This window comes from Micromesistius poutassou (genome assembly GCF_964030765.1).
Source record: "Micromesistius poutassou genome assembly, chromosome: 5".
Lineage (NCBI taxonomy): Eukaryota > Metazoa > Chordata > Actinopteri > Gadiformes > Gadidae > Micromesistius > Micromesistius poutassou.
In genome coordinates this window covers 14246188-14316651 of record NC_140275.1, presented here as the reverse complement: position 1 = coordinate 14316651, position 70464 = coordinate 14246188, and the positions used below count along the sequence as shown (strand labels likewise).

At 45.6% G+C, this 70464-nt stretch overlaps 8 protein-coding genes across 12 annotated transcripts in view; 6 read left to right on the top strand and 2 right to left on the bottom strand.

Moving 5' to 3' along the window:
- The window catches only part of utp15 (UTP15 small subunit processome component), a 4168-nt gene extending 3231 nt beyond the window's left edge, over window positions 1-937 (top strand). Inside the window, exons 11-12 of the mRNA XM_084468043.1 lie at window positions 1-34; window positions 265-937. The exon at window positions 1-34 is cut by the window's left edge and continues 100 nt beyond it. Coding sequence (XP_084324169.1) covers window positions 1-34; window positions 265-565 — 335 coding nt within the window. The 3' untranslated portion in view covers window positions 566-937. The remainder of the gene's footprint in view (window positions 35-264) is intronic.
- Window positions 938-14907: 13970 nt separating this feature from the next.
- Window positions 14908-40401, top strand: LOC311342776 (rho guanine nucleotide exchange factor 28-like). The gene is given in 30 exon segments (XM_084467599.1): window positions 14908-15443; window positions 20313-20365; window positions 20367-20435; window positions 20675-21075; window positions 22080-22245; window positions 22793-22910; window positions 24845-24887; window positions 27187-27313; window positions 28102-28249; window positions 28518-28573; window positions 28767-28824; window positions 29573-29702; window positions 29967-30115; window positions 30499-30639; window positions 31771-32021; window positions 32343-32468; window positions 32660-32777; window positions 33153-33407; window positions 34014-34090; window positions 34562-34740; window positions 34940-35037; window positions 35209-35400; window positions 35685-35792; window positions 36098-36228; window positions 36310-36357; window positions 36508-36606; window positions 36722-36886; window positions 37888-38139; window positions 38734-39196; window positions 39471-40401. Coding segments are annotated over 30 exon segments (4494 nt in total). The 5' UTR covers window positions 14908-15358; the 3' UTR covers window positions 39659-40401.
- A 258-nt stretch (window positions 40402-40659) lies between these two features.
- Window positions 40660-48318, top strand: osmr (oncostatin M receptor; the record flags this gene model as incomplete). Its single annotated transcript, XM_084468175.1, has 17 exons — window positions 40660-40747; window positions 40860-41005; window positions 41201-41357; window positions 41758-41940; window positions 42216-42345; window positions 43623-43783; window positions 44062-44210; window positions 44457-44598; window positions 44750-44832; window positions 44971-45184; window positions 45582-45752; window positions 45888-45989; window positions 46619-46798; window positions 46938-47090; window positions 47356-47437; window positions 47525-47609; window positions 47949-48318. The coding sequence occupies 17 exons, from the start codon at window positions 40660-40662 to the stop codon at window positions 48033-48035; spliced, it is 2313 nt and encodes a 770-aa protein (XP_084324301.1). The 3' UTR covers window positions 48036-48318.
- Window positions 48319-52202: 3884 nt separating this feature from the next.
- ykt6 (YKT6 v-SNARE homolog) lies at window positions 52203-57497 on the bottom strand. Its single transcript, XM_084468848.1, has 8 exons — window positions 57329-57497; window positions 56882-57049; window positions 56600-56682; window positions 56090-56190; window positions 55883-55987; window positions 54436-54501; window positions 54246-54347; window positions 52203-54146 (listed from the first exon to the last, which is right to left on the bottom strand). The coding sequence occupies exons 2-8, from the start codon at window positions 56983-56985 to the stop codon at window positions 54111-54113; spliced, it is 597 nt and encodes a 198-aa protein (XP_084324974.1). The 5' UTR covers window positions 56986-57049; window positions 57329-57497; the 3' UTR covers window positions 52203-54110.
- A 3528-nt stretch (window positions 57498-61025) lies between these two features.
- Window positions 61026-64875, top strand: gck (glucokinase (hexokinase 4); the record flags this gene model as incomplete). The annotated part of the gene is made up of 10 exons (XM_084467979.1): window positions 61026-61106; window positions 61825-61987; window positions 62199-62353; window positions 62459-62578; window positions 62757-62852; window positions 62944-63043; window positions 63143-63326; window positions 64019-64174; window positions 64345-64578; window positions 64728-64875. The coding sequence occupies 10 exons, from the start codon at window positions 61026-61028 to the stop codon at window positions 64873-64875; spliced, it is 1437 nt and encodes a 478-aa protein (XP_084324105.1).
- Window positions 64876-66857: 1982 nt separating this feature from the next.
- myl7 (myosin, light chain 7, regulatory) lies at window positions 66858-68650 on the top strand. Its single transcript, XM_084467976.1, has 6 exons — window positions 66858-67052; window positions 67284-67359; window positions 67501-67605; window positions 67713-67791; window positions 67989-68037; window positions 68144-68650. Exons 1-6 carry the CDS (start codon window positions 66921-66923, stop codon window positions 68246-68248), a joined length of 546 nt encoding a protein of 181 aa, XP_084324102.1. The 5' UTR covers window positions 66858-66920; the 3' UTR covers window positions 68249-68650.
- A 53-nt stretch (window positions 68651-68703) lies between these two features.
- On the top strand, window positions 68704-70118 carry LOC311343238 (uncharacterized protein). The gene is made up of 4 exons (XM_084468110.1): window positions 68704-68984; window positions 69660-69708; window positions 69867-69900; window positions 69981-70118. The coding sequence occupies exons 1-4, from the start codon at window positions 68857-68859 to the stop codon at window positions 70076-70078; spliced, it is 309 nt and encodes a 102-aa protein (XP_084324236.1). The 5' UTR covers window positions 68704-68856; the 3' UTR covers window positions 70079-70118.
- The window catches only part of agpat9l (1-acylglycerol-3-phosphate O-acyltransferase 9, like), a 6687-nt gene continuing 5440 nt past the window's right edge, over window positions 69218-70464 (bottom strand). For 3 of the 5 annotated variants that reach the window (XR_014633471.1, XR_014633472.1, XM_084468109.1), the window contains one exon: window positions 69218-69681. The gene's annotated coding sequence lies outside the window, so the exon portion shown is untranslated. The other 2 variants (XM_084468107.1, XM_084468108.1) reach the window with 1 other exon arrangement.

The window sequence follows — 70464 nt, the reverse complement described above, 5'->3', positions numbered from 1 at the left end:
AGGAGCTCTGCCAGTTGCTGAGCTTTGTCATAGTGTAAGACAATTCAAATATTTCCCAATGTTTCCCCAAAAAAGAGTCTCCCATTTTTTGCGAGACTTAATTAGGTTCAATATTGAAGCCAATCTGATCCACAGTTTTGGTATTGGAGGATTCAAGTGTGGTGCTTAATACTTTTAGGATTCAGCCAATGCGACCATCTTTTGGAAGCTGACTGTTTGTGATTAATGGGTTTTGGTTCATATTCTTCCTTTTCCCCACTCTAGGAACTTGGTCGACACCAGGTTCACTGCCATCCTCACCACGATGGCAGAGATGCTCCTGGACATCTATCAGTCCACTGTCGGCATGTCGTCCCTGGTGGACAGACAACTGCTGCGTCTTCAGGAGCTGCTGGACAAGGAGACCGAGTACCAGCAGGAGCTCATGGAGGTGCTGGGAATGTTGGACGTGCTGTTTGCCTCCGCCCACCCCAGGAAGGAGGTGACCCTCCCCAGTGACGGGGCCAATGGTCTGGCTCAGGGAGGCGCAGGGATCCCGCATCGGCCAGAAATACAGGCGTCATGAGGAGGATGTTGGACAAAGGCTCTGGAATACCTAATCAGGACATCAGTCTGGCAGAGAATTAAATAAATGGAGAGAAGCTTAATGATGTGATAGAACATGCCATGGACATCAACTACATAAAACATTTCCATACAGTTTATTAGTGACGTTTTAACTCAAAACCTATGGAGCCACATTGGTCAACAAAGGGCATGTTTTCTTAATGTATGCATACATTTATGTATAAGCCATTTCTGGATGTATGGTATTGAGTTTGATTTTTATGGAAACTAAATGTCTAAGTTTCCATTGTAAATGTTTAGTATGATATCGATTTGCAGATATCTACCTTGTATTTTGATATATTCCAAAGTTTTTGTAAGAAGATGGGATTAAAACTATGTAATATGTATGACGTGATGCGTGTTTGTGTGTGCGATCGTTGTCCATTTACCATTTATTCTTCCATGCGTTTCTTTAGCTCACTGCCATGTCCACTAGAGATCGCTGTAGTCTGAAAATCCATAACTACTTTGAGATAGGCTTTCATTGTTTATCACTCGGAACGAAATGGTATTTGATCTCGGCGGCAGAAGTTCATCTTGAAGTCGCCAGTGGACCAGATTGAACGCAGCTCTGACGTACAGTAGCTAACCGATAGCTGCAGGATATTTTACGGGCTAAGCATTTCTACGTTATTTGAATTCCAACCATGTTATGCTAAAAATAAGGTAAGCCTGTATATTCAACATTTTGTGTTATTGTGTGTAGTATTAGGAAAATCATCGTATTAGTTGACGAGCATTTTGTGGAAAAACAAAAGCAACAGGTATATTGGTAACTTCCAAGTTGATTGAAAGCACAGGGGACGAATTTCATTTGAGATTACATTTTCAATTTTATCAATAGGGACGTTATCTCATCTTGGTGTTTTGTCCATTTGTTAAAGTTGTTTAATTTACTTAATGAACAGACAGCTGGTTCCGTGGAACAATATCCCCAGCCGATCCTCCTTTATCAGCCTTGAGGATCACTGGTTATGTTTATAAAGATTGAGGTCCTGTCCGGTTTATGAACTGACCCCTTATAAACAGGTGGACAGAAGAGTTGTCTTGGTTAAATGTGAATTCAAACTATTTTTACTACTGCACGCGCATGTGCTTAATTGCAACTTTGATTGGATATCTTCCCCTGATAAAGTCCTGGTCCGATCGTGATAGTGCGCTCTCTACAACCATACAAATCAAACGAATAAATCACTATGTTATGACTTTGTTCTTGCTGTTTCTTTCATTGTAAAGATGGAGCTGAGCAGACGAAAAGTTCCTCTTTATGTAAGTATCTTATTACATTGTTTCTGTATATAGGCTATCACTTTACGATCTATTTTGATAATTGCAAATACTTAAATGTCCTTATCTACTCAGTTCAGATTTAATCTAACGGATATCGGATTTCTGTTCAGGTGGACTGGGTCAAAAAAGAGCCTGTCGATCCTAATAATGTTGAGATGAGATGTAGCTGGATTAGTAGGCCTAATGTTCAATGGTTTGCAAAATATAATGTTTTCAATCAGTGCACAAATGTCGAATTTAGACATTTGCAAATATTTCCAGTCAATAATTAACCGTTTCCTTTAATCCCAAGGTGATAATTGAAAGAAACTCATATTTATCATTATTGTTTGTTGTATTACATTTTGTAATTGTGTTATCTCAAATAGTTTTGCCTAAGCTCTTTACAAACGTTTAGCATTCAATTGTTAAAGGTTGGAGCAAATATTGTGTTTCACACATTTCTCAGAGAACATTTCTCTGGAGAAAACTCGATATGCAGATAAGTATCAACTCCATATGTGTGGGTTTAGTAGAGGGAAAACACTGCATGAGAATACCAAGAGGTTAACAGAAAATGCAGAGAAAATATTATCTCTGTCTCTGCAATTTAGGGCTATATTGTAGATTATGTTTTGCACAGCTTCACATACACTATAGCCTATGTATCAAAAATAATGATTGTACAAGACATGACAATATAATGCATCACATAATTAGATAATCAATTATAAAGAGGTTTCTTTTTAATTGTTTTATACAGACATCATGGGTTTATTTATCCACCTCACCCTTTTTTGGGTCATCGCTTCATTGGTGGGTGTTACTATAAAAGGTTTAGCATCAAAGGTAATCTTTTAAATGGAAAATAATCAGCATCCTAAGTTATCATCCTGTACATCTGACATGGCCTACTGTATGGATTTGGAAACAAAGTCTGGACCAATCTTCTCTTTATTCTTATCATCTTCCGCTATCTCCTCACCTTGAATCTAAGATCAGCCCTCAGCGTTCTCCAGTGTCAGGATCCCGGGAGATCTTCCCAGTATTCAACACTAACATTCCTGTTGTTATTGAGAGGGTTGTCTTATTGTGGCTCCCCAAGTCCTGCTGCCAGGAGCTTTGGTGTACACTAACGATGAGACTTACTTTTTTCTCTCCTTCCTCTCCTACTACCTCTTTTCCTCTTAACCCTGGGGTTTTCCCACAGGGCCAGGCGAAGGTGTTTGCATTGCTGGAGGGTCTAGATGCAATGCCTGGAGATGTGGAGGTCTACATTGTTCTGGAAGGGTCCACCTTGCTCCACTTCATCAAAGCTCTGAGCGATGTCATGCTCTGTTTTATAGTGCCTGGTATGTTTGCATGTGTTTGTTTTCCCTGTTAGTCTTTTCTTTTAATGTGTCATTTTCCAGTAGTAGTTTATTACGGCTAATATAAGGATAAAACCCCACCATTGTCCTAACTCTCGCCGTCACTGACTTTCTGTCTGCACTCACCACTTGGAATTTACAAGCTACGATAAAAAAAGGAAAAGGAAAAATAACATTCTTCAGCCATTATTTTTGTTCACAGTCAGTGTGTTTTATACCTTCATGTCTTGCTAAATGAGGGTGAGTTAAGTATTTACACACACACACACACACACACACACACACACACACACACACACACACACACACACACACACACACACACACACACACACACACACACACATATTTGGGTCTGAGATCTGTTAGGGGACAGACTCTTATCAGTTTCCTCTCAGAAGGGAAACTCTTAGAGCCCCATAAACAACATGACAACACTCAGCCTGTCTGGAGGCTGAACAGAACAGACCACTTTACATTGGAGAGTTGTGTGCTGTGGAACCGGGTATTCATAAAGAATTTTAGATAACATTAAGGGACTGTTCATGTGTTTTGGCTTGCTATTTGTTCCGATACATATTACTGCATATTCTTTGTAAACACAATACATTTATCTGCATTTATTATCCAGAGTAAGGGGTAGAGAAGGGATCCCTTTTTGCCTTTGATTTGGTGTGACGTTTTGTTTTTGTGCAGGACACAACCTGGCTGAGGTGGTGTCTGTCCAGGCGTACCTGTGCTCTGAAACCACACCCCTCACCTGGCTGGGAGGAGCTACTCTTGAGTACGTCCAAGATGACGCTCAGGTATGTAGTGATCGCACGCACGCACGCACGCACGCACACACACACACACACACACACACACACACACACACACACACACACACACACACACACACACACACACACACACACACACACACACACACACACAATGAGTCCATATAATTGTGCATTACCATCAGGACCTGGCAGAGCACCTGGTGACCCACGGGCATCGACTGAGCTCCATGGATCACCAGGAGCTGAGCAGTATCTTCAGCCTGGGCCAGAGGAGCTGCCGCTGGGCTATGGATCAGTTGGTTACCCTGGCCATGGCCAACCTGGACATCCCTCAGAGCTGGAATGTTCTGGGCAGCCCCTGCGAAGAGGGTGAGATCTCAACAGATCATTTTAGCTTTTTTAGCTATTGCACTGAAACGATTTCAGTAGAGAACATTGGCTGTCTCTTACCCAGCTGGATCACGTTGTGTCATTGGTAATCAAACATCAGGCCCCAGCAGGGTGGAGTGGAGCAGCACTGGGGCATGATGGAGGTGGGCTGAACAGAGGTACATTTCCACAGGCTTCTCTGCAACCTAATTTCTCCTGCAGCATCGGAAACTTGGACCCAACACCATTCCCCGGACGGTGAACTTTTCAACTCCCTCCCCCTGATGTCTCCTCTTCTCCTGGCCAGAGCTCTTTCCTCCTTGACTACATTTCTTTTGTTTTTTTCCACTGCGCTCGCTGGGCTGCGATCGGAAGTGGCTGCGGTCACGTGTGTGCCTCTCTTACATTTGTCACTGCCAATTAACCCGAGTGTAATGTGGTTAATAATGCTTCTCCATCTGGAAGATACCCAGGGTTGGAGGAGGGAGCTAAACAAGTGTGTGTGTGTGTGTGTGTGTGTGTGTGTGTGTGTGTGTGTGTGTGTGTGTGTGTGTGTGTGTGTGTGTGTGTGTGTTCATATGAACTTTTGTGTGCTGATTATTAAGATGCCTTTTGGTTTGGTTTCATTGAGTGGGTGTGCTGGACAAAAAAAAGGGAATGACAAATCCGATTTGGTGTTAATATTGTTGTGGCAGTCTGTTACATCTCAACGTCTCCTCATGAATGGCAGCAGCTAAGTCATCTAATTGAATAACATTGTCAGTGACATCACTCTGCTGTCTCTGCTGATTGATATGGCTGTGGTCAACTTGAATACAGTATTTGCTCTTTGTAAAGTGATGAGCATCCATACTATTCTTCTGATAACATGTTTATAAACCAGAGATCCTTCTTGTCCTAATTTTTGTTAATTATTTACCTACATTTAGAGGTTAATGGTTTGCTATTATTTTAAGGCTTTTAGTGAGTTTGCAGTGGATCATTGGAGCAGAGGTATCCAGTGCAAAGAGCAAAACAGGGACGAGAGCGGATGGATTGGAACGGAATCTGCCACGTGGTGATGTTGGTTATCGTTCGACAGTATCATAAAAAAGTTGTTAACAAGACTTCTTCTCTTCCTCCTCCTCCTTCCCCCTGCCCCTCCTCCTCTTTCTCTTCCTCGACTCTCCTTCTATTTCTTCTCTCCCTCTCTTCCTCCTTCTCTCCTCCACCTTTCTTTCTCCACCTCCTCCTCCATCCCCCAACTCACTGTTCTTACCCCAATCCTCACCCAACCTCCTCTGCCTCTCCCTTCCCCCTTCTCCCCCCCTCCTCCCTTCTCCATCCCTCCTCATCCTCATTCCCCTCCTCCTCATTCTCCCCCCTCCTCCTCTTCTGTACCCCTCCTTCAAGCCACCCCCCTATCTCCATCCCCTCCTCCCTCCTCATCCTCCTTCCCTTCCTCTCCTCGTTCTCCCCCTTCCTCCTCTCCTGCACCCCTCCTCCACCCCCGACCCCCCCTTCTCCAACCCCTCCTCCCTCCCTTCCATCTCCTCCTCCTTCTCCCCCTTCGTCCGCTCCTGCATCCCTCCCCCTTTCTCATCCACCCCCCCCCCCCACCAGTGTACAGTCCCAGAGAGTCCCCTCTACACCTGGCAGTGCGTTGGGGCCTGGTTCGGCTGGCAGAGTTCCTGCTGTGTCAGCCGGGGGGGCTCATGGCAGTTCTTCTTCCCAATGAGGATGGCGTCACGCCGCTGCAGCTCGCACAGTTGGCCGGCAACGCCGAGCTCCAGGACCTGCTCGAAAAGTAGTTTGTCCCGACATTTTCTTCCGTTAATTTTTTACGCGGTTGGTTTCAACCTAGCATAACAAAAACTCAGCTTTTGCTCTGTAGTATAGTGTCCTGCTGTGAAGCCTAACATGCACATTTGCCCCCAAATTTCCCGTCTGGGATTAATCGAGTACCATCTGGTGTTTATGTCTATGGGCACAAATGTTCGAGAACAACATCAAGGAAAACCCTCATGAACATGGGAGGACATGTTAACCCTACAAACTCTACGGTCTCCTCGATCATGTAGTCCACACTGAATGACTCATGCGTGATGCTGGTGCACCTGAGAACAAAGCTCTATCGTGCCCGGTTGTGACTTCATATCCTTATTAGAGAATATGAATGACAGCACTCACTTTCCATAGAAGATTGCGTTCTTTCGATTTCTCCATTGTTGTTAAAATACATTTTACCAACCATGTACTGCGAGCCACTGTGAAAGCGGGCAAATTCTGAAACTCTGAGCGTGTGTCCAACCGACTGGGCTCAATGTCAACGCTGTAAGTCAAGGACACAGCTTGGCTCACTTGAGACTGAATGTGGTGCCTTCTCTTTTTCATACTGGGCCTATCGCAGCAACATTGGGATCGCTCAGTTGGTCATTACAACAAGCCTTATCATTTATTGCAATAACGTATACGGGTTTATATCACAGGGGAGTCAATACAGTACTGCTTCATACTCGTGTTGTGAAGAATTTGTTCCACATAAACAAACTTCTCCATTTACGTAACTGATTTCCCTATCCGATCAATGGATAACGCATGAGTTGATGCTGTAGACCGCTCCTTTGTTCACAGTATGCATATTCAGCAGTATTCTCCTACCGCTGTGTTAGAAAACAGCGTGTCCCGTCCCCTTTGAACCGACCGTTTGCCATTTTCCGCAGCCCCCCGAACCCTCTGTCCACGCCGCCGGCCGGGCTGTCCCAGGTGTGGGCCGGCCGCGGTCGCCTGCTGAGGTTCTGCCACGACGCGGGGAACCTGTCCCTCACAGTCCGACGGAACAGGCTCAGGAACTCACAACAAGACTTCCACGCCGACATCCTCCTTCTCCGGGAGAGGCTCAGGGACGACCACTTCCTCAAGGAGGTCAGTTGACCCCCCCCCCCCCCCCCCGATAGTCGCCATGGTGACCGATGTGGCTGTTGATTGGTTGCTGAAGTAGGCTTAAAAGAAAGGAAAGCATGACTATTACTGAGTATTTACACTGTAAATCCTAAGGACATGTTGTCCGCAAGTTTATAACAGGCTTTATTTTAATATCTTGTAGAGTTCAAAGTCACTTTATTGAAGCACTTCTAGTTTTATTGTTGATTTGTTTTGTGCCGATGTCCAGGCAGAAACTATAAAGTGGGCAGCAGTGTTTGATGTTTGGCCTCAGCACTCAGTGCTGTAAATCACTCAGAAACACTGTGCTGTTTCTGAGAAGCGAGAGAATAAGTACCATGGCAACTGGTTTTTGATTCCTTGATCAATCTTTAAGCCTCATGGGGTGGGGGAATTCTGCTATTGTCAAGAGTAAGACCAAAGATGATACACACGATCCTTATTCCTTGGTGGTCAGAAACATATTTTCAGTAACATCATGTTAACCCTAGATATTCTTTCCCCGAGCCCCTGCCATCCTGGATTAATTTAAAGCCTACATACCTAAAAGCACATCTGGGGAAATTAAAACGACAAACTCTGCAGTCTTCAGATAATATATCAACATAATATACTGTTATTCTTGAAAGGGAATTTTGTGTATAATGAAAAACTCGCAATAAAGAAGTTAATTATAGTAAACGTAGATAAAGTGAAAGTACATCCAGAAATGGTATTGCAATTGTGGCTGTACGACAATATTCTCAGAGCACAAGCATCGAACGCAGACCGAAGATGAACTTTGATGCGTCCTCCTTGCGTCTTTACACATGAGTCATATTCAATCCCACGCAGACTGACTTGTCTAGGCCATTTAAATTGATCAGCTGTAAAACAGTGAATCGAAAAGCCGGGTGGATGCAGAACAAATGAAACGCGCTCCACTATAGGCCTATGCAATGCGCTTCGGCTTGGCCCGCGGTGTGGAAGTGCAGATGGATTAACTTGGGAGGCGACTAAAAGTGGATGCGCTTTAGGTCCACAATTTACGCTTGTGCTTTGGTGTGTTTCGGCCTTTAGGCTGCTTTTTGTTCAAAACCTCAAAAAGCAGATTACTCGCCAAATCTCTTTATAGTAAACCTTCCCTTACATACTCACTAAAATCACCATCTCATCTCCCATTTAGATCAAAGCACTGCGGAGAATGAGCACGGGGATTGTCTTACAGAAAAAAGAACGCGGGGTCAATCCTACAGAAAATGGTACGTTTCGCTTTCCCTGCTTTGAGGGCTTTATGGGGTCGAGCATAAATGGGTTGTCCGTCGTTTCCTTGTATGTTTTTTTCTACTGAAGACGTTTTTTCTAAACAATACTGCCCTCTGCTGAGAGTTGTAGGAACTCAAAAGCCTGATATGCGCTGGAAACAAAATCAAAGCGCTCAATGGATAGCTCCCTGTTTTTCCACGTTATTCCTTTTGAAAACACTGTAGATTCAACTCACATGTGTGTTAGTGTATATTTGCAAATGTTTGCATGTGTGCACGCGCTTCATTATATCTTGCATGTCTCGCCCAGCGGGAAAGCCGGTTGTTTCCCCTTCCCTCTCGCGCTAGGGTGCATGCTAAGAGCCAGCTGGCATTAGTCTGGCAGGCCACTGAACAAGCATGTCTTACGGTATCACACGAAGGCACAGGCCCACCATTGTCGGGATAATGCCACTCCTTTTACAGCACCAACTCCCAGTGCGCCGCCCTCTTCCCTTTGCCCCTTCCCCCTCTCTATTTTCCCATGCATGTTTTTAGTTTTTGTTGTTTACTTGATTATTTTACAAACTTTGCATCCTTTGAGTCCTCTTCCTCCTCCCACCAGCCCTCCTCTTCCTCCTCTGCAAGTGATCCCAGACCACCACCCAGAGAGGTGTGTGTGTGTGTGTGTGTGTGTGTGTGTGTGTGTGTGTGTGTGTGTGTGTGTGTGTGTGTGTGTGTGTGTGTGTGTGTGTGTGTGTGTGTGTGTGTGTGTGTGTGTGTGTCGGGGGTTAGTGCTTTGTGTCTGCTGGGACATTAAACACCATGTTCTTTGATCTATCAGACACAAGCTAGTAAACTTCCACGGAGGCCATAGCACGCTTCCCTCAGGGTTGTGAAATGAATCAAGAAATGATACCTGCTTGCTTTCCTCCATCCGTCAGCAAGCCCAGAACACGGCGGTTCATAGAACGCTGTCAAAGTTAATTTCAAACAAAAATGATTTCCTTTCTTTACATTTTATGACTGTTGGTGGGTTCCGCAGTTTCAAATGACTGTTTGTATGTCCTTTCTCTACAAAGCTATGTATCCCTATGTCAGCGAAGATAACTCTGCCTCGGCTGAAAATGTGAGTATGACAATGAATACATGTGGTATATTATATATATATAGTGTATATATATATACGTTTGCATGGCTTAGAAGTTGGAAAGCACTGTCTCTTTGTTGCTTTCCATCCCAGTCTCAAAGCGATGACCTTAACCCTCACCTTACTGCTTAGTGCACGTTTAGTAAAACTGTGATATATAAAGTCTTACCCTTTCTTTAATGACATTTTTTCTTCAACGGACTCAAGGTTATGAGTTATTGCTCTGTGTAGGTCATTGGCTTTAATAGGCCTTTGACTTGTGACTCACTATGGTCTTCAGTGCTCTATATTCTTTCACCTTCATTGTTTAGGTGTCAGACCTGGCACACACCACTGAATAGCTGACTTTTATTTGCTGTGTGTGTGTGTGTGTGTGTGTGTGTGTGTGTGTGTGTGTGTGTGTGTGTGTGTGTGTGTGTGTGTGTGCGCACAATCTTTGCCCGACCATCCTCCAATATCGGCTTATGTTGTGCAACTGGTTGATCGATTAGCTCTCCTCTTTTCTCCCTCTCCCTCTTTCATTCACACACCATTATTGTTCACCTGTACGACTCGGTATCCCACGTTTACTTGCTTTATTTCTCACGCACACATGGACACACGCCCAGTCACCGGCCAGTGGCAGGCCAATGTTGTTGTACTTAATGGTGCTGCTGGAAGGTTGGCAGGGTGAAAAGCCTCTGTGTGGTGGTGGAGGCGTGTGTGCAGTGGGCTGAATGGGGCCCTGTTTCCATGTTCCTCTGCTCAGGACTGTGAGGAACCACTCATGTTCTGCCTAAATGGGGAAGACGAGGAGGGGTCCCCGTCGCAGTCTGATTCCGGTAGGAAATTTAAGTTTTTCTCTTATTTTTTTCTGCCGATTTTTTTCCTTCTATTTGTTTGTTTTGTGAAATTGAATCAAATGTTAGCGAATGAGCATCAACATTAGCCTCACACTAATGCTAATGCTTTGCCTGTTATCATGTGAAAACAAGGTCAAACCAGACACTAATACTAAATGAAACCCGGGTTGGTCAGATAATCGTGACCGGAGCTTGTAGTTGGTGGTGGTGTTATAGGTGATGGTGGTGTCGTGAGGCAATAAGTCGAGGTGTTGGTATGAAGTTATGGGTGGTGTTTTTAAGAGGTTAAAGGTGAAGGTGTTTGTATGAGGTTATATTATAGGAGGTGTAGTTATGAGGTTATAAATGTGGCGGTGGGAGGAGGGTATAGGTGGAGGTGTCATGAGGTTATATGATGGTGGTGTTATGAGGTCATAGGTGTTGGTGTTGGTAATGAAGGTATAGGTGGTGTTGGTATGAGGTTATAGGTGGTGGTGTTGGTATGAGGTTATTTTACAGGAGGTGTTGTTATGAGGTTGTCGGTTGTGTTGTTATTAGGTTATAGGTGGTGGTGTTGGTAATGAAGGTATAGGTGGTGTTGTTAAGAGGTTATACGTGGTGGTGTTTGTATGAGGTTATTTTACAGGCGGTGTAGTTATGAGGTTGTTGCTTGTGTTGTTATTAGGTTATAGGTGGTGGTGTTATTAGGTTATAGGTGGTGTTAGAATGAGGTTCATTGAAAAGCTTCTGTTTGCAGGAAACTCTCACTTCCTGTGGAGTCTCAGAGCTCATGTGTCATTCTATGAATATGGGCTATGTGCTCACCTTTTAAGATTCCTTAAAAAATATTTTCCTACAGCATACTGATTCACAGTTCTCCCTCGTGGCTGGTGGTTTTGCATTGTTTTCCCGACCTGCTTTGGACTGTTTGTGTGCCCTTGTTTTTTCTTCTTCATATTGAACTGACTAACTAACTCTCTTAAACGTGGGCAAGGATGAATTATTTATTCAAATTTATAACTATTTAAGTCTATACATCAGTTTATAATTCTGTTCGGTGTTGCCCTTTAAAACCATTATAATCAACATTCTGGCATTTGAGATCTTGGGCTGGAAAACTGGGAGAATGTCTCTAAAACACCCCTGTGTTTGTTGTAGGATTGATCTATTTTTCAAAATGTCAACATGAAGTTCCAACGTGTACACAAGATGTCTTTGTTTAACCTTAACCCGACGGAGAAGCGGTGTCAAAGACGCTGTCTGAGATCAAACCCGCAGCCCGCGCTCAGCGATAGCCGAGCTGTCTTGACGGCAGCGAGTCGGAGAACAGACACAGATGCAACATCCTTCTCCTAATCCGTGTAGATCACACAGGAACATCCTGTAGTAGGCTGATGGTTTGGCGGGCGCGGCTGCACAAGAACACTGGTGATGCTGCACCGTAAGAATGCTGTGGTTCACCCACGGTGGAGGACACAGGCCCCATTACACATGGCATCGGAGAGCTGCCATTTATACACCCTGCGGCTGGTCTCGCCTTTCACCCTCCACCGTTCGGCCGCCGCCCACCGCTTGTGCGTCGAATCGGGTCTGGCTCAAGCGCCTGTACAGGTGTGCTTGTGTTTTTTATGGCTTTGTGAAACGCTTGTTTTGTTTTGGATTGTGTCTCTTCCCACGCACTCTGAGCTTGTTGCAGAGGGGTTTGCACGGGACCCTTTGTCGGCCTCAGCCCCGTCTGGTCAGGACATTGGTCAGTGGTCAGAGCCGCTGCTACAGCCCGCCCCCCCCCCCCCCCCCTCCCACCTATCAAAACAGACTTGATATGACGACCATGACTGGAAGTGACTCGGATTCCGTACACGACACGCTTGCGGGATGACAACGCTTGTTTTCATCCTTGAGGAATTTAGATTCCTTGTCAGACATTCCAAGCGCTTGTGGGGTTATAATCGACCGCTGGGGACCTGGTAAACAAGGCACCATAATGTGCCACAGTTTAGGCCAGTCTAAATCAGCAGTGATATGAGGCGTGGTAGTGCTGGTGGCTCCAGATGATCCATCAGGGGCTCGACAAACACACCAAGTTTGAGAGACGGGTGAGGAATCTCGTGTGTAGCCGTCATGTTTCCTCTGTCTTGATGTCATTTAATCTGTGCCACACACAGGAACACGCTGATATGTACTCACACACCGTTTTCTCTCTCACTCTCGCTCTTCTCTCTCTCTCTCTCTCACCCACTCACTCACTCTCTCACTCTCTCACTCTCTCACCTTTGCCCTTTGAATGTCCCTGTACTTTCCAGGCACCTCAGCGCTGCACACACACACACACACACACACACACACACACACACACACACACACACACACACACACACACACACACACACACACACACACACACACACAAACCACCTCTCACCTTCCGCTCTGACTCCACCCCTCAGGTCGGTGTATTTATGTGAGTTTAGTGAACAAACAGCAAAGACCACTCCGTCCTAAGGGGGGCGGCTCTCCACAGCTGAAGAAAGGAGCTCTGTGTGTGTGTGTGTGTTAGCGTATATGTGTGTGTATGTGTCGGAGAGAGAGAGAGAGAGAGAGAGGGGGGGGAGGGTGTGTGTGTGTGTGTGTGTGTGTGTGTGTGTGTGTGTGTGTGTGTGTGTGTGTGTCCGTGTTTTGTGTGTATGTGTGGGTATGCTTGCATGCATTTAGCTGTCTGTGTTAGCCTGTGTGTATGTGCAGAGACGCAGACGTCAGACTGTCTGTGCATACTGTATGTGTGTGTGCGTGTGCATGCATTGCCCTGTGTGTTTGGAAGGGAGAATGAACGAGAGGGGAGTGCTCTGAAGGGGGCAAGGGGAGAGGTGGTGGTGGTGGGGGGGGGGGGGGGGGTTTGTGGCTGAATGGGGGTTGCCAAGGCTCTGCTGAATGCACTTTTCCAGAAGCTTGTTGGGATCCCCGGGGAGAGCAGAATGGAGGAGTGTGAGAATCAACTGTGTGTGTGTGTGTGTGTCACAGGGAGATCTTTATGATACAGTAGTGTAAGGCCGGGAGATGTAAGAAAAGATGTCTGGAGAGAGAGTTGTTGGGGGGGGGGGGGGGGTCGGGGGGTTCCACAGGATTTAATGGGACAATGGAAAAAAGGATTAAACTTTGCACAGATCCCACAAAGACACTATTAATGTTCAATGTACAATAGCCCCCCCCTATGAACACACACATAGGCTCTGCCTCACACTCCTCTCTGTCTCCTCTCTCTCTCACACACACACACACACACACACACACACACACACACAACACACACACACACACACACACACACACACACACACACACACACACACACACACACACACACACTCTCAGAGATGCTATATTGCTGCCTTGCATGTTTACTCTGTACCTCAACCCAATGCTGTCACTCACTGGCGCTCCCCTCACCCCTCAACTCTCACTTTCTTTACTGTAAACCTGCCACCCTCCCCCTTCTCCTGATCATTTTCAGTTCAATGGTTAGCACTACTAGCCCCATTGTATATCCATACCCCTACTATCTCCTTCATGTTTGGCTCCGGGAGGGAGAGAGGCAGAGGGGGGGAGAGAGAGAGAGAGAGAGAGGGAGAAAGACTGCTGTCTCCATGGTGAGGCTCTGGAGCTGGCAGTGTGCCCCACTCCCAGTCAGCCTCCGCTTGGGCTTTGACATGCTAAAATAGACACAGACAGAGGGAGGGCGAGAGGGACGGGATCATGGACACAGAGCAGGAACTCGTCAATGTCCATCATGTAGGGAGGATACAATGGGTGCTAAATGCTTTGTGGGAATGCCTCGTCCCTTGTAATGTTTGGAGTGTGTGTGTGTGTGTGTGTATGTGTGTGTGTGTGTGTGTGTGTGTGTGTGTGTGTTGTGTGTGTGTGTGTGTGTGTGTGTGTGTGTGTGTGTGTGTGTGTGTGTGTGTGTGTGTGTGTGTGTGTGTGTGTGTGTGTGTGTACCGGCCAGCTAGTCAACTAGCTCCGAGACAATTATGAACTGGTGTTAAGTTAATGATTGCTCCTGTGTCTCCGAAACGCTGCCCGGCCGGACCCCGACCTGCTCTCCTCTTCAGCTGCACTGTAGCTTCTGAGTCAATGTGCTGTGTGTGTGTGTGTGTTGGTGACCCCCCCCCCCCCCTCTCTCTCTCTCTCTCCCCCTTCAGTCACTCTTTCCATCCGTCAATACCATACACCCCCTTCTCCTGTCAGCATGTGTTGAGCTCCCCCCTCTACCCCACCCCCTTTCTCTCCCCCCCCCCCCCCCCCCCCTCTCTCTCTCTCTCTCTCTCTCTCTCTCACTGTGTGGCTGCAGTGGGGGGAATGGGTGACCGAGAGACAGTAAAGGAGAAGCAGGGTTGGAAGAGCTCAGGGGAGAGACAGCACAGGAGAAGTAGAGGACACAAGCCGGGATAACAGAGGGGTGACCGAGGTTCGGCTGCTCGTAGGAGCGCGGAGACGAGGGGGGGAAGGAACGGACGCGGAGAGCTCCTATAGCGGCTCGCTTTCCGTAGCCGCGCCGGGCATTGGATTTGGAGAGTGTAGGGGGGAGGGAGGGAGGGTGCAAAGGACTGTAGGGGGGGGGGTGGGGGGGCGGTGAGGGGGTTGCCGGGCTGAGCATGCTGGCTCACTCCTGAAGTGTCAAGGCTCCAGCAGAGACTGTGGAAGAAGCAACTAACGCAGTGTTTCTCACACGGCACAAAATGGAGATCCAGTGAGCTGTTTTTTTCTTATTATTGAAAGTCCCCGGTGGCGGTTTTGGAGGGGGGGGGGGGGGGGGAGACTCTATGTAAGTGGCGGATATCAAGTTATGGATTCGGATTCGGATTCTCCTTTCAATTATTCTTGGCCGTCTTTCCCCAAGATGAGGATACGCCGGAGGACGGGGAAGAAAGGTAATGCAGGAACATCTTTTGTGCGCTCTGAGGTCGGTGGTTTTCATTGCCTCGATTCTGCTATTTTTGACTCTGCATTGTTTGCTCAGGGTGGTTTTGTTTTGATGTATCGGTCAAAGAAAATGTGCAATCGCAAATGTTCCTTGGAACTGTTGTGTAACTGCTGAACGTCTTGCCAAACAGCGTGTGTAGTGCAGAGTCAATATTCTCCTTCTGAACCCAATATTCTGTGTTTGTTACAGTCTTTCATCTTTCACATGGCAACGAGTCTTGACCATCATAGGAATTTCTATGCATGTTAAGATGACACATATTGACATGTTATCCACAAACACAAGTCCAGCGTCTGATAACAAAACGCTGCCCAGCACTCACCCCCCCCCCCCCCCCCCGACACAGTTTTACTGCTCTCTAATCAAATCGGTTCATATATTTCCCCCTCACTTCTGTTTCCAAATCCTGCTCACAGAGGTTGCCAGCGCAAGCACGGGTCAATCAGTTGGATAGCGGTGTGTGTGCTAATGATGTAACCTGATATCTGACAGTACATTGGGGAATGTCAGATGTCCACGCCAGCCACGTAGAGTTGCTTGTTGATCTAGACATCTTCAGACCACCATGTACCTTCATTTAGAGATTGTGTGTGTGTGAGAGAGAGAGAGAGAGGAGGAGAGAGAGAGAGAGGCCATGGTGCTGATGTAATATCATGCCTTAATGTGAGAACTACAACTACCATGAAGTGAGGACTGTGTAGCTTTACTGGGGTGCTTGCCAATACAAACCTCACGCCTGCTGTCAGAAGGGTTTTTTTTTTTAAGCGGTGACAGCAGCAGCAGCTTTAAACATCTGTGTGTTTAAGTCACTCTCCTCTTTGGGCCCTCTTTTGGGTCGTTATTGAGATTAATTTCTTGTTAGACAACAAACAACAACTGAAATAATCCTGTAATCCAACAGTGCCACAAACATAATTTGCATCAAGGCCTATGCATCTACGAATGCATTCCCACGCAGGGAATTAATCAGCAAAGGATGAACACCTAAAATAGCCCTGAATCTGACCACGGTGGTTAAAAAAAGTGTTATATGAGTCTGCTAGAGTGTCTGTGTATGTTTGAGAGAGGAGAGAGAGAGGAGAGAGGAGAGAGAGAGGAGGTAGTAGACTGAAGGAGTGAGGCAAAGGGAGAGAGAGCGAGACAAGTCAGAGATGCAGATCGGGTTACTGTCAGGCCTGTGTCATGGCTCTGCTCCAGTCATCTTCGTCCTACTCCCTCACCATAAGCACTCGGACAGATAATCCATGTTATTGCTGCTTAATTGTGATTGACAAAACCAAACTTTGCGCACACAATCTCTTGTTATTGGTTTGTGGAATTCATCCCACCGCGCAATTTAAAAGTCTTGAGTGAAACCCAAGACACAGCCTTTGGTTTGTTTTTTTTAAGCGGTGAATACAGTTTAATAATGTCCAGTCTGTGAGTGGAAGAGGAAAAGGGAACGGGGGGATCAGACACGTTGTCACGTGTGCTTCCACCTGTGATGTGAAGTGTGATTTCAGGTGTGCAGGGGCCCTGTTTGTTTCTCTTGTCTGAGGGACAGGACTGCAGTGTGCTGTGTGTCCAGCCCCCCTGGGATCACACTGTCTGGGTGACATGCAGTTAAGATAAATACATAGCGAGCGCACAGCCTGTGATTCTTGGATCCCAGCGTGTTAGTTTGCAGGTGTCATGACCTGAGCAGTTGATTTGTAGATCTTGGAAGACAATTGTTATGCAATTATTTAATCCGACAAGAAAGTACATGAAAGCTTAAAAAAAAGGGTTTGAGGCAGTGAAGCCCTCCATAGTGTTCAGTTACTTCTCTGCTCAAGCCATACGTGTTGTTCTAGCTATTCCAGCTCCCTCCAACATGGTAATCCTTTGTTTTAGTCTCTTAGATGTCACGTCATGAGAAATGTGAAACTGCAAACCTATGAGCTTTTCTAAACTCAGACAATACACAAAACACTGCTTTGTAGTTATTCATTTCTTTGTTTATGTAAACTACGCTGAATGTAAGTTCACCAGCCACAAGAAAAACAGCAGAACCTTGAGAAAGGCTCCTTGTGATAGCCCTGCTTCTCACTACCTCTCTTTTCACACTCACTTTTTCTGTCTGTCTGTCTCTCTCTCTCCCATTGGCTCTGTGCAGTTTGAAGGGTCACACTCTGTGTTGAGCTGCACAATGTGGAAACATGGCACTGACTGCACTCTTTGTTAATCTCTCTCGCTCTCTCTCTCTCGCTCTCTCTCTCTCTCTCTCTCTCTCTCCTCTCTCTCTCTCTCTCTCTCTCTCTCTCTCTCTCTCTCTCTCTCTCTCTCTCTCTCTCTCTCTCTCTCAGAGCCAGTGCTACTGTATTTCTTGTCCCTCACATTGGGATTTATTCAGCATATCCCATGCAGCCGGCATTCCCAGAGGCAGCGTCCTGTAAAAACAACCCCTCCCCCTCCCCACCACCCCCCCACCCCCCCGTGCAAAGAAAAAAAAAAAGGACATTCTTTAAAGCCGTGTCCGAAACGGGAGCCCGCCGCATCTCGTTTGGGTAGCGAAGGCAATGACGACTTCTCCAGGGCACAGGGGAATGAGTTTCCCTCCGCTCTGACCTGACAGTATTACCAACCGTCTTGCCCCATTGTTTTTGTCCCGGTGTACAAATGTTATACACAGAGCCGAGTGGCCGACAGTAATGCTCAGCGAGCCAGTGTTTACGGGTCAGAGGTGTGTGAACGGTGTGGCCCCCCCCCAGTTGCCAGCTGTGGCTTTGGAGCGGCCCCAAAACACTGAATTATTAGGCCCCCGGGTTCTGCTCTGTAGTTTGTATACAGAATAGGATCCACGTTTAAAGCGGCCCTCTGACCCACATCCAGTCACTCTGAACCTCTTTTTCGGATCTGAGGTGGACCAGAACCAATGTGGATACGTTGCTGAAGCAATGTCTAACGTGGAAGGTCAAACCATATTGAGTCAAAGTCCATTCCCAAATTGGGAATCTGTGCTCAAGCTTATCCGTTTTTTTGTTTATTTTTTATGTGAACTTGAGCAGTGCTTTGCTACTCCTCTCATCTCTGAATTCGAGCCGCAGTGAACTCGTCGTTTAAGTAGATTTACAAGTGGTGCACGCGGGCTGATTCAGAGCCCGAGCCATTGATGGAGTGGAGCGTGGTCTTTGGTATCCTGTTGTGGTTCGCGGTACGCGCACTGCGCTCTATTTCCCGCCATGTTTGATGTCGGGTCGGAGCAGAAATCATCTGGTGTCCTCGTCAGCACCGCGACTCGACTCCCCTGTTTCAGATTGATGGTCTCCCATCCCCTAAACAAAGCACCAGGCCAATCGCATGTCTGATTTACTGCCACGCTGCAAAACACTGCACTTCCCTCCTCACCTCCCCGACAGCAACTTGGAGACGTAGATAAACGATGGGTTCATTTTGACTCTTTTCACGACCACTTAGATGAGTACGGCCAGGGGTTATTCAGAACCTTTTCATCCCCCCCCCCCGGGACCCAACAGAACTCCCAAAACCCAAAACTCGGAACACTGGAATAGGTGATCCTTTAACGAAACTCTAACCACAGCGAATTTCGGTGTACTAAGAGTTCTCTGAGTTTCCCTCTTTGCGTTGTCAGGCCACGACCCACTCCCAGATGGATCACGAGCCATTGCGGGTCCCCGCACATAGTTTATGAAACACTGGTTCAGGCAGAGAGGAAACATTGCCGAAGATGGGGAGAAGAAGACATGCTTTTCGATGTCATTGGCGCCATCGCTGGATCATGACTGCATTGTTTGGGAATTGTCTGTTGGCGGGGGGGGGGGGGGGGGGGACTTGATGGTTATGGCGCTGCAGTGTGGTTAGGCTAAATCATATACACTGCGATTCACTTTTCCATTCATTATAGCGAAATGCTTGACCTTCATCTCAAGGGCTTTAGCTTGTTTAGTTTAGCGTGTGTTGTCGCTAGCAATGCCTTGTATCATACATATCCACACACTGTATAGACACAATTGCTTCCTACCTGGTCACGTTTGCGCTTTTCACTGTAAGCGATTTGCTCCGTCAAAGAAGAAGAAGCCATGTGTTTGACTCCTTATGTGCCCTCCACGGCTGTAAGCAGGGAAGCAGATTAAAAAAAAACGTTCTCAAAGTCAAAGTAAAACACTAACTCTTTACTTCATCAATGGACACCACCCAAAACAAGCGGCGCTGTGACTGCTGCCACTTGGCGTGCCGAGTCGCGATGTTTCTCTGTTTACACGGTGTGTGTGTGTGTGTGTGTGTGTGTTTCTTTGAAACCGCGTTCTAGCACGCGGCCGTCACATCCCCGCCAGGCGGCTGTTTGTGTTCTGCGGGGCAGGAGTGTCAGGGGCCAGGTCTACCCGGTCACAGTGTCTGTCCCCCCCCCCCCCCCACTGCTCAGGAAGCGTTGCTCATAATGCTACCGTGTTCCCAGCCCAGCCAGAGGCCATTTCCACCCAGCTGCCGTGACGACAACAGGGTGGAGCCCTGACAACATTACGGGGGCTCACATGTTATGAACTCTGCGGTCCTTGTTATGGGCATGTATGCATGCATGTGAAAAAAAACAAGAGGCTGAAACGCACACATTTACATATCGGGGGGGGGGGGTTTAATCTTGGAACAATGGCAAGCAACCTCCCAGGAAGCCCGTGTCACTTCCTTTGTTTGTCTGAAGTTACTTTCCATTGCTTGGGAAACCCAAATTGTAATAACCCTCTCTCTCTCTCTCTCTCTCTCTCTCTCTCTCTCTCTCTCTCTCTCTCTCTCTCTCTCTCTCTCTCTCTCTCTCTCGGTCTCGCTGGCGGCTCTGTAGAGAAAGGCCAGCCGCTAAGGGAACACCAGGCCAGGTCCTCTACGCTGGCCGCGGGCCGCCAGACTGTCGGCCATGATACACGGCAAAGACCGCGTGTACGCCAATGCCATGCTGGTGGACCAGGTGAGTGGGGACTTCAGATAACAAGAGCCACCTCTTTATGTGTCTTTAAATCCACCTTGACATGTACAATGACGCACAGCCGTTGATCGCGGAAGAGTCGAAGAGGAGCCGGCAGGTGGGTCACCTAACAATGATAACGCGTTTCAGAGGTTTGCAAAAGCATGAATACGCTTGCTAGTCCACCGCTGTGTTTTATAGCTCCATTACATCTACTCGTTTGGTTTGAACCTCCCTTCCAGGTGGACGATGTGGACATAAAGTACCGCTCTCCAGGGCAGCAGGAGGAGGACGAGGAGGAGGAGGAGGAGGAGGAGGAGGTCGGGGTCGGCCGCGACACCCAGGCGGGCAGCCCCGGGCCGGCCCACCGCCACCGGGTCCCACGTCCGTCCACACCCCTGGAGAACGGAGAGGGGGCACCGCCGCAGCCCCCCGCCGGCGCTCACCACAGGACGCCTTCGTCCCCCGCCGCCTCGCCCCGCTCACCCTTCACATCCTCCCCGTCCCTTCCTTCCTCCCCGCTGCTGGCCTCCGCCTTCCGCCTGTTCGAGGGACACAGGCGGCAGACCCAGCCCAGCGCACCTCTCTCCCCCGGGCTGCACCGCAGGGGCATCAGCCTGCCGGAGACGACCCGGAGCCTGAGGTAGGGGCTGGGGGGGGGGCCTCTGGCGTTGTTTTTTTTGGTCTTTCTTCGTGCGCTGGGTGACGTCGATGCCATTTTTCGTCAGATATTGGAAGACGTAAATAAGCACTCGAGATGCGGTTAGTGTGTTTGCAGATGTGGGGCGCTGAGTGCCACTGACCACGTTGTTATAGCCAAAGGTCTGAGAGCAGCACGCGAGGGCTGCATTCAAAGATGAATCGGTTTGTTTTGTTAGCTGGAAGATAAAAGTCATGGAATTTCTTTTTTTTTTTTTTTTTCAAGCGGCTATCAGTGCCTTCGCTTTGATTCATATTTTTTCCTTGCAAATAACCAAAATATTGTTTCTTCTCTACTTGTGGAGAGAGATGTTAAACAATCTAGTATATTCCAGCATTTATTCAACTTTTGACACAAAACGCTCAGTTAGCCTGCTGTAAACCATCGGAGGCCCAGTCACAATGGAGCTGTTTTCTTTCGCTCTAATTCAATAGAAAGGCGTGACTTCAAGGTACCTTCCTACCAACGCTTTCCGTCCCCGCACGGCCCTCACAAGCCTTTTAGTTTTGCGGGAAATGACCATGTTGACCCTGGATTGTGAAACTTCCTTCGGTCTCAGTACATCCCTGACCCAACACGATAATATCAAGGCCAGTGATGAGGTCAGCTCAGACTCTAAATGCTCTAAGTCCTGGAAGTAGGGCTGCGAGCAAACACACTGAGGTGGTCCGGCCCCGTTGAGGGCAGCGCTGGCCGGATCTTGCTTGTGAGAAACCTGGAGGTGCCCTCTCAGAAGAGACCGGAAAGGCCGAAGAAGACTTTAGAGGAGGTAGTGCGGCCGGACCGAGCGGGGCCGGGCATAGATCCCACAGACAACCAGAACCGCTCTGTGTGGGGGAGGATGACGACGACGATGATGACATCGATGCCTATTCATATTTCAAAGCTTGTGTTGTTTTACCCACACGTTTGTTTGTCATTTTGTCACCGATGCTGTACGTGAGCAGCCCCAGTCTGGAATGTGACAGCGGCGGCGAAGATATACTCGGCCACTCCTACCCTGTCGTGTGTCCAAGGCAGCAGCCCAGCGCACCAGCAGAAGAGAAGGGCTCCGTCGAAGCACTGCAGGACTTTAACCGGTCGCTGTCCGACAGCACGCACAAGACGACCCAGGTACACACGTCGGAGAAATAATCAGAATCAATTGATTCAACTTCATGCAGGGCTTTGTTAATATGATATATTTTGAGTGAATATGAGAGTTAGATGTAGGAGAAAGACTACAAGACTTTTTGAGTTGTGTGTCCATATCGTAGGGCTGAAGAGTGGGTTTCTTCAGAAAACGTCTAGCCCAGTTGTTGGCCTCAAGTGGCCCATGACATTTAGTGTGATTTATTCATTTTTTTTCAGTAGCCGAAGTTTAGATTAAAAAAAGAACACACCTCTCATTCAGTGAACACCCCGGCCAGTGACAAAACAGGCAACAGAGACCCTAAAGAAACTCGAACTGCCGATTCCTGCGTGACACCATTTCAGTGTGAAAACTGCAAACATAATCCGAGCAATAACGTATAAGACGCCGTACGTGAACATATAACCCCTCCGACTTTTAAGTCAGTGTGAGCGGTCAGCCCACCGGGTTGAGAACCACTGGCCCCCGATTTTGACTCTCCACCTCCTCCAGCTCACTCCTCACCCGTCCCCTCCCTTGTGTCTCCAGCCCCAGGAAGAGGAGGCGGCGGCGGTCCGTCTGCGCTCCTACTCCTACTCCTCCCCCAAGGCCAAGCCCTCCAGGCCCTCGCTAAACCGAGACGCAGCCATCTCTGACCTGGCAGAAGGTGGGTGAACTTTGCCCCCGTGCGACCTATGAGCTTTCTGTTTCTTAGGGAGGGGGGGGGGGGGGGGGGTGTTGGGTTGTAAGGGGTGGGGGTCGTGCAGCTGAAGGGGACAAATGGGGCACATGTCCAGAAAAGGAAGCACGCCGACAGGTTTCATAAATCACTCAAACCTTTGGCTGCACTCCATTAGTTGCACATTTTCACCTTCGGAAGCCAAAACACGCACGCGGTGAGTGCTGCTCGCACCGTGTGTGTCACTCAAGGTGGTCCCCAAAGTATATTTTGTGTATTTTCGTATGTGCTGCATAGTCATGACATGGTCGTAGGCTATGGTCATAGGCTATAAAGGGTACTTGATATAATAAGCAGCAGTGCACGGTAGGAAGCCAACAATAAGCTTCAGCTAATACTTTGAGGTTAGCCCAGTTATTCAAATGAACCAGATGCTTGCATCTCTGTTCAACTGGCATGGTCCGGCAGAGGTCTGGGAACCTGACACCCCAGTAAACGTCTCTGGATTCGGGGAATGGAAGCCATCTGCAACCACAAAAGATGTTTCTGTTGTGCGCACGGCTCAGTCATACAGATGTTTGAAGTAATAATAATAAATCATCATATATAACCTTATTATTGATATGATTGCAATTAAATATATTTGTTTTATTTATTTTATATTATTAAGAAGTAATGAAAGTACTACTGCACCACGTCTCAGATCTTTAATGATGGACTTTAGCACATGTACAGCTCTGAAATCTTAGTAGTTGTACAATTATGAAGTTCGCCTTTAATTATGTCCCTCTGAGTGGGTGTTGTGTGTGCCTGTGTTTGTGTGTGGTTGCACCTGTTTGTGTCTATGTGTGACATGTGTTTATCATTGCACTTGCGCTGTTGTGTGTGTGCGGGCACTTGCGTGCGTGTGTATGTGTGTGCATGCATTTGCATACGTGTGTGTGAGTATGAGCACTTACGTGTGTGTGTGTGTGTGTGTGTGTGTGTCAAGCTGGGAGCGACTCTGCGCTTAGGGAGGTCATCTTTTGTCCTGTGTAGATGTCACAATCAGCCTCAGCGGGCGTTCGCTGCATCAGGCCTTATCTCTCTCTAAATCCCTCTCTCGTCTTGACTAAGTTAGTAAGTTAAACGTTCACGTCAGGCGGCACGGCGAATCCAGAGAATAACATGGGTGGTGGGCCAACCTTGCCTTCTAGGGCTGCAGAATGAATTGTGCACAAAACGGTGTTGGAAATATCCTCTTTAATACATTAAACATTACAGGAATAACAGCAATACACAGCACAAAGCTTTAGAATGGCATAATAGTCATGTGATATTTTTCTGCTGCCCGGCTGAAGGGTTAATGGTATGAGTGTGTTTAGTGCTGCTTTGATGTGCTAATTCTGAATGCGGAAAACCGTAAAGCAGATTGTTTCTCTGAAGCATATTTTTGTTTAAAATGTGTATGAGTTAAACCAATCTTGACGTGCATAACTCCACCATTTGAAAGTCTTCCAAATCTGCCAGCTTGAAATACAAAGGTTTTTATGACTCAAGATTTCAGAGAAATGCTCTTACCAGAACTGCTTCGTCTTCTAAGCGTTTCTCCTCTCGGATTATTGTTCTCTTCTCCCTGTTGTTGTTTTTTTCCCACTCACTTCCTCGTCTGTTTTTCCAGTGAAGTCTCTTTCCCTCGCTTCCTCTGTCCCTGTGGGGGGCTTCGGACCCAGGAGTTTTCAGCGAATCTTTTGTTTACCTTTTGCCTCTCCGCAGACTCTCTCTCTCTCTCACTCTCACTCTTTCTCACTCTAATCATCATAATTGGAAATGGTGGTTGTTATCTGCCAAATCGATTGGCAAAACTCCCTTTTGGCCTGGTGTGAAATGAGCTACATATTTTGACTGGGCCTGTGTTATTCCTTCCTTTGCTTTGTTTTCAGAGCAGAGAGCCTTCGGCCTGACGGAGACAACCAGAGACAAGAGGTAAAGCTAGTCTATAATTTCACCGGCCTCTGGAAAGATTGTCAAGCCTCTGTGGGGTTGTAGAACTATACAACAGACTTCCTCTCGTGTTTTGGGCAACAATGCTAGCCACCAGATTTGAGGTTTGCCTGGATCTGCCTACACATAGACACACACACACACACACACACACACACATACAAACATGCACACCCACGCACACACACATACATACACACCCTCACACACAGACACACATACACTCACTCACACACACACACAGACTCTCGCTCACACATTCTCACACTATTACACATTCTAACACACACACTGATATTTGCGTGCGCGCACATACACACATACACACAGTGTCACACACAGACTCTCGTTCACACATTCTGACACACTGTTACACATTATAACATACACACACACACACACACTGATATTTGCCTGCACACACATACACACGTGCATGCACACACACACAAACACATGCATACATTTACACTCACACACACACACACACACACACACACACACACACATTTGCAGTTTCCAACATTAAACCAGTGGTCAGGGTCTGGCGGGGCAGGATGTGACATACTTCCTGTTACAAGGCCCGGAGGCCCGAAAACACTCTGATTGCAACCTCAAAATAACCCTGAGTAAACAGATTCCGCTTCTTGCGACCGATCCGGCGTAGCTTCAGATGTAATCGAAGGTATCGATGTGTACATTGATTTTTGGTCAAGGCCAGAGATCACTGTGTTGTGTTGCCGATCTACCATTTCTTTAACCAGCTTACATTTCATTCACAGTGTATCTATTTTACCTCCACACAGGCCGGTAATGTCCATGCTGTCGTTTATCTCATCTAACTGGCTTATCATGCTCTAATTACATTTCATTTGCTAATCAACATGCATTCCCGTAAATCTCCCCAGACAATATTGTGTAAATTAAATTAACTATTTACTAAATCTTCGTATAAATATATATTTATATATATGTGAGCTTGTAAATACAAGATCACAAATACTACTTTAACCCCCCCCCTTCCTCCTACATTTTAGGATGCATATTTATTCTATAATAAATATAGATGCATTTATAAACAAACTCAATACCGACTTAATATTTCAGTTTTAAAGTAGGATGATTCCTAATAAAATTGTGCATATAAAATAAGCAAATTAATAAATATAAATAAACATACCATTTCACCCCTTAATATCAAGCATATGTATATATATTAGTAAATATATTTGACCTAAAACAAATAAGGATTCGAAAAGAAGAATTATATATCTTTTTTTTAAGTTTTGCTTAATGGAGCCACCAATGACGTTGCGTGGGTTCAGCCTACGGTTGCTTAGGGGAGAGGTTAGCTCCGGCAGTAGAGTCCGAGGAACCCGGACCTGAGGTGTGTTGTATGTCCACGCAGGATTCTGGGTTTCCGTAAGCGGGCCCAATCCGCAGAGGAGGAGAGCAGCACGCCCATCCAACACCTTACCCTAACTGAGTTCCTCAAAGAGTATGTCATCATCGCATGACAAGATTTCCTCTCGCAGACATGCATGTGTATAGTTCCCAGTCCCGCCCCCCCCCCCACCCCCCTTGACGCATGCTCTGCTCAGGCCTAACCCATTTGAAACACCTCTCACCACGATCAGAGCCTCTCAGCTCTTCCAGTACCACCACGACCGCTTTCCTTACCTCATGCCTGTCTGGAAAACACTTCAACGCCTCTTGTTCATGGTTGAAACTATACTAACGGCCCTTTGCAGTGCAGAAGAATGTTTTCAAGCATGTACAACGAATGCATGTCTTTGTCGCTACGACTCTGGTTCACCTGGCACGGTCCCACTGCCTTTCTGGTCGCTCGCCTTCCATCGGGAATGTCTCTAGTCTCTACCCTAACGTAGGTTTCTATGCGGGTGACCCTTTGATTAATTGCATCTCGTCAAGGTCGTGCTATAAATATATAGCATAGCCAAGACTAGACCTGGTAGGGGGTGGGGGAGCTGTCAGTACGAAACCTCCCGAGCATGCCAAGCATGTCCTCAAGAGTGATGGCCTGGGGCCCCGGGGTGCTGGAAACACCGCAGTCTGGACATTCCTCTTGCGACCGCATGAAATCTATCAGCAGCACCCCCTGCAAGACAGCTTAACCGCCTCATAATGTAATCTGTATCATAACCACGAGAACGCGCGGCGGGTTTGGTCACGACACACCTGACGCTCAGACCGATGTCTGACGCCGCCCCCGGCGGGCCCTCGGTGACTGTCGACATGTTTGGGTACGGCCCCCTTACAGGATCGAGGATGAGGAGGAGTGGGACAAGTACATAATCCCCTCCAAGGTCGAGTCGGAGAAGTACAAAGTCAGCCGCACCTTCAGCTTCCTGAAGAGCAGGATGTCCAGCACGCGCAACAAGACCAAGGTGAGCAGCCGGGGCGCAGAGAGCCTTCCCCCCCCTTCACGCCGCCCCCCCCCCCCATAGAACCGCGGAGGGGAACGCACTGTCTTGCGTCCCGAAAGATTTCACCTTCAGACCCTTTTCCACACACGGGCGTTCCTAGGGCGGCTGAGCCATTGTCCGCGCGCAGGGCCTTTTATTTGGGGGAGAGGGTCAAATTCCCTGTCCTTAGATCTTAGCAACGGGACGCAGTCAAATATCCTCTTACATAACGCACGGACCCCCAGCACAGCGTGGGCCACCACAACAACACATTCCACCATACTGTTCTCTCACTCCTACACACAACGTCCGCAGGACGCGTGCGCGTGCGTGTTGCGCACACGCACGCGAACGTGCGTCAGAATGTGCACATGCAACACACACACACACACACACACACACACACACACACACACACACACACACACACACACACACACAGACACAGACACACATGGACGCTTCGGATGTCCTTGTAAAAGTTTGATAAGAAAATAAACATTGCGTTAGCGGTGGTCTCCATGGACCTTAACCAAGTCAATAGACATAAGCCCACTCAGAGGCCCCTGTGTCACAGCCAGCGCCGCTCCAAACAGCTGTCCCCGCCAGGATGTGATGTGCCTCTCTTCCTCCTGTCCACAGTGCCGTCATTCTCTCAGCCTCTTTTTTTGTTTTCGTATTTTTTTTTTTTCGTCCGGGCATGAGGCCCGTTGTGTGCCGGCTCAGCAGCGTGGTTAAACAGAGAGGGATCTCCGTGCTCTGGTTTGTAGGTGAAGGGGAAAGAGGTGAAGGAGGGAAAGGAGAAGCCCGGAGGCGCCAACGGCCACCAGTTTGTGGCGGCCAGCGCCCCCCCGGGCCCTGCGGCCTGTGTGGCCTGTGACCGGCCCGTCCCTGGGAAGGACCTTCTGCAGTGCTCCAGTGAGTGCCTACTCTGGGCCTGCCCCGCGGCCCTGGCAGGCCTCCTCTATATTTAGCCTCTGTGGCGTTGCTAACAACGCATCATGCTGAACGTTTTCTCTTTTTTTTTTGAGTAATGATCTCAGCAGTGTTTTTCTTCTCGCATGACTATAAACAGTTAGACTTTTTGTTTGAAAGGGGAAATGTTCTGCACACCACCTGTTGATGGAGTGGGTCTTGCATGCTTATCCGTCTTTAACGGTTTGATTGTGTTTGCTTTTCGTCACAGACTGCTCCCTGAGCGTCCACAAGAGCTGTCGAGATTCCGTCTCTCCCTGTGGAAAGGTGACGCGCCCTCCTCTGCCAACACACACACACACACACACACATGCGCGCGCGCGTGCCATCCCATTGCAAACAACAACAATGACTAAACGCTCTCACGCTGGATTCCTCTGACGCACTGTTTAGATGTCCCGGCTAACGGTGTGCGATGCCCAAAGTGTGACCGTCATACCCTTTTAATGTTCACCCGCAGAAGCCGCCGGACAAGAATGCAGTGTCGATGAAGAGCAAGGCCTCCACGCTCCCGCAGAGTGAGTGCGCCGTCGCACACCCCCCTCTTCGCCATGCTTTATTCATGCTACGCCCTCACCCCCACCATCCTCCCACCACACCCCCCCCCCCCCGTGCCCTTCACCCCCCACAGAGAAAGTTAGGGAAGATACCTGCCCCCTTCCCCTCTCTCCCACCCGGTTGTTCATTATTGGTTAAAGTGTAACGTCTATATCCCTCCCTGGTGCAGTGGGGGCTGTGTGGGTGTGTGTGTATGTGTGGATGTGGGTGGTGGTGGGGGGGGGAGGTGGAGGGTTGGGGGTTATGCACACACTTGTCTCTGTGTCTGCCTGTGTGCACACAAGTATTTGGATGTTTTTGCACATTTCTGGTGCTCATATAGTGGACTAGAGACTTTTACAGACTTTTGCAGGTGCCAAGGTCACACAGAATAATCTGTGTGTGTATATATATATATATATATATATATATATATAGCTTGTGTGACCGCGTTTTTGCACGCTTTTACGATTATTGACATGATTCCCTCTCCCGGTTAAACAATAAACCCTGACAAACACAGACCTCCCCACAGAGTTACAATAAAGCAGCCGTTTCACTCAGCATAAACAAAACGTTGAAACTTTAAACAGACGTAGAGGATATTTGTTTTGAGAATGACAGAGACGCCAACGTCTGACCTAATCCTCCTTTCATTTGCCCCCCATCATCCCCCCCGCCCCCCCCCCCCCCCCCCCACTCTTTCTCTCTCCAAAACCCTCTTGCCAGACTCTGCAAAGGACACTTCCTCAACCCTCTCTTCCTCCCCCTCCTCCTCCTCCTCTCTCATCACAGCAACCAGAGAGAAGAGAGAGACGGCTCCTCTCTCCAAGAGCCTCTCCATCTCCACAGAATGCAGGTAGCCTGCCGTATTATGTGCACGCACGCACAGACATACAAGCACAGACACACACACGCAGACGTGCACACACACACACACACACACACACACGCAGACATGCACACACAGACACACAAGCGCAGACACACAGACATGCACGGCTATGCTCAGGCCGACGCTCGCAGACCACACACGAAACATACATGTACGTACAGCGCACGTGCGCCGTGTGGATGTGTGCAGAAGCCAAAATATAATGTTCTAACTTCTTGTTCCCGCCAGCCGGCGCCTGAGTGACGTAGCGGGTGTGGACGGCGAGGCTGCGGTGGCTTCTCTGGGCCGGAGCTCTCTCTCCGAGGAGATCACGCCGACCACATCGACACCCTCGTGCAGCGACCCCGCCGCCGCCGCCACCGCCGCTGCTGCAGAAGGTGAGGCCGTCACGACGAGTCACTCGACACTCCACCTTAAACGCTGCGTTGCGTCGCCGCCGGTGCTCCTCGCCGTTGCGTGTGCGTCGCGAAACGTCTCTCTCTGCGTTGAAGACCAAATACGTCTTCGTCGTCAATGTCGCGATGTCACCGTTTACGAGTGACAGTGGTGAGTTCACCGTCGAGGGTTGAAACTAGCGGCGTCAGTGGCGTTTCCCAGCCGTATGCTACATCTGAGGGAACACTTATTATGCGCGCCCATGGAGCTGGACGGTGGACGGTGCCACGCCCACTATGGGGCCAGGAGGGAGAAGACCCCAAGGCAGCGGTTTGCCATCCCCAAGACTGACGAGCTGTTGTGTTTTTTTTGTTTTTGCTTAAAGAACCAGTGGACACGCCCCTGTTCAGTGAGCTTTCCCCTGTGCTGCTGGGCTTGGAGGTGGAATCCTGGAGTCTGGCGGTGAGCTCAGAGTACTGCCGGCTGCACGACAAGCGCACCATCAAGCGACAGGACGTCATCTACGGTGAGACGCTGTGTGTGTGTGTGTGTGTGTACACATGCATGTGTTTGTGTGTGTTGTGTATGTACACATGCATGTGTTTGTGTGTGTGTGTGTACACATGCGTGTGTTTGTGTGTGTGTGTGTGTGTGTACACGTGTGATAGGTGGAGGGAAGTGACTTCATAGCCACAATTATACTGCTTTTTAGTCACAGTATGGATGACTGAGGAATCTCTTTCTTTTCATTCATTGGCTCAGCCTGAGAAGAGACAATCAGTGTAGCAATAAGCGTTTGAAAACTGGATAATACCCGTGTTCTCTGGGTCTCCATGTGTCTCAACGTTCCTCGTTCTCAGAATACAGGCTGTTGTTTGGAACAATACTACGCAATTTCTAATTTCTCCTAAATACAAAACATCTTGCTTTGTGGATGACCACATCCTCGTTCCAGAGGACAAGGTATTGTTCCTCGAGAGGACTGATGTCCCCTTGTTTATGGGACGCTACGCTGGGGAAACTCTCATTTTAGGAGCCCTGGCCGTTGATGTCAAACAATCCCAGCATGCCTCTGTTTGGGATCAAAGCAATGCTGTTTGACACAACCCTGATCCGGTGTGCCTGTGTGTGTCTCTCACTACTGTTTAAGTGCAATCATGTTGGCTGCTGTGACCAATCTACTACTGCGTCACCGAAATGATGCAGTACCACGATAAAGTTTGAGCACACATTGAACTGAATGTATATGCATTTGTGTGCATATGTATGCATATGGATGGATGGATATATTTTTGGCATAAAGTTATGTGTTCATTGATGGACTTGGTGTCTAAAAAGGTGGATTTAAGGCTCTATGTTTGCCAAAAAAAGGTATTCCTTTTTTTAATAGATAGGATAGGATTAATAGTATACATTTTATTATGTATATCAATACATGTCATTGTTATTTATTAAAATATTATAACTATTATAATTATACATTACTTTTTGATCTTCTCTTATTATTACTGTGCTTTCTGCAGTGTCGCCCTCACGCCCCATCATGGGTGAATTTCCCTGTCAGGGGGGGTGAATGTGCCTTTCCCATCACGGTGCCCTTTACCAATACAGTCATCTCCCTCTCCCTCTCCCCCCCCCCCCCCCCCCCGCCGCCCAGAGCTGATGCAGACGGAGCTGCACCACATCCAGACGCTGACCGTCATGGCGGAGGTGTTCCGCCGGGGCATGCTGGAGGAGCTGCAGCTGGACTGGGCCTGCGTGGCCCGGGTCTTCCCCTGCCTGGACCCCCTGCTGCTCTTCCACCGGAACCTGTTCGGGGCGCTGCAGGAGCGCCGGCAGGCCAGCGCCCAGGCCCACCAGCCCCGCAACTACCTGATCCAGAACATAGGGGACATCCTGCTGCAGCAGGTCAGCAGGGACACAAGGTCACGTGTCATGGAGGGAGGGAGGGAGGGAGAGGAAGGCATGTACACACTCTGTGTATATATACAAACACATATGTACGTATGTAATACATAAACACCCATAATCACACATGTGTGTGTGTGTGTATATACATAGAAAAATATATATGGCCAAACATACATGCAAAGAAAACACTTTTTTTTATTTTAAATGCCTCCCCTCGGCCCCTCACACACACACGCACACGCACACACACACGCACGCACGCACGCACGCACGCGCGAGCGCTCACGCTCACACTCACGCTGGACGCTGCCGTTTCAGTTCTCGGAGGACAATGCGGAGAAGATGAAGCAGCTGTACGGAGACTTCTGCAGCCACCACACGGAGGCGGTGAACCTCTTCAAAGAGCTGCAGCAGCAGAACAAGAAGCTCCAGCTCTTTGTCAAGGTAGGCGTTCGTCACAAGTGTCCCAACAGTTTTGTTTTTTTTCCCCCCCCCACCTTTCAGCATTGAACCTCATTGGATGGTCACTGTTGGTGACTGGATGGTTTTGGCTACGGCCCATGAGAGGAGAGAGAGGATGAGTCTTGGGATGTTCCGGCGTGACAATCTTCCGCTCCGCGTCGGTTTCTCCACAGCAACAGAGCAACAAGTCGCTGGTCAAGCGGAGGGAGGTGCCAGAGTTCATCCTGCTCGTCACTCAGCGCATCACCAAGTACCCAGTGCTGCTGGAACGGATACTGCAGTACTCGCAGGGTAGGGTGGTGTGTGTGTGTGTGTGTGTGTGTGTGTGTGTGTGTGTGTGTGTGTGTGTGTGTGTGTGTGTGTGTGTGTGTGTGTGTGTGTGTGTGTGTGTGTGTGTGTGTGTGTGTGTGTGTGTGTGCGTGCTTATTTTGCATGTGTCTGAATGCATGGCAGTATTATGTAGTATGTGTGTGTGTGCATATATTTTAAACATGATCATTCCTATGTACAATGTACCATTATAACACGAGCCCAAGCCCAGCTGCGTCGTTGTCATAACAACATGTCCTTTTTCCCCCTCACACACACACACACACACACACACACACACACACACACACACACACACACACACACACACACACACACACACACACACACACACAGAGGGCAGCCAGGACTACTCAGACCTGGCGCGGGCGCTGTTCCAGATCCGGGACATCATCACGGCGGTGGACCTGAGCGTGAGTCGCTTCGAGAAGGACCAGGAGCTGCAGGAGGTGCTGGGGCGGCTGGAGAACAAGAGCCTGGCCAAGCTGAAGAACGACAAGGTGTTCCGCAAGCAGGACCTCCGCAGCCCGCACCGCGAGCTGCAGCACAAGGGCCTGGTCTACTGGAGGACGGCCACGGGGCGGCTCAAAGGTGAGCCAGGCAGAGTGGGAGGGCAGGGGGACAGAGAGAGAGGGGGGGGGGGGGGGGGGGCGCAGGGAGGGAGGGTGAGGGGAATGAGGGAGGGAGAGGAGAGAGGGTGGATAGAGAGAGAGAGGGAGAGAGCTATGGGGGAGGGAGAGGAGAGGGGTGGAAAGAGAGAGAGGGAGAGAGCGATGGGGGAGGGAGAGAGCGAGAGAAAGGATGGATAGAGAGAGAGGGAGAGAGCGATGGGGGAGGGAGAGAAAGGGTGGACAGAGAGAGAGGGAGAGAGCAATGGGGGAGGGAGAGAAGAGATGGCAGTAGGGGGAAGGAGGGATTGAAAGGGATGGAGAAAGAGCTGGACAGATAGAGAGGGAGAGAGAACGGAGGGAGGGAGAGGAGAGAGGGGAGGGAGGGAGAGGGCACGATGGGTGGGTGAGGGTGCAACACATATTGTATGTGTGTGCTAATATGTGTGCTAATGAAGTCAAGTGGATTCGGGGTCAGGGTGGAAAGTGTGTGACCATGGCCTGCCACGGTTTGGTGTGGGCAATATTTCTAATACATCTGAAATCACTCTCTCTCTGTCTCTCCCTCCCTCCCTCCCTCCCTCCATAGACACGCTGGCTCTTCTGCTCACAGACGTTCTGGTGTTCCTGCAAGAGAAGGACCAACGCTTTGTGTTTGCTGCCGTGGTACGTTCAGCATGTCATGTCAATCTGTACGCACGCACGCGCGCTCGCATTTCGGACACACGTCTCTCCAGCTGACGAATGGGTTTGTGTACAGATTGTCATTTAACACTGTTCAAACTTCCGTACGAACCAACGTGTTTCAGTGACACTTCCATATGCATGGAAGTGTATGTATATGCAGTCACATAACTGGCATATTCTACAAATTAAAATACTGGCCAGCTCGTATCTCTGTCTTTGTTCACCCTCATCTTACCATCCACACTCCCGAACATCCCACTAGGGCCGCCCAGCCAGAGTGGACAGCAAAGTTATTTTATTTCTATTTTAATTCTGAAAGTCGCCCTTGGACTAACTGGGAGGGGCTTAATAGCACACCTTGCTTCCCGTGGTCAATATAGAAATGCGAATGCGAGTTCCCTTCTGCCAATGAATGGGTTTGAACTTTGTTGACACTCCTCCGTGCTATAGGACCAGAAGCCGCCCGTCATCCCCCTGCAGAAGCTCATCGTCCGGGAGGTAGCCAATGAGGAGCGAGGGATGTTCCTGATCTCCGCCTCCTCCGTGGGGCCCGAGATGTACGAGGTTCACACGGCGACCAGGGAGGAGAGGAACGCGTGGATGCGACACATACGCCATGCTGTGGAGAGGTGGGCCGTGTGTGTGTGTGTGTGTGTGTGTGTGTGTACACACACGCCTGCATGCATGTTTGTGTGTTCGCAGTGACCCAAGTCTGCAGCAGTCCGTGTGTGTTCGCTGTGCTGATCCGTCTGTTTCTATTCCAAACGTAACCACCTGCTGTGTGTGTATGTGTGTGTGTGTGTGTGTGTGTGTGTCTCTCTCTCTCAGCTGTCCTGAGGAAGAGGAGGAGGAGGAGCGCAGCACTGAGTCAGAGGAAGCCAGGCGAGCGTCCGATGCCAGAGTTCAGAAGATTCAAAAGTTCCAAGGTCAATAAAAACATCCACCCCCACACTGTGAACCGTTCAACATCTCTGCTGTGAATCCACACAACATATGCTATGTCATTTTCCATTTCCATTTTGAATTAGATAGAAAGCAATATCAAATTAGACAACACGGTATAAACAACTGTGTGTTTTCAAATTTGTGTTCTGCAGAGACTCTACTGAGCCAGGACCAGCAGATATGTAGCACCCTGGAGGAGAAGCTACAGCTTTATGCCGAGCTTACAGAACTGACGATTGGATCAGGAGAGCCTGTGACACAGCGCCATCTGCTGGCGTTGCCTGAGACCGACGCGGAAACACCAAGACAGGCTTCCACGCTTCTTACAGCTGCGGTGAAAGAGGGTGAGGAGGGCGGAGCTAGTTAGCTAGTTAAAGGAACAGTCAAACAAAATGATATTTAAGTAACTTATTCACATGAGAGCCATGGCATTGGTTGTTGGACTTTGAAGAAAACGTAATAGATTGATGATGAAGAACTGTGTAAATGTTTATTTTTACCAACTGAGAGTGAAAATGTTGAAACTATTTGGCATGAATAGTGGGTCAAATTGGTACTAAATAAACAATGACTGTTTGAATGTGTTTGTTTTGTGAACTGTTCTAATAATGGCTTGTGTGTTTCACAGCGGAGAGGCTGTTGAACATTCTGCAGGCTGGGGAAGCCTTTTCCAGCCAGGGTCCAGAGAACTGCAGCTACAACAGCCACGGCAGCATCCAGGAGTCCCCCTCTGAACGTACTGACATTTATTCTATTCATTCAACTCTATCTCACTTCAATCATTTAAGGTGCATTGAATGTGTTGTTGTGGTGTCCATGGTTGCATATTTTCCCTTTCATCTATGTTACTGCATTACTTCCTGTGCATGAATTATATTTTACCAAAAAATAAGAAAAAAATGTAGCCAAGTGTAAAAATATTATAAATTAATAATACTTCATACACACAAAACGGTCCATCTTGTTTACTTTCTACCTACCTGTAATTTATTTGACCTCTTTATTTAGTACATTTTTTGTTCTTCCTACTTTTCACCATAGCGGATTATCTGAGCACGCTCAGTGTGAGCTCAACCTCCCTGGTGTCCGATGGCGACTGGCCAGGGCCTGAAGGATTATTGTGCAACTCTCCCACGGAGCAGAGAGGGGACGTCAATGGCACACAAGCAATGGTGCGGTCACTACAGTTAATGGTTTCAACATTTTGCGTTGGATCGATTCCATTACATGCAGTAACACTGTGTGTCCTTTAGGTGGCAGAGAGTGTCCAGAGTCTGACACAGCTTCTTTACAGTCTGCAGGTGAGTAGTTAATCAAGGAATCACGTTCATGACATCATTGATTGATAGTTCACCTTTAGTGTTGTCCCAAGAGAGTGTCTGGACTCTCTTTGCTGCACTGACAGTGAATAGCCCGTGGTGTGAGTATAAGTCTCCCCCTGGTGTTCGCAGGCTGTAGTTACACTCCAAGACAGTTACTATGAAGTCCAGAAAGTCCTCCTCATGGAAGGACCACGTCCACAACCACGCATCGCTCTTCAAAGCAACCCGGTACTGGTTAACCCCAACCTTCCTCGTCATCATCATACTATGAATGCCCGACCTAAAAATATCTGCATATACCATACTACTTAAATGAGAATGTTGGGTCACCCGTGTGGTCCAGGATCATGAGAAACAGAGAAGCCTGGAGAGGAAGAGAGAGGACACGGAGAGGAAGGATTCGGACAGGAGGAGAGACGACTTGGACGGTGTGCACAAGCTCCACGCCAGGCTCAAACAGGACCAGCAGCTGTGGGACCGAGAGTGCCTGGCCAGGGACAAGCAACAGGTACGCTATGCTGGTCTACCTTCCTCTCCATAACAAGCAGTCGCCATGCCCGCCTGTTTGAGAAGCGCAACAAGCGGTTCCTCTGAGGGCCTATAGGACGCTCACAGTGGCTGGGATTCAAAGAGGCCGCTCACCATTCTGAGACTAGAAGAATGAATTCTAGAAGAATGGGATTTAATCCTTGTATTAAAATGTAATACATTTGGACTTCTTTCTGTTAGGATCTCAGTGGCTAGTTGATCTCTATATTATGTATTTGAGAGGTCATCTTTGAGCGTTTCATTGCATTGCAGTTCTTAAAGGTGCAGTTTGCAGGATTTACTGGCATCTAGCGTTGAGGTTGCAGATTGGCCTTTTAGCCAGTTAGAGATGAAACATTTCGTATCACGATTATAGTGATCATGGTGATCAGTAACACAGTATTGTTTAAATGTGGCTGAAATGTAAAAAATATACTGATACACACACTGAAATCCTGATATACAATTAGCCGCTCTACGCACATTTTGTTTACATAAACATACAAATAATATAGCTAATACCTTATGTTGACGTATGCAAACCATACCAAATGTGCATTAACATTAACGATGGTCGAGTCGTTGCTCAGCGAACCACTGTTTATTTGCCAGACAATGTTTCACACGCATGACACACCGGTTGTGTAGAAGTATGACAGGTTGTTCGCAAAACTGTTGGATTCAATATAACTGATGAGTTTTATCATGAATTGTGTAACTTCCCTATTCATTCTGGAAAAGGCTGGATAAAATGAGCTTTGTAGTTGCTGCATTTACATGTATCGCAATTCTTGATGACTTGATGCTCAAGTCATCAAGTGAAGGCGCCCTTTTTCCTAGGCTTCGCAACCCAAAAACCCACTGTGATCATTCATACAGACAGTTGGCTGTAACTTCCATCCTTAACCTCATATCGAAGTCTTTAGATAGAGATCAAAAGTCCAAGGTTTGAGAAGTCTTCCGTCCTGTGTGCTGTTCCAGACCCAGCAGGAGCTGCTTCTTGAGCAGCGTGAGCGACAGTGCCACCTAGAGGCGGAGAGGCTGCGCTGCGAGCGCAAGGAGCTGGACACGCAGCTGCTGGAGTACCAGCAGAACGTGGACCGGCTGTGGGAAGGCCAGCGCAGCGTGGAGCGGGAGAAGGAGAGGGTTGAAGCCCAGCAGCTGCTGCTCCAGAGCTGGAAACACAGCCGGCAGAGCAGCCTGCCCGTCATGATCCCACTGGATGGATACCAGGTAGAAGGAGGAACGCACAGTGAAAGGGTGAAATAAAGCACAGAGAGAGCAATGGGAAAGGAGGGGATGGGAATCGGAACCAAACTCGATGGAAAAATATATACACATACAAACTGTCATGTTCAAGAAGGTGGTACAAACAGGATATGTTTGGATGCAGCGATACTATTGTTAATGCTGCTGAATATAATTATACACTGCAGCGATGTCCGTTAACACACGCTAGCTAGGTGACATTTCTTGGGCTCCTCCAAACAAGGGACTGCTTAAACCAGCTATTATCTGAACACACTCCCACATACACATACACATATACACGTCATGTATGCTTGTGTGCGTGTGTCCTTTTGTGTAACGTTAGGTTAAGGGCTATTGCCCTTTTCAGTTTTTCAGCTGACAAATTCTGCATGCAAAAATCGGACTTCATAAGTCTCTTCCATGCCATACCCCGCCAAGTCATCTTCCTCTTCCTTAATATTCATCTTCATCTCCTGCTCCTCAATCGTCAACTTCCTCATCCTCCCGCTCCCTCTCCTCCCACCTCCCTCATCCTTTTTGTCTCACACATCTCATTCCTCTCGTCTTCCTCTCCAGGTGTCGCTCCACAGTCGCTCGGGCAGCCTGGACGGCAGCCGCTCGGTGCAGGAGAACGAGGCCCCCCCGCTCCGCCCCCCCCCGCAGCAGAACAACCACCACCACCAGCACCCCCACCACCACCCGCTCCTGGCACACCACCACCACCACCCCCTCCTCCACCACCACCACCACCACCACAACAGCAGCAGCAGCAGCAGCCACCACCAGCACGAGAGTCCCAACGCGGGGCCCAGGAAACTCCAGAACCACGCCATCCACAGCCCCGGCCTCTTCAACAGCCTCAACGCGCTGCACAGCCCCGGCCTCTGCAACAGCCTCAACACACTCCTCAGCCAGGCGCACGCCAGGCCCCCGCCGCCGCTACCACCGCCGCCCGACAGACATTCCTCCTTCCGCAGTCGCTCCATCGGCACGCCTGGGCGAAGCGCGCAGCTCCACAACAACAACAACAACGGCGGCGGTAAGCCAACCCACCGCGGTTTTCTGATTTCAGCATTTCGTCGTTTTTTATTGTGTTGTTCAGAACGAGGGTAGTAAAAGAGCTGTTTATATTTACTGTTTTCTTTTTACTATGTACACCCCCATTAAATATTGGTGGATCAGCTGGTGGCATGAGACCTGAATCAAACCAACCAGCACTTTAATCATTTATTGTCCTCTCTCTCTCTCTCTCTCTCTCTCTCTCTCTCTCTCTCTCTCTCTCTCTCTCTCTCTCTCTCTCTCTCTCTCATCAGCTGACCTCAGCCCCCCGTTGGAGCGCGTTTCTCAGGGGTCGTGGAGGCCGGGGGTCACAGGCCTGGGGCTGTATGAAGACGACTACCCCTCCTCCGCCTCACTCACCCCGCTCCTCAGCCCGCAGGCCTACCTGGCTCTGGATGGACAGAGCGGGGAGGAGGGAGAGGAGAACATTGTGTACCTCTGAATGTCTTGTGAGGACTGATGAGAACGACTGGAAGCAGCTAGCCCTGACAGGACGGGGCTAGTGGGTATGGGCTGTTGGGGTGTGTGTGTGTGTGTGTGTGTGTGTGTGTGTGTGTGTGTGTGTGTGTGTGTGTGTGTGTGTGTGTGTGTGTGTGTGTGTGTGTGTGTGTGTGTGTGTGTGTGTGTGTGTGTGTGCGTACTGGTCTGTCAGAGTAATAATACATTTGTGCCTTTTATTCATTTCTGTGCCAACTTGCCATTCGGGTTCAATGATCATTATAGTCGTTACCTCTTGTGCCTCTATATCAAAAACAAGTTCTAAGCAAATCAGCTCTTGTGCTTTAGTGTTCATGCAGTGGAAGTGAAATGTTTCTTGTGACCTGTGCTGTTGCACTTATCAGATTGCTGTTTCCTGTAACATTGGTGTAAGGGAAACCATCAGCACTTACTGCTATATATTTATATGTACGCAGAATAATGATAACAACCCTGTCCAGCATAAACTTTCTATAATAAGTATATCCCTCTGTTTGTCACAATTCTGAAGGAATTCTTTAGGACAGGATATTTAAGATTGGATGTATTCATTTTAAATATATGTATAGTTATGGGAAAAGGCTAACTACGCACATGGTATTGAAAACTGACATATTTGTATCTTTAATGCTTTTTCACCGTTAAATGTCTATTATATTGTTAAATACAAATTGAATAAAAAGACACCTGCAATGTACCTATTATTATAAAGAAGCTTAAATGTATTGATTATCATTTTTTGGTGTGTGTGTGTGTGTGCGTGCAGTTTAAACTTTGTCATCAACAATTTGCTTATCTCTTCCTTGGAAGCCTCGTCCTACTGTTGTGAAGCAACAGTATTGCTGTTGCTCCACAACAGAAGGACGAGGCTTTCAACATTTGGCACCAGTTTAAATGACACATTTAGCTGTTGTGTTCCATCTGTGATAAATCTTTGGAGGAAGTTGAATGCTCAATTCGTGAAATATGGACTTGAGAAAAACTTTAATTCTTCAGCTATTTTTATACATTCTAACATCCTCTGCAAATAATTCTGGATGCTGCGTTGAAGCTGGTAAGTTTGTACCTACTTCTGAAAGGCTGATGACAGCTGATGACATGACTATTTATTGTGAAATAATATTGTAAATAATTGTGATAGTTAATTGACGTGATTCTCTGGTTAGGCCAGGAGCATCCTTCCCCAGACATCCTTGAGCTCCAGGCTTTCTATAAAACCCAAACACTTGTGGTGCGATGGCTCGCCAACCAGAGCCATATCCAGGAACAGAAGGAATATTATGAACTCCAAATCGCACGTCCCGGCCGCGTTGTAAGCGTAGTTTCTCCCAAGTCCTTCATGTCCTAAATGTAGCCTACATGTTCATGCATACTTTTGGTTTCATGGATTTTAATTAGATCAAAAAAATTCAATCCAAATAGTATTTGAAATGATAAAGAAGACCCTCTTATTTATCATTAGCGCTCTGTGTTCACCCCCCACCCTCCACCTGTTTTGATGATGCAGTACAACGAGAGTGTGCTTCGTTATGGTGTTGACGGAGTACACACATTGGCCTGGCTGTCCCCTCTGCCTTTGGAATGTGCTGACCACTCGGTCAGAATTCGCCGTTTCTATGACGACTCTATCTCCAGCCCCTGGAGCCAGTGGAAGACTAACTTTGGTAAGGGGAAGGTTTGACGACCAGGAATACTGCTTGGTTTCCTCAGAAGTCTCTGTTAACGTGAATTTGTGTAAAAAAAAAAAAAAAAGTATGTAAATAGGCATCTAATGTAAGTTGTGTGGAGCGATCTGCTAGTCATAGCCTAGGCCTACGATAAAAGAGAAAGCACCTGCTAAGAGGCAGGTCTTATTCTTCAGATTTCACAATCTTTATCTCAACTTTCATCTCAAATCAACTGCCTGTGGTTGGCCTCTATAGGTTATTAAATTGCAGTTAAGACCAAGCAGTGGCACATGGTTTCCCAGCTAGCCGAGGATATCATATTTGTAAGATTATACTGATAATCCAAGGAAAATGTAAAAGGAGATGATGGAAGACGCCGTTCTTCTGTCTTCTGCAGGGCTCCACCGGGAGCCAGCAACAACCAACAGGATGTACCCTTTTGATCAGGTGATGCTGGCGGGCAGCGCGCCGTTGCTCTGCTGCATCCCCCCCCACAGGGCCAACATCACAGAGATGACCTTCAACCAAGTCCCATACACCCTGATCAGCATTGGAGACAGAGTCAAGGCTATTGAGCCTGGCAAGCTTATAACTCCTTATAAGCAAAAAATTAAACGCTTGCGGTTCAGTTGTACTGATTCATCAACGTCCAAAACCAACCACTCCATCATATTCCCTAGCAGTAAGTTATTAATTTATCTATGAGAAGAAAAAAAAACCCACACACACACACACACTCTCTGTGTGTGTGTGTGTGTGTGTGTGTGTGTGTGTGTGTGTGTGTGTGTGTGTGTGTGTGTGTGTGTGTGTGTGTGTGTGTGTGTCTCTCACACTCTGCCTGCTGTACATGTGTAGTTCCACCAGAGAAGCCCAGAAACCTCAGCTGTGAAACGTCAGACTTGAGGAATGTCATCTGCACATGGGAGCCTGGCAAAAAAGATCATTTGTTTGGGACTAACAAACGGACACAGACTATCTACATAAAGTAATTATTTCAAAATTACAATACAAATGCCATTTTACTATAATATTGGCTGCTTTTCTAACCTGGTAAATAAGCTTTGCTTGGTATTAGCTATGTTTGTTCATTTGTTTAAAAGAAAACAATATGTAACACATAGAAGAACTAGTAAATCATAACAGGACCATGATATGTCGTCAGAGATTAGGGAAACTTGCTTGGACAAAATACCAGCTTTGCCCACAACAATGCTACAGCCAGTCATTTGTCCCTCGGAATTTCCGTTCAGGTCAGAGCTTTTGTTTTGGCCTGTGTGTTTTGATTCACTGTTCCCCGAGTACCCCCGGTGGCCCAATGTGATACAAATTGGCACACAAACGCGACGTGTTGCATTCATGGAAGCAAGCAATCGACCTGGAGCAACACAGATTGTACCAGACTCCACTGGACCATTCAGGTTCTACAGAGGACCTCGTCATCCTTCAAAAAACAACATGAACATAGTCCTGATGGTCGTGCTAAAGCAATACATAAATATTGGAATGGCAAAGATGGAGACAGCAGAACCCAGATTGCATTTCAAGACTGATGTTGAAGTTAAATTAATTTCTTCTATGCCTTAATAGACCACACGATATTCAAGTTAACATTAGGATCACATATTTGTAGTGCTAACACCAGTTCTGACTAGATTCTGCTTCTACACATGTAAGTGTTCATTACCATTCCGCCAATTTGAGTATAGGATGAATTTGGCCTGGATTGGGGCGATGCTTCAGGAACCACCTCCAGAGCGCATGTCCGTTAACCACGTGTCTCTGAATAATCGACATGTTGATTTTTTTTTACCGCTCAAAGTACCCTAAACGACGATACCACAGAGGATGAAAGATAATTATGCTTTGTCACATGAGCTGGTTAACGTTTGCGAACGTTAAATATATTACAAACGTAAACATTAGCTGACCAACGTGACCAATGGGGTAGGACTTGTCGTTTCTTGTCTCAAAATATATAATGTTGTGTTCGTTCAGGGTCCTCAACCTGGTCACCCTCTTGAGCTTTGGGTCTAAAATGTACATATGTCTGCACTATTACATTTATTCCGACATCCGACATCTTATACTTTTATTTTAAATGTTGATTTCCAATGTTTGTCTTTATTGCCTTTTAATTCAAAAAAATAACGGCCAATGTAAAGCACTATGCATGGACTTAATTATGTTGACAGTGGCTATGTAGTTATACTTGCCTTACAATGTGTAACAATAACTTGTGTTGTCCGACCCATACCGACCCAGCCTCCCGAACTCATGGAACCCTGGAGATCAGTACAAATGTGAAGAGTCCTTGTGTAAGTTCCCCGTGGTGCCCAGCCTGGAGGAGTACCACCTATCTCTGTTGGTCAGCAACCCACTCGGCCAGCAGAGCGCCCCATACAGCTTCAACATCTCCGACCGAGGTGTGAACCCTGTATTAAGGCTGTCTTCGAGGTATAGCTCTGCATAGAACTGGCAGTATTTTGGTTTGTATACTCTCTGTTCTCTCTAGACCTTCATTCTCTCTAGACATCAGCACATTCCTACATTCCTTAAAGGTGACATTTTATACCACCAGGTGTGAGTGTTATTAGCCGTTACAAGCCGTTTTGCAAATGTGCCTCCTTCTGACATCACAAGTGGGCGTGTCCACCTAGATGTGTGCGTCACCTTTAAGTTCCCGTGCTGGTGTGTGGTTCAGTGTTCCCTGTGGTGAAGTTGTATCACGTGCGCCGTGGGGTGACGGAGGCCAACGTGTCCTGGACCATCGAGGGCACTCCGCTCGAACGGCCGCTCGAACGGCCGATCGAACTGCTCTGCCAAGTTACGCTCAACCAGAGCCTCGAGGTGGTGAGGGATTATTCCATTATTATTCAAATTTAGAACAGACACTAAATGATGATGAATTGTATAGAATGAAAGAGTGACTCAGTGAAGGACGGGAATAGGAATGGTGTCCCAGGCCCTCAGCGGGCCCTGTTAAGTACAAGGCTAATCGGTTGCGTGCGTGAGGTCCTCGTAGCAGGGGGTCTGCTGTGAGGTTGATTTGATCGTGGCGTGTTCCACTGTGTGTGTGTGTGTGTGCATTATGAACAGGTGCGCTGTAGGAGGGACAAGGATCTTTGTCAGGCCACCGTGAGGGGCCTGCTGTCCAATACGCTCTACTCTCCCCGGGTAAGCTGTGGTCTAAAGGGAAAGACCCCCGGAGAGTGGTCACAAAGCATGCCCTTCAGCACACGTGAGCACTGCTTCTTATCAATATTAAATCTGTGCTTCAGAGACACACAGAGCAAATATTTATATCAAATTAGACCCTGGACTAGAATCAATGTACATTGATATTGACAGGCGCCGTTTCCTTCCCCACACCTTCCGACTGCTTGGTTTAGGTCCATTGGTGACTTTAGATCTATGGAGGAGGATACATCAGTTCTCTAACAACAGCCGCAGTGTTACTCTCATTTGGAATTTGGTGAGAGTGCCTCACTCATTTGTATCCCATTGTAAACAACCCAGGCTGATTTCAGAATCCACTGGTGCATTTTCAACATACACCACTCTACTACTATTAACATACCGCTAATCCTTTTCCCCCTCCGTCCATCTTCAGCATGTGCCCGGCTCAGCAGGAGAAGCTGTCATTCAGGGTTACAACATACAGAGCTCACAGGAAGGGGAATCCCATACAACGTGCGCAGATACACGGCAATGCCAGGCAAAGATCTCTATTGGTCCAGGACAGTGTGAGGTCACAGTGCAGGCTGCCCTCCTAGATGGATACTGTACCCCGGCTCACATCACTATTCCACCGGTCCAGGCTGGAGGTGCGCTATATAACTATAGTGAAACAAAAAGTGGAAATCTGCATGTTTCACGTTCTTCATTTAAATTGCAGTAGTTCTACCACCCAAATAAATATGTATAATAACATTGCACTTTGTTAATCCCAGACGTTCAATTCCAAAATTGACTACAGAAAATATATCTGTACACAATATGAGAAGCAGCAATGTTCATGTAAATGCAAAGCTGTGTGTTCAGCAAAGCTAAAACGTTTTGACTGGTGTTAACTGATGGAATATAGTATGTTGAACTGCTGTAAAACCACTGCTTTTTTTTGTTGTCACTCCCTTACTTAACTTGCTGTAATTTATGACTATGGCTGCACAGTTCTCTGTGAGTGAGTCCCTTAATGAATCTAAATGTGACCCTCACCAACAGAGCGGACTGTCGTGGAACAGCAGGTGACTTTCGGGCCTCAATTATCTTGGACAGGTGAGGACTGGTCCACCTGTGGTTATACGGTGGAGTGGTGCATTCTGGGAAATGTTCCCTGTACTCTGCAATGGAGGAAGCTGCCAAGAGGAAAAACCATGCTGCTCCTAAATCAACGTAGGCTCATAAATATTCATTAATATTATCCCTTTTGAAGAAAATGAATAAACCCAGACATGGTTGCATTGATAAATATTTGTCGTACACATACTGAAAATTAACAAATATCAATATATTTTTTACATTTTACAGGTGATTATAAAGATGGTGTAAGGTACACATTTAATATCTATGGGTGTACAGAGAAAGGACACAAACTACTGGAGATACGGACGGGCTACTTCCTTGAACTCAGTTAGTGCATTTATGGGTCACATGCCTGTATAATACTGACGTTTGCATAAACAAAGGCTACCTTAAATTCTGATAAGTGTCTCATTGTGTTTTGTTACTAATGTGCTGATGCTGCAGATACATATAAAATCGAATTTGTCTGTAAAAGTGGTGTAGCAATATTCACCAAGGTGGTTGGCACACAATACCTAGATGGCGTTTACTGGACCAGGACGCAGGGCGGTGGGGTTGGACACTGGTTTATTGTAGAATTTGAAAGACTGATAGCATTAGATGGTGATCCATGCTGCCACGTAAGAGATCTCCAGAGTGTGTGTTCTGTTGCGATGGCTGGTCTAACCTGTGCACATTGATGGCTCAATGTACAACTGGTGTGCAGCCTCACCCAGCCCCAGAGTCCAATCAGTCTGCCTCAGGCCCGGTGAGGCTGCTTAAACCAGGCACACACACTTGTATCCACACTAGTACTCGTTAGAGTACTAGCTAAGAGATTAGCTTGGCATGTTTCATACTGATAGATAAAGAAACGCAAAGGCCTTTTTCCCCCCCATGTTTGGCAAACAGGTCAAATGAATCCCACCGCACCACAATGCAGACTGTCTTTCTGTACTCCTCCCACCTTCCTTCAGAGCCTGTAGAGAGTCTGCGTCTGGTGGGACCTGGGACAAGCACGTCCTCCTCTGTGAGGCTGGAGTGGTATTACAATGAAGAGGATCCAAGTCATCCAGGCTCAATCATAGGTTATCGGGTGACCGGGCAGGAAATAGTGCAGGAAGTAGCCGATCAGGGGTTACCTGATCAGACGTCAAGTAAGTCATTCAAGTATAAGTTGAAACCTCTGCCCCCACCACCCCCCCACCCCCCCCCCCCCCACCCTCGATTACAACTTTCCCACAAGTTAATGTTTTATTGGATTGTTTCAAAATGTTGTTTTATTGACGTGTGAAGAGCTGTTCAACGTGTCGGTGATGGACCCGCGAAGAAAATCGGTCACCGTCGAGGGCCTGAAGGAGAACAAGATGTACCAGTTCCGTCTGAGTGCTCTGACTAAGGCGGGCTCTGGTCCAGTGATTACCACCACCATCAAGACCAGCAGTAACTGTGAGACACACACACACACACACACACACACACACACAGTTTCCCTGAGAAACGTGGGTGTCCAATTCTTGTTAAAAATATATACACATATACATGTTAAAGAGCCCATATTTAACTTTTTTTTAATTGATCAGGTACTACAAGCCGAGCGTCTATATGATAAGATATACCCAGTGGCAGTGGGCTGTATCATCTGGTGGCCGCTGCCTCCATCATACATCTGGGATGTTGATTACTGTTGTTACTGTGTCTTTGTCGTTGTCAGTGTTGGTTTATTGGGTGAAGATACTGACCCCACTTGTGTTTCTGTTGAGCTGTTCCCTCCTTCTGTGTCACCAGAGGAAGACGTGAGTATGGTGACTTAAAGCACAAATTGATCCTGCTTAAGAAGGTCCTCTTATTCCCATATGTCCTCCCATTGGTTTTCCTTTTAGTTTGAAGAGCTGGCAGAACAGAACTTTTGCCTTTCCAGATGTAATGAATATCAAAGATTTTGAGCTGGAAAGCTTTTTTCAAGAGGTAGGGATGTGTCGCCATATTGACCTTGACACTACACATGTTATTACCATGATATAGAAATATCGTTAGATAGTCTAGAGCTTTCTAAACATACTATGTTTAACATAGATAGAATGTGGTTCCAGGATAAATTTTCTTGAGGAACTATTCATGTTATTGTAATATACAAGCCATTATGTACAATGTACATATATTTTAAGTAAAATATAATAATCTCCTAATTTTAATGGAAATTTGACCTTTTTAAAAAGTATTATTAAGAATGCCGGGCATTTTCTCTAGGTTTGTGGTTCTGCCCCCCACTACATCCTTCAATGTCTTTTTCTTCTTTACACACAGACCAGCAGAAAGCTTGATACAAAACATTTGGATGAGTGTGTCTGCTGCAACATTGAGATAATTTATACCAAACAGCTGCCCCAGTAGAGCGTATTGTAGCATCCTCTGGTATCTGTACTCTTCATAGGCATGCAGCTTTTATGTTTTGAGAGAGATTATCAAGATACTTGCAGGGACAGCAACCATCAAGCTTTACTTGAGGACTAACCTCAAGTAAAGAGGTTAGTCACCTAGTTAGTCCACCAAAGAGATGTTCCACTGAAGAAAACGTATTTTTGTGAGTGGATGAACTTTCAAGGATTTTAATACATATTTATACAGGCCACTGTTTCCAGATCTGTGCTTGTCTGCCATTATACTTTAGATGTGAATGGAAAGTCTGATTTGTGAGACCACTTGAGCACTCGTCCAGCTGACCACCTAACCCTTTTTGCCATTGTTTTATTCATGTTATCATTATGTACCTGAGATACTGCAGACAATGTGTGTGCTTGAATGTAGTTGAAAATAGTCTTGACATGGGGTCAATGTAGTAATTTGCATTCTGTATGTATTTGTTTAACCTGAGCATTTGAATTGTGTTAAGTGGTTTATAACAACATCAAGTTTGGTGTTTTTATTGACCGACTATACTGTTTTCCCTTTTGTAACCCTGCTTTAAATAAACATAACCGTTTACCCTTACCCCATTCCTCTATTAGCCCATTTAATTCAGATCTCCTCTGGGGTCTGTCAAATCTGAATAAAAGTGCTCCTTTTTTATCACCAGGTGTGATGTTGACATGCCAAGCACTTCAAATTGTCGTCACATTGACGTCACATGCAAATGTATGAGATAGATCAACCTACCAGCCTACCAAGTGGACTGTACCAACTGGTAGGCTGATCTATCCATCATACATCTGGATGAACACATGTGCATGTGATGTCACATGCACATGTGGGGGTTGATTTTGAAATGGCTTTTGGATCTCAGCTGGAATGAGGTCATGGCCATTACTAAATCAATGAATAAAAAATAGACCATCTGATTTGGCATCCATGTTTCTTTTTCTTAAAAAAAAAAAAGGTACATAGGGTTTATCTCAAATAACTAAAATAGACTAGAAAAAATAGAGAAAACATTGGGGGGGTGTGTGTGTGTGTGGGGGGGGGGGGGGGGGGGGTCTACAGTCTGACGAAAACGAGACGATAACTAAATAAAAATAAATTTAGGATGACAAAAACTACGACGAAATCTTCTGACACTTTCGCTAACGAATAAAAACGAGACGAAAATGTAAGCGGGACGATTTGGGAAACAGTTTGGCGCAACAATCACCGGTTAAAACACAACCAAATGAAGTCATTGGCAGACGAGTCATCCCGAAATTCACGCAAAGATAAATGTAACGGAGTTCAAATAGATAATTCCACTTGCAGGCCTGTTTTGTTTTTGTATCGTTGTTGGTAAGTTGAGTGGGTAAATAGTGACACCTAGTGGTTGGTTTTGGTGTAGCCTACTTGCTGTCTTGGAACGGTGCATGTGCCGTCATCGTCCCCGTAATCGGGGCTGCCCCCCCCCCCCCCCCCCCCCCCCCCCCTGTCTGGCTCACGCATCATTCTCACCTTTTTCCACCCCAAACCAGTTTGCATGCCTGACACAGCACAAACATGCAAACTATTAACCTGATTTAAATATTATGATGTCAAAGATTATTCATATTCATACAACAACTGCATAGAAATAGCGTGTGGATTGTGGAAACATTTTTTTCCATAGGGCTGCATGAATGAACATGAATGAAGTATAGTAAGCTATGCCATGCGTTAAAATAATAATAACAATAATACATTCGAGCAAAGTATATTCCAGGCTTCCAAAACAAAATCTAGTTTTAGGGTAAATGATTGGTTAAATTATTTGGGAAAGAACAGCTGATACAGCGGTAAGTTGTACTTTTAAATCAATGCATCTGCAAACACCGTACAGCAAACACATATGTTCTTGACCCAGACATCGTGTACAAGCAGAGCCGGATTAAATAAATGGACTACACTAGGCACTGTATTTTTTGGGCCCCCCTCCATCGATGTTATTCATAAATTGAAATCTGAAACTTACCAAAGTTACTAATAAAAGTTAATTCACATTTTACATAGCGTAGTCTTTGGTTACAAGTTGGTTATTTGTACGCCAAAATAAGTCATGTGTTGTATATTAAACAGTCTATCAGACTATTTTTTGATTTTTATTATTTATATGTTATTACACGGCTCCATTAAATGCTATTAAATTATCCTTATCTCTTATCCATTGCCAGTGTCATTGTTAAGGCAGTAGTACCAGTAAATCACCAATAGGTGTCAGCATTGCAGGTTCACAGCTGTCGGACGGCTCGTGATTTTCACATGATTTTTGGGGAGGGGTTTGAGTCCGTCCGCCATGATGGCGTCCACGGCTATCGGTTGCCAGGGGCAACGTTGTCAGAGCGGCATAGAGACAGATGAGGAAATACGCGACATAGAGACGCAGGAGACATTATGAGATAGAAATAAAGAAATAAATGGAGAAGAATAAGGCGAAGGAAAAGGGTCCTAGTGAAAATGCAGAGAACACACTCTCATCGACGAAAATCGGCCAAGATTATCCTGTCTCTAACTCCAAGAGCACCCGATCGCAAAATCGGGGTTATCCAACATGATAGATATTGTGTGAATGTTGAGTGAAGGGCAATTTCCACCAGAACCGTCACGGAAGCGGCACGGCAATAAAAACGTTCGCCGAAGACATTAAGCCCAGTTCAGACCAAAGATTCGCGACGCAACGACTTGCAACGAGACGGTTTTAGAACGTCGCAGGGGAAAAGTTGCAGCAGTGTGAACTGGTCGTCGCAAGGCGTCGCAAGGCGTTGCAAGGAGTCGCCAAAGATTGAACATGTCAAATCGCCAGGTCCAGTTTTAGAACGCAACGATGTGGCTATTTCTCTTCAGCCAATCAGGACACAGCACAGAACAATTTAGGCTTATTAAATAGGCCTACAAGTTGTAGATCCTTATCGTTGGTTCCAGAACAACGATTGTAGATAACGTTAGGCTTGAGCTGATTCATTGACATTATTTTAACGGGACCACCGTTACCGTTACACGTTAGCCGTTGTTATGGTTACATGCTGCCAGTCCGACATGTTCCCATTCCGACAGTCCTGTGCGCGTATGCAAATTAGCCATGTGCGCCAAACAGAAGAAGGGCCCTATCTTGCGCCCGGCGCAATTTACTTTCTACACCGACGCACGTGTCGTTGCTAGTTTGCACCCGGCGCAAAGCTGATTTTCCCCCGCAGCAACCAGGCACCACTAGGCCTACACTTGCATGTTAAATATTATGATGTCAAAGATTATGCATACGTGTGAAACTGCATAGAAATAGCGTGTGGATTGTGGAAACATTTTTTTTCCATAGGGCTGCATGAATGAACATGAATGAAGTATAGTAAGCTATGCCATGCGTTAAAATAATAATAATAATAATAATAACAACAATAATACATTCGAGAAAGTATATTCCAGGCTTCCAAAACAAAATCTAGTTTTAGGGTAAATGATTGGTTAAATGATTTGGGAAAGAACAGCTGATACAGCGGTAAATAGTAGGCCTATTTTTAAATCAATGCATCTGCAAACACCGTACAGCAAACACATATGTTCTTGACAAAGACATCGTGTACAAGCCCATTACTGAACTGGATTGATGAGTAGGCCTATTTGATCGTGAGAAAACATAGTTTTACCGCGAGTGAGTGTTTAAAAGAATGAATGAATGCGGGTGATGCTTGGTGCGCGCGTGTGTGCACGCCCATCTGTCTAAACACACGCAAATTAAACACGTAACGCATAATGCAGTCCATGGCGATGTATATTAACAGGGGGACACATGCATATTATGAACACAATCGACAACAATAATGTATACAATACTGGTAACAAACGATGTTTGTTCATGTATTGCCGCATATCATTAAATAGACCCACAGTTGCAGCCATCGAGGACCGCGTCCGCATATGTTTTAAGTTGTCTGCCGCAATTTAAATGACGAATCAGTGTTTCTGAAGTTGGAGAAGAAAACGCATGGTGACCTTGTCAAACAGCATGGAGGCGGAGAAAGATTAAAGTAGTAGATTGGTGATGTGGGTGATTTAACAAATTCCCTGTTGTTTGATTAATACAGACAAATGATCAAATAGTAGGCCTAGGCCATACGAAAAAAGTTATGTTATCAATATTCCTTTATTTCAACAAGAGAAATACATCAGAAAATAATAAAACAACTGGGCACGCTTGCATACATTTGAGCCATGGAAGATTTTAAAGTTGTTGTTTTTTTACAAATCAGTTGGCTGCGACAGATTTATATTATAGAACTCCCACCAGATAGAACATAAGCCTACGAATTGTTCCTGGCCTACTCCTCAAATTGTTGGTGGACTCTATCGAGTGTATAGGCTCCTATAAAAAGTTGTGATGTTACTGGAGTTAACAATTTTATTGGTAAATAGACAGTTGCTGCATGTTTGACACTTAGCCAATTACAATTGGAATGAGCGACACATGGTGGCTATAACCAATGCAGAAACCCTGTGGACTTACAAGGTTTTGGTTTCTCTAACCTGCCTTTCTAGCCTACTCTGTATTCTGTCAACAAAAAAATAGAAGAAAAAAAAAAGGTATTGCACATGAATACTGTAAAAGGTGTAGAAGCAACAACTCTCTCTCACTCAAACACACACCAACTGCAGACTTAAAGTAAGACATCTTAAGACACCCAGACACAATACCAAAGGCAATTCTTCATCTTACATGGATAATCGGTTATTGACTGAGAACACTGTCTTAACTTAAATAGATGGTTCCAATTCCCAGAGGTCAATCCAAAGCAAAACAGACAAGTAAATTGGATGACGCAGACAAATTGAGATTATGTCTAGTTACCAAAATGGGATGAACAATGTCTACTGATTTTCTTCAATTATCCAGAGCAAATTCAGGAGACACTCACCGGGCATGGAATATGTAGTCCGAGAACATGGTGAGGACAGGGTTGTGCCAACAGGTGATGGAATGAACTCAGTTACACATCCATTTCCATGAATATCATGGTTATATGCATCTGGTCTGGGCTTAAAATCCAAGTCGCCCATGTATCTCATTACATCTAGGCTCTGTTTTATGAGTGGACCATCATCCAAGAACCAGTCTACTGTGAGTGAGGAAAGGAGCATAAAGGACATTGGATCCATGAAGCGATAAGGCGCAATGCAAGAGCACATCAATCCGACAAATGTGTTGAATCCAAACATAAACTTTACTCACAAGCTCATTGAAACTGTCACCAACTATTAGCATAGAAACATTTGTGTCGTGAAAGGTCCATCAATTCTAAATGGGAATGTTTGAAAGTGTTTGCTCATCATCATGAGGTTTAAAACAAAACCAAAGAAAACTTTAATAATCGTTATCAAAAGGTCCAGTCGCATCCGAGAAGGCCCCTTGCTGGTTGGGCTAACATTACAGAACCTCAGCTGACCTCAATAAACAGAAACAAATGGGAGTAAATCAACAGTGACAACTAGTGGGCAGACACTATGCCTATGTCAAACTCTTGATTTGGGAGCGATTTAACCTTGAAATTGTTTTCTTTATAATTTGCTTTAGTTTATAATAAGAATGGCAGATTGTCAGGATTTAACTTGAAACAAAAGAACAGACACCTAGTGTTAATGTTCTTTCATGGTTTCCTAGGAGTAAAGCTTAAACACCATTCTGGACCTTTAAAATTTAAAATCTGTATACCGAAAATGCGATTTTAAAGACATTTGAACAACACACCACCAATACACAAGTTCACACTATTAACTCCTCAGCTGGCATTGAAACACCACAATGACGTTTACCTTTGAAAGGTTCAAAAATAATTCCCTGGCTAAACCCCATTCAGCCACCTCCTTTAGCTCCCACCAGTCAGACCAGATCTAGATGCCCATGGTCTTCCACCATGTCTCCCAGTCCGTCTACCCTGAGCAGCATCTGGCTCATGTGCTGAGAGCTGGCGGCAGGTGCATGATGGGAGTCGTAGGAAAAGCAGAAAGGCAGAGAGGCATGTCCGAGGGGACAAGGCAGAGGCATCACATGATTTCACAGCATGAGTTCTGCTTCCGTGCCTGCACAGAGAAAAATAAACACACGCACAAAATCAAATTAGGAAGGGTCGTTGACTGCTAGGCAATTTATCCCATTTGGAACAAGGTTCCAGGACTTACAGTCTTGTAAAAGGCTTTGGACTGGTTCCCCAAGTGTTCAGACTTTGCCACTAGATCATCCAGTTTCTCCCCCCTCTCCAGCAGGCTTTCCATGGTGTTGTGCTAGATAAACAGATAGGACCATCATTAGCATCATTGTGCAACTCCAGCAACCACAAGCCATCCAAGGTTTTCTCAAGATATGTCTCACCAGAATAATCTTTGTCTCGTCCAGTTCGGCCTGAACCTTGGTCATTGCATCCGCCTCCCTGGGATTCTAGCCAGAAACAGAAGCTTTCAGTCACCTTTTATTCTATTATTGTTACGCTTAAAACTTGTAGTAGTTTTCTACACAAAGCAACCAGAAACAACATGGCAGAACTTTAAGATTCCACTTTAAAATAGTAATTATAAAGTTGAACTCCAATGGTTGTTTAGCTATACATTATTATGTATATTATTATTAGGTTATTCACATGCCAATTTTTACATCGCCGCAGCCATTTTGTTGACATGACACTGATTGAGAGTGAGTTGTCTGAACTGAGTGAAGTGAGCTGTCGTTCTGAGTTATCAATATTATGGCTTCGTTTGCATGTTATCTAGACAAACTCAGTTTAATCGGCAGTGTTGACCCTTATCAACTGGATTCTGACACTTTAAGCAAGGACCCGTCGTTGTTACCGGACGTCACGTACATGGATTTATGCAATTACCTTGTAAATACAGTGTCTGCATATACAGCCCAGGAGTTCACAAGCAGCGTAAATAATGTTTATGTAATAAATGCATTACCTATCATCTACCTTACCAATACCTTTTAGGCTACCTTCCAATTCTAGACCTACAGCCACCTTCATACGGAAGCTGCGCTGACAACTAGGCTACTGCACACATTAACGCTAGGCAGCAGAGGGAATTTCAAGACGCACCTCTCTTATGCCGGTAAAGTGAACTTCACTGTCTGATGGAAACCATCCATCGTAACGTTAAAACTTACTCCCTGTGATAAAATAATGTATAGACTATGTGAGGCTATGTGAGCTAGACCGATCTAACTCTAACGTTACCTGTGGTGAAATGTTGGGAACAGACTTTGCTATGAGTAGTCGGCTGAAAGTCTCTAATATTTCTCTCTAATATTTCTCTCCTCTTTCTCTCTAATAATTCTAGCCAGCCATAAATCTCTCCTGCTCTGGCTCAAATCCTCAGTTTCTTTCACTTCCCATTTTCTCACTGCTGGTATGGCATAAAAACTAAGTGCTGAATTGTTATTGTTGTTGTTGTTGGAACAGCCGTAGATAACACAACAAACCATTGTGGAAAAAAAGGTGCGGGGAAAGTAGTGCTGACAAGGTTGCGTGTGTAGCGTATGTTAGGAATGTCAACTATGTCAACAATATGGCCGCCGCGAACGCGGTGACGTTTATAGAATAAGGTCTATACAGCTTATCATGTATGATGCAATACATCTGGCATACAAATACATTATCAGAACTCTTGTTTGCTCCACACTTAAAATACAGGCAGCATCACCTTAATTGACTTTAGCACACAACATCCAAACTGTATGAAAGCTGTTGAAAAGCGTCTGCTAATAGTTGTCCTGCATGTCATTTAAACACACACACACTGTATGACATGGTGAAAAATGGTACCTGGTATTTAGCAAGGTGAATATCTAGGGATCTGTAGTTGATGGTGTCAGGGTTTCCAGAAGGCCAGTCTATACTGTCCACTTGCCTTGAGAACTCCTCTAAAACCTAAAAGAAGTTTAAAAATGACACATCCAAAATGGTTTATTTTGAGTTAGTGTCAAGACAGAGTGAATGATTCCAGGTTGTCTGTGTAGCTGCGCTGCCCACCTTGTCCAACAGTGTGAAGCAGACTCTCTGCGGGTATTCATGGTCTGCTATGACGACCGCACTCAGGTCATCGTTCCTCACGTACACATGACAAAGATACTCTGAAGGAAGGAGAAGGGGCATTGTTTGGTATAAACACTTTTCGGATATCACGCCTGTTGAGCCAATAACGTCACGTGGGTAATACAAGTCTATGTCCTATACCAACAACTATTACTATTGTCATTTGGCAGACAGGATTTCCACACTTTATAGAATAACCTGCACATGGACTGTTTCATTTCATTTCATTATCTGCACAGCACATATACAGTTTACGTTCTTGCAAGGGATTCTGATTGGACATACTGCAGAGCCTTTTAAATACAGCAGTGATTAAGATGACTGAAGGAACCCGTAATGGTTTTGGTAGAGGACCCAGGCATTTGTGCTAGTGTGTGTGTGGAATATGGGTGGATGTAATGGGGAGTCCTTGTTAGCGTTGGGAGGAATGTTTGTGCTCATGTATACCTTGTTCTTTGACAGAGGCTCGGCTTCCATGTGATGTCCGTTCAACAATCAAGGCACTGGTGAATGTCATGAACTCCTGGATACTACAAACCAAATGAGACGATGCACATGAGGATTACGAAACCAGACAACCTTGTATCTAGTAAATCAACAATCGCTCAATGCAAATTAATAGCACTAAAAATGTAAAAATGTAAAAGATATAGCTAGATTGTAATAACCATCAGTCTAAAAAAGGTACACGGTAATACGGGAGACGGTAGTGGCCCTGGTCACACCCACCTGGAGCGCTGAAAGAAGCTGAAAGAGGTCAGGTCGTAGGCCGCCTTGAGTAGGTGGGATTTGGTGGCCCCTTTATGAAGGATGCTGAGGCTGAAGAGTTTCATGTTGATGTAAAAGTGGCGGTGGTGTCAGTCACACGGCAGATATGAGCAGCGAACCCCCAATGATCTGATGAACAAAACAACACAAGACGAAACACATGACGAGTCATACTCATCCGGCTTATATAGGAGTGCTAATACTAACGTGAATGCTAACATTAGACGGTTAACGTGCTGGCCAACTTGCTGTTGTCGCTTACCCACATGTCGGCCTCCTACAAAATAAATAAACTTGGTAACATGATAGTAACGTAGTGTTATATAGAGCAGATGACGTCATAACAACTCCTATTTTATGTGTGCTACGTAATTGGCTGTGGCTAGTCGGTCGAGGTGCGGGCCTCACCACACAGGTTGGTCCTGGTCCAGAAAAACACAATAGTTCCCAACTTCGCACAACACTTGGTTTGAAAGAATTGTCATCAAATTATTAGCACGTAAATCTCGATTAGTGCAGAGAAGTTTTCAAAATGCTACCTGGACAACAACCCATTACCACGTCACGACCCATAAAGTGTCCAGCGGAATAAGAGTCCGATCAGGAACACGTAGAGGAGAAAGGTTCCGGGTGTATAGGGGCTCCGCAGGAGAGAAAGCTGTTGCAACAAATATAACCCGCTAAATGTGTCACCAAAACAAAGCAACGAATTTCGTCATATATAGGCTATAAAGATAGATATAGCTATAAATCAATATAAAGATTTATATATAGATGTATATATAAAAATAGGCCTATATGCTGTATGTTGATAGTCATTTTAGTGTTTAATTTGTCCAGTGAATGATTTTGTATTTGTATAAGCTGTGTAGGCTTACATTTTCAGTAACGTGTCAATGGTAGATTGTTGATTGAAAGATCTGCTACCATCATTTGGTGTTTTCCCAAGTAATTTTGCTTCATTTAACAATTTCCCCCTAGCCACTTAGTTCTGAGCTAAGTGTTTTCCATCAATGTGTGGTCGGTAAAACCATTTCCAGGGAAACATTTTGGCGTGGAAACCAGGGAGCCAGCACGGCACAGCTGTTGATGGGTAGTTGTGGCAAGACAAGAATGTTTTTTTATTTCCCGGAATTAAGGATTGTTTGCTGTAGGCTAGATATTAGTCTATGTGTTGTTGTTGTTGTTTTTTAGAAATGCAACAGCCAATTAACTATTCAACTACATTATTCTCGTCTTTTAGTTTATAGTAGGCCTACTTACCAAAATATGTTTGTTTTGAGTAACGTTAGCCTAGTTAGGCCTACAGGCTATTTTGCAGTAGACTTGAATGGACTTCACCAACCTTACCATGGAGCACCAGCTCGGCTTTGAGGACCATAGGTGGACGTCAATGCGAGAAATTAAGATAAATTCTAATCAGACAATGTCGTCAAAGAGGTTTTAGTTTAACGATAAACTTAATTTTATTTGATAATTTATCTTATAGAAAAAAAAAAAACATGCCGTGAATAGGGCTTACACTTTGCCTTTTATTCGAATTTCATAATACAATGGATTAGACTTTCGTGTTTATTTGCAATAGCCCTAACCCTTTTTACCGCACGGACTCAATGTAACAATTGCTAATGAAGATAATTAATTAACAGTGCTGCTGATTCACCAAAAGCCCATTCGTTCATCGCAGCACCCATGGTCAACGGGAAATATTTGGCATGGACTCTCTTATTACGATGGAAAAGGTAAAAACCAAAGATCATTTGCTCAATAATTTAAGTAGGCCTACCGTATGTCCAAATCGATCACGCAAACGATCATGTTGTAACTTAAAATATATGTGCATTTGTCCACCTTGTTTGATTTGTATCGGTTTTTTTAAATTTATTATATGGATACGAGGTCATGCACAAGTTAACTCTTAAATAGACAGGCTACAGTCTAAAAGTGTGCGAGGGGACCCCAAAAGTTAGATGCATAATGTGCAACTTATTCTTAACTTATTCAACTTATTCATTTAATAGCATTGGATTACAATAAAAAGCAGGATCGGATGTGATGAGCATCCTATCATTTGCAATGATAATTGAAAAAGAACGTAGCCTACTAGAGCATTTGTTTATTTTGTAGTATCACAGAAAATAAACCTTATTTGGGCATGGGTTCACTATAAACCTTAAACCCTGGACAAATAAACCTTATTTGGCCAGTTCGCACGTCGCACGAACTGGCCCACTTATCCTGAAAGAAAACAGTATTTGCTCTGTTCATCCAGTCCTCTCAGTATATTAAATAAACCATGAATACTACATTAACAGCATGTACCTGTAGGTAAACTTTACAACTGCAAAATGTAATTCTCTGATCCAACCTAATTGGGGGGGGACAAAAGGAACAGAATATCACATTTTCTGGATGGGGCCTTTCCTCAGTTTACTTTGCTCTGTGCTACTAACTTGTGTGTTCTCATATCTTAATCCTGTGTAAATCTGTGCATAGATTTAGGTGGCTGTGTGACTCGTGAGGTCAGCTCGGGAGATGGAACTCCATCAAGCAGATCTCTCTGTAAACACTGCTGCTGGTTAAATCAACCAGACAATAATCAGCTATGTAGTACTTGGCCTTCATTCAAAACACCACATCTATTGATAGATTTTACACAAATGATCTTTACATTTATTTGTTCCTCCTTTCAAGGTAATGACTGGATCTCTACCGCAAATGCCCATACAGCATATTTAAGATAAGATTTCTCTTTCTTTATGTATCATTATTAAAGGTGTCATAACTTATCTTTATTAAGAATTACAGTGAAAGTAAAACACTGAGCAGTTGTCCCTAGATATCTGCACTGGATCTCTGAATTAGTGAATGAGTGAACATATATAAAGTCTGTCAATGAATACAAATATCTACATATTTACAGTATATCAATAAATAGTCAAGTCTATCAATTTCTGTCTATCAATAGTTATAAATAATACTACACAATTTCAGAATGTGTTTAGCATTGCCCTATTGATACCTATTGATTCCAATGTGTCTAGCATTGCACTATTGATTCCTAAATGAATTCCCATAATGCATACTTTGTGTGTGTGTTTGCGCACATGTGCATACGTGTGTGTGTGTGTGTGTGTGTGTGTGTGTGTGTGTGTGTGTGTGTGCACGCACATCTGTGTGCATGCTTGTCTCTGTGCTTGCACGTGTGTGTGTATTCATATTAAGGTCTGTGAACCCCTCTTGTTCTACACTGTAGTAAAGTGCACTGGGGGAAAGGGTCACAAGCCAAACTGCCTCTGTCTTGGTCAATCAACTATGGTCACTGCTAGAATAAAAAGTATAACCACTGACACTGTCACCCGGCACATGCTAGCTCAGGTCATTCATCCTGTAGTGAAGCTATTTTTAGCTGTTCTGGTTCTCTATTTTAAACATTGAACCTTTGGCTCTTTAAATAAAAGTATGATTTGGCAATGCACGTGGGGCTTTTCTTTGGAGAAGTAGCATGACAATAGCTTGTTGAAGGTGAGTTCAATGTCACAGGTCCTGTTGCCTAATATAAGAACACATTCATAAACAAAATCCATCAATGTTTTTTGTTGCTAAGGCCACTAAAGCTTTGTAAGAATTGTAAACATTTTTAGATCACAGTCAGAAAAATGACATGAAACTCTCACAGATATAAAACAAAATAAAATGATATGTATGTGCATCCCTGTTAGGTGGGATCATAAGCTTCATATGAAATGCTAATAATCAATACACGCGTGTAGAACGCAGATCAAAAACATATTTTCATCGGATCATGGATCATCATGCCTCCTCCAGGCCAACAGACTTCCCCCCCCCTTCATGTAGGTTTGCCTCCGTGGTGGAGGTGCTGTGCTTGTTTGCATGTGGCCAGATGGGGGGGTGGTTTATGAGAAGGTGGGCTAAGACGCCTCATCCTCTGTGGCCTGCCCACTTTGGTTGAGCTTAAAAAGCCACAGAGTGGCTTTTCCCAGTGGTCCGGGCGGTTCACTGTTACATAATAAACACACACACTCAGCGCACACCTAGAAACACCCTCAGCACATTCAGCAGCACATCCAGTAAATCCGTGGAGATGCCGTGTGTGAGCTCTCATCTTAGGCAGATTCTGAAGATGCCCAGTAGTTACAAGGCTGAGGTGGATCAAATCCTCATGGTAAGACCAACCCCTTATTCTTTAGCCTTCTTTAGCTTATTCATTCATTCATTTATTCATCAAACCTTTATTTAAGCCTCAAAGATCAATAAGGTTTCCCTTATTTGCAATGATATTGAGATACAGAGAAATGCAAAGTTATACAAATCAAAGAGGACAATAGGTGAAAACACTATCTACATTGCCCGCTGTGGTGAAATGTCCAGGAGTTAAGGGAGAGTTAGTGAGAGAGAGAGTCAATCTTGAAGATGTGTTGTAGATAATTCCATGATTTCTCCGTGCACAAAATTATATTATCCAAGATCAGAGTAAACCCACGGGACTTGAAGCATAGAACAGCAAGCAGAGCAAGTTTTTAAGTAAGCCTATGTTGTTTCTGCAAGTTTTTTTCGGGTTGGACTACTTTGTATAAGTTGTTAAAATATCGTTCCTGTGCTGTCAATATGGTTGTGTTGTTTAAGAATTTAGTTGTAACTTGTGTGACTTTTCATAGTTTCATGTTTTAGTTTTATGAATTACTTTGCTTTTACCTGGAAGATGCACGCTGGAAGATTTGATTTACAAGACATTCTTTCTACACTTTCTTTCTACACGGACTCCCCTTTCAATTGTCTGCTCCTGTCTTAAATATTATGCATTCACTTGGCAACAAAAGTTATGTATAATCCTTGACTGATCATCTAATGGCAGCTCTGCAATGTCCCCTGCCTCTTGACAGGTGGAGCAGATTCTCTCTGAGTTCCGTCTGAATAAGGAGGACCTGAAAGAGGTCATGAAAAGGATGCAGCTTGAGATGGACCGAGGACTGCGTCTGGAGACACACAAGGAGGCCAGCGTTAAAATGCTCCCCACCTATGTCTGCTCTACCCCAGAAGGATCAGGTATATACACTGGCCCTCTCCACTATATGCTCCACTAAATATGGTCATTGTCGCTTTTGCACCAAACGACCCGTTGCTAGGGAACTTTTAAGTGTCATAAGAGTGTTGCTCTGACATCGGAGCGTTGCCATGGCTAGGACAGCATGAGCCTGACTTTCGCTCCTGGAACGGTAAATCTGTAAATACATTGAAGTGTTTGCGGTCACGTCAGAGGTGGGAGACTTCCTTGCCCTGGACTTGGGGGGCACCAACTTTCGGGTCATGCTGGTGAAGGTGGGAGAGGACCAGGAGAGGGGCTGGAAGCTGGAGACCAAAAACCAGATGTATTCTATCTCTGAGGACGCCATGACCGGGACTGCTGAAATGGTGAGTGAAAACCCCTTCCCTTAAAGTTCTTTAAGAACTACCATAGGAATCACGTGATTAGGTTTCTCATATACTGTATCTTCTGTCTCCACACACAACACATAGCTCTTTGACTACATAGCAGAGTGCATCTCCGATTTCCTCGGCAAACACCACATCAAACATAAGAAGCTCCCTCTCGGATTCACCTTCTCCTTCCCCGTCCGACATGAAGATATTGACAAGGTAGGCTGATTCTTATAGAAAACATTACAGTAAATCCTTTTAGGCTTTACCCAAAATATTCTTCTGTATTATCATGAAGTGGTAAACCTTTTAAGTTGTCGGTAGGACTTTGTAGCACCAGAAAGATGACATGTTGACAGAATGTAGGTCCATGTTGTTATGCTGGCTCTTCCCACAGGGCATTCTGCTGAACTGGACCAAAGGTTTCAAGGCTTCAGGGGCAGAAGGGAACAATATTGTAGGCCTGCTGAGGGATGCAATCAAGAGGCGAGGGGTAGGTAGCTCAGCTCAGGGGAAAGCTACACCAACCACTCCAACATCAGTGTCCTCTTATATGATTGTTTTATTTTCTGTATTGTGTTCAGGACTTTGAAATGGATGTGGTTGCCATGGTGAACGACACAGTGGCCACCATGATATCTTGCTACTACGAAGATCGCAGCTGTGAGGTTGGGATGATTGTTGGTAAGCTGCCATGTGACACACACACACACAGCAAAACAGTCCTACATAGAAAAATAACCCTCTGACAACGCATCCTAATGATAATCTTCTTTTTCACAGGCACTGGTTGCAATGCCTGTTACATGGAGGAGATGCGAACTGTGGAGCTGGTGGAGGGAGAGGAGGGTCGCATGTGTGTGAACACAGAGTGGGGGGCCTTCGGCGACAACGGGGAGCTGGAAGACTTCAGACTGGAATACGACCGAGTGGTGGACGAGTTCTCCATAAACCCCGGACAGCAACTGTAAGTTGTAGACGTGCAAGGGGGGATTGAAAAGGTTATGTAATCCCATCCCGAATGTGCACCTGCATTCACTATTCTTCAGGGGAACGTGCACGTCTTCCAGACACACTGGGGCATTTAACCTTAGATGCCACTTACTCGATTAGGTACCGTTTTGTTTTTTTGTTAATTATAATTATCACTCTCGAGCAATACTCACCCGACCCTCAGCTGTGCACTTCTGTGTGGTTGCCAAGTGACCGGCTCTTTGCCAGTGTATGTTTGTTACTGGTCAGAGTGTGTATACGTCAGCGGTCAGTCAGCAGACGGAGGTGTCAGATTAATGATCCCTTTCTCCTGAACTTGGGCTGCTGCTCAACAGCCTAATGGCTGTTTACCTTTCACCCGACATCCCGCGGGCCGCACTGGGTCTCACTCACCCTCTTCAGCCGCTATGGCCCAAAAAGGGCAACATGCAGATTTGCATCCGGCACCTCTCTCCTTCTGCCCCCCTCTCCCCCGCTGCGCCTCGCCCTGGAGAAAATAGAGAAGGCGCCATTGTTTGCACACGTGTTGTCATGACGCACATCCCTCATGTGTGCGTCTCCTTCTTTCATCATCGTTCTTTCCCCAACTGCCGCTCCTCTACCCGAAGCAGTGTTCTTACCCTGTCCGTGTGTTTTTTTTGTTTGTTTTTTTGTTCCTCTTGGCAGATATGAAAAGCTAATCAGCGGGAAGTACATGGGAGAGCTGGTCAGACTGGTTCTGATCAAGCTCGTCAACCAAGACCTGCTGTTCAACGGCGACGCCTCCGACCAGCTCAAGACACGTGGCGGCTTCGAGACGCGCTATGTGTCCCAGGTGGAGAGGTGAGGCCATGCGTGACATGCTCCACAGGACATGCTCCACAACGCTCCTAAGTCATCATTCATCATCCTTGTTTCAAGTGACTCGCCAATAGACTTCTGTAACCACTCTAGGAACAGTTGTCTAGACTTACAAAACAAGGCCCTTTTTGCCTTTCTGCTCCCCATGTTAGTGACTCTGGGGACAGGAAGCAGATCTACAACATCCTGTCCACCCTGGGCCTGCTGCCATCAGAGCTGGACTGTGACATTGTGCACCTGGTGTGTGAGAGCGTCTCTACGCGCTCTGCTCACATGTGCGCCGCTGGTCTCGCCGCGGTGATCAACGTAATGCGCGAGCGCCGCAGCCAGGAGGCCCTCAAGATCACGGTGGGCGTCGACGGATCCGTCTACAAACTGCACCCATGGTGAGGCGACGGGCGAGACGCCAAGGGTCGGTGCGTTCGGTGCGAACGTGGGTGCAGGTTTGCTGAATGCAGTGGGAGAGTTGAACTGCAGAGATTGTAGAGATACAGAGTCTATTCTTGGTTCTTATTTTTTTGTTTCCTTCTCACAGTTTCCAAGACAGGTGCCACGAGATAGTCCGGGAGCTCACACCGCATTGTGACATCACCTTCATCCAATCAGAGGAGGGGAGCGGCCGGGGTGCCGCCCTCATCTCGGCCGTAGCCTGTAAGATGGCAGCCTGCATGATCACACCGTAGGGCGGTCGTCGTGCAACGCGACCCCTCCTGCCTCACTGACGGGGAACTGTGGCGGCCTTAAGAGTCCTTCTCCTGAGACAGTGTGGCCAGGGGCGGAGCTCTGGCCAGAAGTTTGGATGCACTTGGGCTGAGAAATGTCTTTCACAATCTAAGCAAGGGTCCACATGAAGACCACCACAGACCATCACACCATTTGTAATAATTACTTACTAACGTTGTTTCAGGATAAAATTCCGGCACAGAAGTCAATTCTAAGTTCATATATCCGAGCTGATTGTTAACGGACGTAGATGGGCCCCTTTTAAGATAACCAATGAGTTGTTGTTGGGGATGAAGTATAAGGGTGTAGATGTGAAGGTAAAGTTAAGCGAGACTTGGTAGGACACAATAACAGACCGGATCAAGTGAAAGGTAGAGAAGAAGGTTGTATGTCTCTGATAGTATATAAGATGAGCCTGTCAGTGGCAAAAACAAGCACTTTTAAAGGACGTACATTGATGGGGCACTCTTTCCTCAAAGGATTACATTGCAGCCCATTTTTGTGGATTATGGCTGCAGCTTTCTTGCTCAACACTGGGCCAATTTAGAAAAACATTGTCCACATTAGTCACTTAGACCCAAAATGATCAGAAAATAGGGTTCAGGTAGAAAAGCCCTATGCCCATATGCTGCTGATCTATTTATTCCTTGTTGAAGTTTTATTTAAATTACTATATAATATTTCCTGTTATAAAGCAGGCACTAGGGTTTTGTTTCTGTTTCCCTATGCGCCTGGAAGTTAAGCTATCCATGTTGTTGACTGTTATATATATGTGTATGTTATTAGCACATGGAAAATCTAAATACCAAGGAGAAAGATGCAGGTATTTATTTGCCGATGTATGGAAACTATACACAACCCTACTGAACCCTGACACAACCGTACCGTATCGTACCGAACGTGAGTTTTGTGAACCGTTTCACCCCTACACTTTACATATATTAGCCAAGAGTTGTTCATTACTTTTTGTTCATATTGGCTTAATAGAACTGACTGTAAATATAATTGCTACACAATTAGGTATTTAGATGTTGAAGTGTTTAAATTAAAAACAAGCAAATACAAGACATTCATTTGTATTTGAGATTTACTTAATATTGAAGCAAGACTGAAACAGAGTGTCAAAGAGTCAGCTGATCCTCTACAGCAAGGTTTCAATGACTGTTTCAACCTGTAAATAAAGAGTTTTCATTTCGTTATCATGTCCCCGGTGTGTAATTCTTCCACGAGAAAAAAACGGATTGGTTGCGTGCCTTATTATACATGTTTGTCTGAGAGCTGAAAAGGCAATTAAGATTATCCTCAACATTTCAACTTTATTACTAGGTCAACAACTACTTTTTGGAACATTTTCTAACATTCTGTCTGCATTCGACCATGCAGTGAAAACGACTTTTACTATTAACCTTTAATCAAGTCCAAACAGTTAACATGAGCTTGATGTGGTGGAACTGTTGTTCTGGTCCCTGCCATCTCTCTTTCCGCTCCTAGAGGAATCTGTGGAGCGCCACGTCTTATCTCTCCCTCTCTCTTATCTCAGACATGGAGCAGAGAGAGAAACAGAGACGGTGTAGGTATCCATGTAAGGGACTATACTCTCCACCATAGGCTATTATAAGAAGCTAGGAGATAACATGGGTCATATATTAACCCTCCCTCAGCATCAGCCCAGTCTGGAACTCAACTGATTTATTACACACTCACTCATCCTGAAATGGTAAGATAGTCAACCCCACCCTTATTTAATTGCAACATTATTATTAGTCTTTTGTCTAACATTCTAACATCCTAACATTCTTAAGGCTTTTGAGAGTGTTTACGTTTTTAACATTTATTTATTCATAAAATAACCAAAACATGCATTATCAATCCTGCAAAAGATGGTGAAACCATGTTAACTTTTGTAACTTGTATGGTTGTATGATGAAACCATTGTGTTTTAGGTTTAAATTTCAACGTCATATTGTGTCTATACTTCAAATGTTATGTTCAAGCTGTCTACTAAATGATTGTGTTTACACTCTGTGATGGAAAGGCGAGCAAGAAGGCTGCTAATAGGAGACAGCGGGGAGCCCAGAAGGCTTGCTCCAATGTCTTCTCAATGTTCGAGCAGTCTCAGATACAGGAGTTTAAAGAGGTAGGATAACCTGCAATACTATGATGGAGTCTGAGGCAATGGTATCAAAATGTTATTGAGACATGTCTATTGTGTGCACTAATATTACTGTAACTATTATTGCTCACTTTTCTGGTTTTGAAATTGGAACAAGGGATATAGAATATCATTTGTTAAATAATTACCATTATAATGGTTACAATTGTTAATATTTCTTTATGTTCCATAATGAATGCCTGCTTTGTTCTGCAGGCGTTTGGCTGCATTGACCAAGACAGAGATGGTGTTATCAAAAAACAAGACCTCAAGGAGACTTATGGACAACTAGGTACTGGCTCAGGGTTTCCTTTCTTTTACTCACTGACCTATCCATAATATAAGATCAATACTAAAAGATTCAAAAACATAGTTGTGACAAACTTGTTATTCTCCTTTCCCCATGTAATGTGTTTGTGTGTGTGTGTTTCAGGAAAGCTCAATGTCAATGATGAAGAGCTAGAAGGAATGCTGAATGAGGGAAAGGGTCCGATCAACTTTACGGTGTTCCTGAGTCTGTTTGGAGAGAAACTAAATGGTGAGACCTGTTAAATGACAAGTCACAACAATACTTAAGCCATTTAAGTATTTTTGTTAGGCATCTTATCAAAAATGGAATTGAGTGATCATGTTCCCCCCTTCCAGGTACTGACCCAGAAGAAACCATACTCGCTGCCTTCAAGCTCTTTGACCCTAATGCAACAGGCTCCATCAACAAGGATGAGTAAGAAAACATTTCATTAAACTCAATCGTATCCGGCATTCACCATTTTATATTTTTGGAATTAAAGTTTCACCTTCACTTTTTAAATTTAGATTTAAAAAATCAGGGTTTTTTTTATACAGATTTTGGACTGGTGCTGAATGTCACCATTTTTATATTTTTGGATTTAACGTTCTGCCTTTACTTTTTTAATCCAGATTTAGGCGGTTATTGATGAACCAGGCTGACAAATTCACAGGAGAAGAGGTCAGTATTTTACATTCTTTACACACATTACTGTTTTGTTTCCAAATGAAGACATTAGGTATTGGGTCAGAGCTATTTGTTTTAATAGTCTCACCTGATCACCTAGGTGGACCAGGCGTTTGCAGTAGCTCCTATAGATGTGGCTGGGAACCTGGACTACAAGTCTCTCTGCTACATCATCACACATGGAGATGAGAAGGAAGACTCCTAAACATATTCTGTTGGATGTCCTGGTTCTAATGAAGTCGTTCAACTAGTGTTTTAGTATATTTTCCATAATATGGCCTATTTGTTGTGTTGCAAAATTATTTCAATTGTAAATTGAAAATGTACCGTGTTGATTAGTTGCAAAAATGGGCATTATAAGTAAACATCATGGGCAACTGTTGATTCTGTATGTTTTTACATAATTTCAGCAAAATAAAGGGTGGTTTTAGTAGAATAAATGTATACATTTCTTGAGAGAAGCCCTGAAAATATAAATGAAAACATATTAAGGATCTTTGAAATTAACACTCTTGTGCTTCCATCATGAGATCAACATCCAGGCTTCCCCAACACATTCGGGACTAAATGCAATTCCAATCTTATTGGTCAATGTTGCTATGGATACAACAACAAACACCCCCCAGCCCCCCCCCCCCCCCCTGCTCCCATAAATTCCACTCCCAGGCAGTGTCCTTGTTCACAAAGATACAGACAGCAACACCAGTAGGCTTAAAGATTGACTATTAAGCTGTTCCCTTAACCAAGAGCCAAACATCTGCACTTTTACAAAAAGTACTTTTTTGAGGGTGACATGTAGGTCTGGTCACAACCATGCCCATTTCCTCTGGAGCGGCCGGCCGTGTGGCCGCGGGAGTAGACACAGCCATAGCCTGGACACCAGACGGGGGGACGAAGGAGACCAAACTGTACAACAGGAGCAACGACTCTTACCTAAAACGGTGAGCCAACACTTTTCAATACTGTTACTCCTGCAAGTGACGTACTGTAAGGTACTTAAAAGATATCATTCCAAACTGCAGGACACATTTAACCTGACCTAGGACACCTCGATGAGGCGCACTATTTTGAGCAATCTATGGCACAAGAATTTCCTTTCGGGATTAATACATTTGTATCTTATCTTATTGCCTACACAAACAAATTGCAATGAAGGAAATACTCTTACAAGCCATTTGAGTTCAGAATAAGAACTTTAAAACAATAAGCTACATTGTGCAAAACATCTACACTTTGAATTACAGTCTGTTAAGTACGTACCATCTTATCAAAGTGTTGTATTTTTAAGGCCTTCTGTTTAGGGGGCATTTGAAAAGTTACAGTCAACCATTGCTTAGCAGTCAAGGCCCTGTTGACACAGGGTGCCTGAACCAATAGCAACCTGTGTGTCGTCTCAACAGTGCAGGTTAAGATAATGACATTAGGCATTCGTCAGCCTCATAAATGTTTCATTTTGCCGTGTTTCTCCTGGCCGCCCTGCTCAGGACAATTCAGTCATGCAGAAATTGATGACTGAATGCTCTGGAGGGGACCGTTGTGCATCTTCAGTGTTTCAGTGCCGCCTTCACAACGTTGCTCTTCCGTAATGTAAACTATTGATTTCTCCCTTTGGGCAGGTATCTGGAATCTACACAGAGACTGAGGCAGGGAAGCGATGGAACAGGGGTAAGTGGTATATCTTTTTCAAAAACACACAATGGACTCGTTATTATACATCCACACTTTTCACTGACATTTTGGAAACACCCTGACACCAACAACTGATGCCAAGAGTTGGTGTCACAGTTATTTATTAAACCCCATATTGTCTGATTTCGTCACAGGATGCCAGTCCTCCACACAATGGCGAGGACGACGGTGAGAAACATTGAGTTTATAGCTCAAGCTAAATGACTCAGGGAGGTACTGAGGTAATGTTTTCTTTACATTTTAAAAAGGGGCCACAGAGAAGTCCCAAGGCAGCGATGATGAATCGGAGGAGAAACCGCCAAGTGACAAGAGTTTAAAGAAGTCCAAAACATGCACCCTGCTATAAAGGCCACCTATCATATGGACTTTGGTCGTCTGCAACGCCTGACACCATGATGCATTATTTAATTGCCAACACCTGTTGCATTTTTGTAACCCTTCACCTTTGGACTTGTGAAGTGTGGTAATTGTTAAATGACTGATGTTTTCCTTAATAATAAAAAATATATCACTGCCATTATAAACGGTTTTAGAAGTGAATTATTTACTACAGTCTGAGTGATAGGAACGAGAAAAATGTGTAACACAACGGCTTCACCTCCCTCTCTACGCAGGCTATATGCTCAGGCCCCATTCCTTTCTTGCTCAGATCTGAGTGATCCATTCCCTTGACACATTGTGGCTGAATTGCCATGGATCAGATATGTAATCATATCGAGATCATTTCTGATG

Coding starts and splice junctions, on each gene's coding strand:
- ykt6 (XM_084468848.1), bottom strand. CDS start 56,985: ATGAAACTCTTCAGCCTCAGCATCCTTCATAAAGGGGCCACCAAATCC. Junction 56,191..56,599: donor AGCCTCTGTCAAAGAACAAG/GTATACATGAGC, acceptor TCCTTCCTTCAG/AGTATCTTTGTCATGTGTAC. Junction 54,502..55,882: donor TTCACCTTGCTAAATACCAG/GTACCATTTTTC, acceptor GTTTCTGGCTAG/AATCCCAGGGAGGCGGATGC.
- myl7 (XM_084467976.1), top strand. CDS start 66,921: ATGATTGTGTTTACACTCTGTGATGGAAAGGCGAGCAAGAAGGCTGCT. Junction 67,053..67,283: donor AGATACAGGAGTTTAAAGAG/GTAGGATAACCT, acceptor TTTGTTCTGCAG/GCGTTTGGCTGCATTGACCA. Junction 68,038..68,143: donor ACAAATTCACAGGAGAAGAG/GTCAGTATTTTA, acceptor CTGATCACCTAG/GTGGACCAGGCGTTTGCAGT.
- LOC311343238 (XM_084468110.1), top strand. CDS start 68,857: ATGCCCATTTCCTCTGGAGCGGCCGGCCGTGTGGCCGCGGGAGTAGAC. Junction 69,709..69,866: donor AGGGAAGCGATGGAACAGGG/GTAAGTGGTATA, acceptor ATTTCGTCACAG/GATGCCAGTCCTCCACACAA. Junction 69,901..69,980: donor ACACAATGGCGAGGACGACG/GTGAGAAACATT, acceptor CATTTTAAAAAG/GGGCCACAGAGAAGTCCCAA.